Source organism: Symsagittifera roscoffensis, chromosome 4 (genome assembly GCF_963678635.1).
Source record: "Symsagittifera roscoffensis chromosome 4, txSymRosc1.1, whole genome shotgun sequence".
NCBI classification, from domain to species: domain Eukaryota; kingdom Metazoa; phylum Xenacoelomorpha; order Acoela; family Convolutidae; genus Symsagittifera; species Symsagittifera roscoffensis.
Genome location: NC_087065.1, coordinates 66957922 through 67030010, shown reverse-complemented (window position 1 = coordinate 67030010; position 72089 = coordinate 66957922).

Below are 72089 nucleotides of genomic sequence, written 5' to 3'. Positions count from 1 at the left end.
AAGAATGTAAAGCTATTACAGTTTCAAACGTGTTCAACGTGTTCAACGTGTTTATAGTATGACTACCCGCGACTGTAGTTTGTTAATTAAATAGTAGATTTTCCAATTTATGGGTTTTTTAAAACCAATTTTTGTGTTTTTTCTTCTAATCATATATTTTTTTCTGTGCTAACGCTCTTCGCTGTTTTTCTAGTTTCTTATTTTTTTTGGTTCGGAAAAAATATGCTTGAGGAGTTTTATTTAAGTTCAGGCCTATTTATAAACTCTGACAGCGTATGGGTATCAATCCGGAAATCTTTGGGTTGTCGAGTATGCTTGTTTTAGACTGAAAAGTAGATGGCAACGCTGGTCGAATAAAACTTTGATAGTTTTAATACCAGCTGCCATTTTTTATGCGCAGCAATTTATTTGCACCTATAAATGTTCCAAAATTAATCAGGGTTTGAAATTGAATTGAATCGTGGCAATTTGAGTTTATTTGAATGGTCATATTTTTTCAACTCAATTGTAAGAAATTACATTCAGTACCCCAAAGGCTTCTGATACCAGTAGAAATTACCAAAATTGGAACAATTTGGTGTTTTATAGAGCAGAATACAGAGCAGAATTTCAATCATACGGCAGAGTAGGTCGGTTTTCTCAAAAATTGTTTTCAAATAATAAAGTAAAATCTGCGATTCTATTGTTAGAATTACTAAATACGCATCTATGCTCTGCTCGATTAAATTGTTTCTAGTCAAAACTGCTCATTTTCTCAAAAAAAAAAACAAAAAATGAAACAATCCGCGACTCTGATCATATACTATTTTGCTTCATGAAAGTTTTAAAGCGATAAAAACACTTATTTTTTTTGTACTAAAAACATGATTAATGAGAATTTTTCAGTGCAGAAAAACACAGAATTTTTTTCCAGGAAGCAGCAGAGTTTGCTCCTAACAGCAGAAGAAATCTTTGAGGCTTGACTTGCCTGTGATAATTGCAGTAGAAAAAGTTATAGTTTATCATTTTTCTTTGATTAAAAACTATTCGAAACCAATTAGGGGTAGTCGGAATATTCAGGACTTTGTTCTGATGTAAGAGCAGTCTTGTTCCTGTTTAAATATTAAGTCTTTTGATCACTTCATTTTGAATGTGAAAGATTTGGCCGATTTCGAAAACTAGCTTCTAATAAACTTTATTGAAGAATGTAAAGCTATTACAGTTTCAAACATGTTCAAATTTAGAAGCAAAGTTGGAGAACCAATTTAACTTTTTTAAACAAAACTTTTATTATTGCCAAAATAGTCTCCCCAATTTTTAATACGTAATTTTTCGAGTCATTGAATGGAATGAGGTGCAATTTAGTTAATTTAACTCCTCAGATTAACGGCCAGTTTGAGAATTATAAATACATAACTCAATAATTTTGAGGTGAATATCTAACAAAACAGCAGTTTTCAATAACGTCTTCATTTTTTGTATCTTCGTTTTAGTTTTTTTTGGATCTGTTGGCTATGCGCTACTTTTCATCTTCGCCCGTCCTACACATAATCGTGAAAGTGCAAAAAACAGAAGGGCCGCTAGGGCGAAACAAGGAGCCGCCCATATGACTCCGAGAACCCAGCCGAACTTCAGCTCCAGCTCTTGACTTTTCAGGTCCCTGTCGATTTCCCTTGATGACCGAGAGCCGAAATGGTCGCCGAATTGCTGCAAAACTTTACCATAAAAGGAGTCTGTTCGAGTGTTCAAATCGTTGAACTGTTTTTCGTTTGTTGTGAATTCGCTGGTCGGAACACAGCAAGTCACTAGCGCGAATGCGACTGAAACAAAACGTAATTTTAATCTGGCATATCTAGTACAGAAAAGCTGCGGCGTTTTTTCTATTTTTATCCCCCACCCTTTTAGATAGCTAGGGTGGGGGAGTTTGGGGGTTTGCGGTAGGGTGTAACGAATTGGGGAAGGGATGTTCAAAACCCTTCGAAAACTTGTTGACGCAAGCCGAAAGAAAAATGCATCATAGGCATAGAAGTAGTATTTTTTATCTATGAAAATAGTATGACTAGGTTTTTTCCAGAAACCAAAATGCCTGATTTTTATCATTTCTTTGTCGCATCACTATTTGGCATCATTTGAATGGACTGAGACACTGGTTCTCTAAAATCTTTGACATACTGAGGCATTCCAGATATCGCACGTTAGGTACACGGAGAACAGTCCAAATGATATATTGCACAGATGATTTATCGATATATCAAACTTATAAACTAATTTTTAAAATTTATTTTATTAATCAGTTTTTCTCCTCCCCAGGGTTTATAAAAATATGAAAAATTCTAACGCGTTATAAACCCGCATTTTTACCGCCAAATCTAACCCGCACCGGAGTTCGGTGGATAATAATCGATTCTAATGGAAAATTGTTGTCTAAAATGTTGTCATTATAATCCATTGTTGTTGCAAATTTGTTGCAAGTTTGTGAAAATTTATGAAACTCAATAGTTATGCACAGCAACTGCACGAAACAAAAAATGAGATAAATTTGAAAAAAAATTTGCAAAATTCATAAATTATTCTCAAAAAATACATTATAATCCATTCTAATCTATTATAATGGATTAAATTGATTGCATATTTATTTCATATAAAAATTAATTTTATGATTATAATCTATTTTAATGGATTATAATCGATTATAATCGATTATAATGGATTGTTTTGATATGAAAAAAACTAGGATTATAATCCATTTTTATGGATTATGATCGATTGTTTTAGAATTTTTTAGAACGGACTATAAAATGACAATATAATCGATTTTATCCACGGAACTTCAGTGCGAGAAGAATTTTTTGTTCAAATTTTTGATTCTGTTAACAAATTGGGGGGATTCACTTACAAATTCGGAGTCCACATGCAAATTCGGAATCCGCAACATTTTGCTATACTTGTTTGTCTCAGATTCCGTGACTCAATAACTGGATCGACAATATTTACGCTACAAGTATTGGTTTGTGGATTCTTCAAACATTTGATTAGTGGATTCCACTTAAAGACCTTTACACGTTTAAAGGCTTGTCGCCAAATTCCACGGTCATCCACGCATCAAATGAAATACAGTTTATTTTTTTTTAACATAAACTTAAAACATAAAACTTAAAACCGGACGGACAAAACTTAAAACATGTTGATAATAATTAGAAATGTATCCAACAGTCAGTTAGAAATGAATCAATGAACGCAAGTAAAAAGAAAAAACACTGAATTGTTTTTTTTTGGGAAAAAATCGCTACTACCCAATTTCAAAAGCAAAATACAGAAATTGTTCCAAAATTTCGGAAAGCTTTAAGGCTTAGAGCTCTTTGACTTTTTAAAACAATAATTTATGATTGAGGCTTTTGGATAAAATTAATCTAATTTGAGAAAACTGGATCAATAAGTAGGTTTTTCGTTTCGCTGAGTAATCTGATAATTAATTTCCCTTTGCGAAACTAGAAGTTGATCACATTTTTCGTTACCTTTTAACTTTTGCTGATCGATAGTGGAGTTTGCTTTCCTTTTAACACATGAAATGCACTGAATTTAAAAAGAAATCAAAAAACAAACCGCGAAAAAGTAAATTTGAGCCTCAGCAAACTTTAGAGACTTTTCCTGAAAAATTAAAACAAAAAAAATCAACGCGACCTATATAGAGTCTCAACTACGTTCACAGACTCTTATGAAATAAAGATAATATTAAGATAATTGTATCATTTTATCTGTTGCCAACTTTGGGGGAGTAGTAGTGACCAGGCTTTGCATTATTTATAGAGTAACTCTTGAGCTCGCCCTTAAGAGTGGTGGATAATCATATCTTTCTATCATAGGAGAAAACTTTTTTTAGATTACTAGAATGACTGAAAAAAGGTGCTAAAAGTTCGCGGATATTTGTACAGAGATGCTAAAGGTTTGAAGAGATTCTTAAAGATGATCCCCTCTCGTTGCTCGACGGTTTTACAGCATTAGCGAGTCTTGAAAATTAACCATAAAACGCATGTAATTTTAAAGAAGAGACGCAACAGAATTTCTCCGTGAGAAGCTGAACAGCTATGTTGGCGAAACGCACGTTTATGCATATCACACGTCCCCCCCCCCCCCCTCATATTTAGAGAAAAAATCACGGTCCTTTCCCTTGTGGAAAAATTGTTTTATTGTCCTGAAAATGACAAGAGCTGACTCACAGACAAGACAGGAGAAGACTAGAACGACTACGTAGGGAACTCCACTCTCCAGACTGAGGACTCTGCAACAGGCAAGGAACCCGAGGAGGATGATGACAGCCGCACATCCCAGAGTGACGAACAGACAGGCCATGGTGACTGTGGCTCTGGTTTCAAACGCCTTCGCCCCAGTCCCGTTCAGAAGTGGGTCTGAAATGCACTTCAAGGTTTCACTTTGAGTTCTGCACAATTTTTTCGAAAACTCACTCAAATACCATCGACTATAAAATAGGGATTACAATTTTAGGTTTGTTATAGAAAACAAAAAAATGGCCAAAAATGTATTGAGTTTCTTAGGGATCACGGCTTCTGTCGAAGTTGTAACAAAAATAGAGGTATTTGTGATGGTAAGGGGCGGATCTAGGATTTTCTCGAGAGGGAGCGGATCTTCAAAAAATTTCAAGAAAAATAGGTCGACCAAATTGATTTTCCGAGCTCTTATATCACTATAAAGACCCTATTTTGATCAAAATTCCTGCGCCGCAGGCAAAAGTTTAAAAAAGAGTTTTAAGGCTTTTCTTGGAAAATTTTAACCAACAATCGCGTTATTTTGGCGCGCTCCACCTCAAAATTAGTATATATTGGCGCCGAAGGCGGGTTTAGAACATTTTTCGGGTTCGTCACCAAAAAGGGATATCTCAAAATAGTACAAATGGGGGACCCTTTGGGTCGGCAGGATGGCGAGTCCCTGAGGAGAGGGCGTTCGCCCCCCCCCATATACCCGCCTTGCATGAAATTACATAAGATTTGATAAGATTGCATAAGATACTTCACCAAAAAATCCTATTTCAATGATTATTTTTGACTTAAGAGTGAAACTTATCTGACCGACCGTTGAACTTGGCACATCCGTGGTCGTATTTCGCCTCCACACATATCTTCCAAATGTCGTACTTGAGTTGGGTGTGCACTTTGGAGTTTCCGTCTATGAAGTAGATGGGGTCCCACAAGCCAAACAGCATGAACAGCACCACAAGGTCAGTCATCACCAGACCCACAGTTATTATAATGCCCGTCTGACACATATCAGCTGAAATCTTTCATCCTCAGTTAACGAAGACTACCTTGTAAGAAAGAAGAGCAAGATTCGTGCAGAATCTTATCAAGTTATCCTATTCACGATAACCTTATCAAATAAAACTTTATGAGAAAGAACGAAAGATATCACCAAGACCTATATAAGAGCCTTCACTACGTTCTTCACTCTTACAGAAAGACCGTTTATTAGCGAACAAAGAATCAATGAAGAAACTTTTTTCCCTCTTTACTTTTTCCCCTGATTACACTTTTTCACGTTTTCTTAGGACTGGTAAATATTTCCTTCTCTCAAATATTGAGCGTGAGTTATTGTTTACATCAAACCACCGACCTCTTGACTGAGACACAGATTTTAGTCACTTTGCCTGCTACTCAAATCACCACTGACCAAATATGCGAAAAAATAACAAAAGGCTTAGCAGTAGATTTGAAATATTGTAGTTTCATAGTTTTTGCAATAAATGTGAAGATGAAAACCAATCAATTTTTGGAGTAAATACACAACAGTTCAATTCAAAACAGTCAATTACAAAACAGCCCCGATTTCATTCTGCTACCCGCATCCAGTTTCAATTGTTAACAATTGACTGTATAATGATTTCAGCTTTCAAAACTCAGAAAAAAACTCTAATACTAATTAATAATAGATAAAAATCTCTTTTTTTATAACAATTTTTTTTCAATTATTGAACATTTTAATCCATTATAGTCAATTATTGTTCCATCTGTTTTCGATACAAAATGTAAAAGATTATTTTCCTACCATTTTCTAAATTTGTTGATATGCATCCATTGGTAAAGATTTTAAATTATTAATATCAAATTTGAATGTTTTGTTGCAAATTTTGTATTTGACCTTGTGTTTAGTTTACTTTTTAATTGTACTTTTTCAAAAAATTAGGCTTATGTAAAAATTGAAGAAAAATTAACAGTTTTCAAATTTTAACGAATTTTTTTTCAGTCTTTTTTTTTTTTCAAATAAATGTTGTTCTTCTTGCCTTTCGTTTAGCTTTTTCGTGCACCAAATATTGTGTATATTGCTTTAATTTGATGATTTTTTTTCACAATCGTTTTTGACTTATGGCAGGAGTTATGAATTATTTCGTTTATTGAGGAGATGTCCATGAAATTTCTGTTTTGATGTAAACAAGTGTATTCGTTTAAGCCAAGAGATGACAAGAGAAAACACATTTAGAGATTTAGTTTTTGACAGCATTGTTGAAATACAAAATAAAACTACTTATTTTTGAAGCCTGACAATTTTTTGGCAAAAAAGAAGATAATAATCGCTTTTAAAAGATTTTTTTTTCAGGAACGATTATCATTGATAATCGATTATAATAGATTACAAATGTTCAAAAACATGACAATATACTCAACTGATATTCTTCTAAGCACCAAAAGTTGGCAAAAATAATCAATAACAGTCGTCAAAAAACTGAATAAAACATCTTAACTCTAATTATTCAAGCCTACATTTGGATGGGGTTAAGTTCTAAATCATATTTTTTTGAACTCAGGAAAAATATATCATTGCAGACAAACGCGTTAGGAAAGCACACTACTACCATTCAATTTTACAGACAAACAGGTGTTGGAAAAAATTATGGGCTTTAACGACATCATTTTAAAAATTCCCATGGGAAAACTCACATCAAATTTTCAAACTCAAATAAAAAGTTCGTCGTGGGAATAGCGAATAAGATAAAAAATGTAATTTCCGGACCTTTGGACGAAAATATCTACTCTGTAAATAGCAAGAATCTGATTGGCCATAAATCGGCACTTTTCGATACCGCAAACTACACAATAAATTTATTAGCGCATGATTACAAACTATTAGTTTCAGTTTAAAAGTTTTTAATTCAAAATAGAACCGTTCTGAACTTTATTCTCAAATTATTTTTCTATGCATTTTTTTCAATTGTCTTTTTTTCAAAATTACTTTCTCTTGTTTTTTTTTTCATTTTTTTTATCAATCAAAATCAAAATTTTTAGAAATATAGTTCATAGAAACAGTCAAAGTCAATATAATAAAATAAGTTAAAAGTCATTATATAAAAAAAACTCAAATTGTAGTTAATCTGAATCCCTCAAGCATTCATGTTTTCTTCATTCATCAAATTCCGGAAACCAAACAACTAACTATGGCACAGAATTATAATGATTCCCTAAAGTTACCTGAAAAAACCGCTGGGTAATGTTTCATTAACTAATACCGAAATCTCACTCTTCAAACCGAGTAGGTGTTTTTACTTTCGCAGACAAACGCGTTAGGGAAACAGACTACTACCATTCAATTTTACAAATAAACATGTGTTGCGAAAAGTTATGGGCTTTAACGACGTCAATTTAAAAATTCCCTTGGGAAATCTCACATCAAATTTTCAATTTGACAAAGAGTTCGTCGTGGCAAGAGCGAATAGGATGAAAAATGTAATCTTCAGTTTTTGGATGAATATATCTACTCTGTAAATAGCAAGAATCTGATTGGCCATAAATCGGCACTTTTCAATAAGGCAAACTACGCAATAAATTTAATAGCGCATCATTACAAACTATTAGTTTCGGTTTAAAAGTTTTTAATTCAAATATAATCGCTCTGAATTTCATCATCAAATTGTTTTCCTATCCATTTTTTTTCAGATGTCACTTTTTCAAAATTATTTTCACTTGTTTTTTTTTCATTTCTTTTATCAATCAAAATCAAAGTTTTTAGAAAAAAAAATTCATTATAATCATGAATGTCACAAAAAATTCAAATTTTAGTACTTCTGAGTCCCTAAAGCGTTCATGTTTTCTTCATTAATCAAATTTCGGAAACCAAACAACTTACTCTGGCACAGAATTATAAAGATTCCCTGAAATTACATGAACAAACCACTGGATACTGATTGATTATCTAATACCAAAATCTTACTCTTCAAACGGACTAATGGACTTTTGTACATAAAAAACCAGCTTATAGTGCTGTTCGCAGCCAGAAAAGCAGTATTGGATATCTCATTTAGCGGTTTTTGGGATAAATCTTGCCGAATACGTGTGCCGGCCTACGTATATCACGCTACCTGCTTTACTAGCCAAGACTTTGAAACGTTCTGTGATTTGAATCTTTTTAATATCCTCCTCTGTGCAGTCGAGGACCATCGGTACAGTGAATTGGTCGAAAATTTAGTTCACATAAAAAAAACTGCTCATAAAGTCTTCTGAATCTCCTAAAACCTCGGTAAACGAACATTCGGAACTTAAGGAGAACGGCTCAACAAACAGTCAACTGCACTCCAATTGATAAACACTACAAACAAAAATCGAAGACTCTTTGGAAATCACCTCCTGGTAACAACCAAAAACACTGTTAAGGTCGAGGCAAATTGATTATATCAGACTCCAGAGCAAAGGACTGGGCAGCGGATGATAGAGTGGAGGACGGATATTCGAACTCATTGATTGAAAACAAGAACAAGGCCAGACACGAGTCAGATACTTCCAGCTCACAGGCCAAGAAAAGCTTATCTCTCAAACGCCATGCATTGACAGTACCATCAAAAAAATTTATATATTTTTCAAAAAATACTGGACAAAAAACGGAGAAACTCACTATCGCTAAGTTAGAGACAAAATAATTGGCACTTCAGAGTCAACCATTAAATAAGCAAACGGAAAACCGCGAGAAATTTTGACCTTGCCTTTTCAAACTCCTGGGAATATGAGGGGAACATCACCTCACTTTTTTCGAGAAAAACTTCCTAGCAGGCGCATAAACAGTCAAAGGTAGGAGAAGTGGACCCAAAACCCAAGCAGAAGTGACCATACTTCCATCTTCCTCAACAACGGGCTCGAACACCCAAATATCTACGAGAAGAGCACCCCAGTCCAAGAAGGAAGGAACCGCCAGGCAGAATTTCCGATGCAGCATCCAGAGAGATCCACCCTCAAGGCATCACAGCTCTAGAGAAGTATTGACCAGTCTTGCGAAACTGTCATTATAATTACAACAGGCCAGAACAGTCGGGAATTCAGTCCGGTGTTCAAACAGCAATTGTAATCAGGGAACGCGCGCACATTAAAAGCAGGGAACACGCGCGCAAATTAAATAATCTGCTCGAACCGAATGCTAAGTGGAACACGGAGAGGTGAGATGCGTCAGGCTGTGACATTCGCAGAACAGTTGACGAGACGAGCTCGATCAATCCGGAGCTACGAAAAGAAATGTTGTGTTCGTGGGAAAGCGGTTTTATAAAGGTAAACCAGAGCCGCTAATTGTAAACCTTTCCCGGAAACGGCTTAGAAGGGACAAAATAGGAAAAATGGGAAAGCTCTAATAACCACACTATAAGTAGGGTTATTTCAAAAACACCTTCAACTGCGAAAACAGCATCCGGGTCCATATACAGGAAAATAGACATCGCTGAGGCTAAAGTGTCATCTCAGGCGGTCGAAGTAGGTGATTCAAACGGAGGCCCAAAGGACAATAACAACAGCTCGATGAAGGAACCAAAACAAAAACAAAAGACAAAAGCAATAGAACTACACTTAGACAGTGGTTCAGAAGGAGAGACGCTGCAACATCAGCAACCAAGTGAGCAAGAGATCGCTCGAGAAAAAACTTTAAAATAGCTAAGCGGTAGTGACATCCAAAGATACAGAGTCGGGATGATATGAAATTCCCCGCTTTTTCTGACGAATCATTTCAGTAGGACGCAGCAGGGAGACAAGTGTGACGCAGCGATCGAGCAAATCAAGGGACAAAAAATGTTTGGTGACGCAATTAAACATTCAGTAAGAACGATTAGCTCAGACAAAGATATCACTGGCCTGAACGAAGTGGCATTCGCAGCATACCGGATGAAACGAGCTTCAATCAAAACGAGAATGGGCAAACCCATGGACACGCGTCTCGTCCTGTCGGAAAACCATCTTTTCAGGGGAAATTCGGCTACGATCGCAGCGAAAGTTCGACTACGTAGAAAGCAGCATGGCGAGTGCCATTAGAATTGGATGACCCCAGGGAGAATCAGAACAAGTCTTAAGTCTGTGGACAAACATATTTCATACAACACTTTTTGAACTGAGTATTTATACTCAAATGTTTTATAAAATTTTATAGTAAAGTTGATACAATTTTCTGTCCTCAGGCGAATGTGGTACTGCGGTTGCAGTGATCTTTATGTTATCTAGATATATATTGTTTACCACCAATTTCAAAGCCTTTTGCCCCGAACTAAAATAGAGGAATGCAAGTTTTGTTATATCAAACGATGTATGAAACTCAGTTAATCTGAGCACTAGAAAAAGAAGTCCATAAGAACAGTCTAAAATCACCGTTTGAAGTTATCACTAGTTTTATACAACGGAGTTGTTAGAACTTCCTTGAGTTATCACACCTTGTTATAAATTCAAAAAAAAATCCAGACAGTTTTCATTAGAGTTTAGAGTCAAGTATGAACAAGAGAAATTTGAAAAACAAAAATTAAATTTATGCATCAAACTTGGTGGATCTAGCCGTTTTGCTATGTAAAATGAAAAATGAAAAAAAAAACTTGAAAAAACGCAGATGTTATCAGTGGTGCACTAGAAAACTTTTGGGAAGAATAAACTTAAGATCATTTTTCCGTCGATGCCATTGACAAGGACTCATACATAGAGAATCAAGAATGTGTACTTAGAAGGATTGAAAATTTAAATTGATGTAAAAACAATTTCAGTCTACAAAAACAGACAATCTCCGTTTCAAAAGAGCTTGTAATTTTTGCTAATTTAGCAGCAGAACCTTTTTCTGAGTGTATGTTTTGATGAACTTATGAAGATTCATTGTCGACCCAAAGGTTCCTAGGCATAAACATACTTCATACACGATGGAGCCAGGGTGCATAAATCTCAGGTAATAAATGCGAATGACGTAGTCAATAGTTTTTTGGTATCAAGAGTAGGAATTGAACAATTCAAATCAAGAGTTGCTGACTGTACATCATCAGGGATGTCTGCTTCAAATATTGAAGGTATGGTATAAGACAGCTCATTTACCTTGCCTTGAGATATGCGAAATATTGGTACCCAAAATTTTCAGCTTCAAATTGAAAGCATTTTTTTTCATAATTATTTCTCAAAAAACTGAACTTGGCGAAGCTAGCCTGGTGCTTTCCAAAAGACTAGTTCAGTTTCACCGAATACTGGGAAAATGAAGCTGGGGACAATGAACCCGAGTACTAAAGCTAGGGAAAAACATATTTCATTCAAAACTTATTGAGCTGAGTATTAGTACTCTTTTGTTTTATATAATTTTATATCAAAATTGATAAAATTTTTCTGTCCTCGGGGGAATGTGGTGCTGCATTTGCAGTAATTTTCATGTTATCTAGATATATAGTATGTTTACCACTGTTTTCAAAGCCATTTGCCCCGAACTAAAAGAGAAGTAGTGCAAGTTTAGTTTTACCATACGATGTATGGAACTCAGCAAGTTAAGCTGAACACCAGAAAAAGAAAAGACGTTCTTGAGAACTGTCGAAATTTACAGTTTGAAGTTACAACCAGTTTTATACAACTAATTTATTAAAACCTACTTGAGTTATCACACCACCTAGTTATAAGTTCTCAGAGAATCCAGACAATTTTCATCAGAGTTTAGTGTCAGGTATGAATATGAGAAATCTGGAAAAGAAAAACTAAATTTATGGATCAAACATGGTAGATTTTTAGATCGTCGTTTTAGATAGCTGTTTAGATCGATCGTCAATAAAAACTATTTCTTCACCATAAGCAGACACCATAATGAACAGCAAAAGGTCGAAGTCATTAAGAGGAAAAAGAAACAAGCGCAAATTGTTGGTCACTCCCTCTCCTCATGAGCAGAATTGAATCGACTTAAATGCAAGTTAAGAATTATGTTACGGGTCGAAGAATGAAAATTGTTAAAATCTTCAATAAGTTTTTCAACTGCACAAAACTATTAGAAAAATCGGTTTTATTGATTCTCAATAAACTGAAAAGTTCAATTATCTTGCTGAGGAAAACTTAGCACAAAAATGAACATTAATTTTTTCTCACGAAAAAGTTTTTTTCAAGAATTATATGGCGGGAGTGTGTGAAAATCATCTGCTTTCTAATGGTATCATCACATCTTTAAGACTTGACTTGAGGCTACATACAATTTCACAAGGTATAGTTCAATTTAAGCACTAGAGGACAAAATTAAGCCCCTTTTCAAGGATGATTTTGGACTACGTTCACTGGGAATTTAATCAAAACTTTTGCAAAGACCCAAGAAGAAGTGACCAGAGCTAACCTCTTTGAAAAAAAATAATTTTTGCTTTCAAGAACTTACCCGTTTTTTCTGGATGTAAAACTTCCATTTTAATCATCAGCAGAAAACGGGTGAAACTGCAAGAAACAGCCGAGCTTAGCACATTTGTCTATCTTAAAAATCAATTTTGAGCTTAGATTGTTTCAAATTGCTGAACATGCTTCTTTCTCCTATTATTTGAGAAGGAGTTCACTTCGATGCAAAACATAGTGCAGATGGTTAAAACGCGCATTTTCAAAACCAAAATAATATGATGATTCCTTGACGAAATTTTTGAAAACTTCATAGAGCATAGCTCTGATCGCTTGCTCGTAGTCTATGTAACTTTTTTTTTTCATTCCAGAGAAGTTTTTCCAAAATCTTCCTTAAAAACAGGTATTGTAGAGAAAAAAAAACGTGAATCTACGCTTAATTTAGTGAATTAATTGATATGCAACTGCAGAATTTACTCTCTAAAATGCCTGTTCTTACTTAAAATACCTGTTTTTGTAGCTTATTTTGATGTTTGAGACAATTTGATACATAGACCTTCGAGTAAATGATCAAAGCTACACTTAAATTATAGTAATTTTTTTAATAGTCTTGCCCTTTTCTTGAAGGTTTGAAAATGCTAGTTTTCACAGTATGCAGTGTTTTTCCCTACATTTTTGCCAAATTGTATGAACTATTTACTTTCTACCTTCAACTACTTTTTTTGCGAAATTTCGACTTTTTAACTAGCTATTTTGACATAATTTCGTATATCATACAACAGGTATCGTTGACCTGAGCTAAAACTTGAAAACATATTTCAACTGTGATCTTTTTTCGTGAAGTTATGGGGGTTTAAAGATTGCCATTTTGGCCATCTTGGTCATCTTGAGACAATTAACACGCGATACGTTTTGCGCTATTAACGCGTAAGCGGAGATTTAATCCGTCTTAGAAATTGTTCAATATGGTTGAACGAAGATCAATTGCCATAATTGACTTGTTACTAGGAGCGAACTCTATCACTTTGTACTTGATATTGGGTGTGGGGGATCATAATCGCAAATAATCTCAAATTTAAAAAAATTCATTTTCTTTTATTAGATTTTTTCTTTTTCATGTTATTACTGCTGTCGGAACATCCAGGGTCTCGCCCTGATATGAGCAGTCTTGTTGTTCCGACCATCGTACTGAAAAAAAACGGAATATTTGTGCTCGGAGTGGGTTTTTTTTCTTCAGACAAATTTCGACTTTTTAACTAGCCATTTTTGACGGAACTATTGAAAAATCATTCAAAAGGTATTATTGTCCTGAGCTTGAATTTGAAAAAATACTTTGCCGTTATTATTTTCCGTAGGGTTATGGGGGTTTGAAGAGTGCCATTTTTGTCAATTTGGGACTATTAACGCGCGATATATTTCGCGCTATTAACGCGTAAGCGGAGATCTAATCCGTCTTAGAAATTGCTCCAAATTGGTTTAATGAAGCTTATTTGCCAAAATTGATTTGTTACAAGGAGCGAAATTTATCCTTTTGTACTTTATATGGCGTGTGGGGGACATTTTTTACAAAAAATCTCAAATTGTAAAAAAATATTCATTTTTTTGATTACTTTTTATTTTTTTAATGTTTCTACTGTTCCATAGATCCTAAAAGGCAGTCGGAACATTCAGGGCTTCAAGCTGGTACGAGCAGTCTGGTTTCTTTTTTTTTTGTATCTGAAGAACAGTATAGGTTTAAATCCATAGTTTTTCACTGATAGCAAAAGCACTGGTGACTTTTACTAGAAAATAATCAAACAACTCCAAAATAAACATTTCTCTCATCAAAATGAGATGAGTTGATTTCAACAGATGGTTTTACACTCTGGTTCAATCAAAATGGAAAACTGCGACTAACCAATTTCTTTGGGACCGGTGATTTAGGAATCCTCCGGAACTTTTGGATTTGACAAGAACAGATACACTCGGAATCACGTTGTTTGATTTGTCATCGAAGGTCATTCAAAGACATCAAGAAAATCACCATTTATACTACTGAAAATGAAAACGCTTTATATTCGTTTGAGCTATGTTTTTAAAATCAAAAAAAAAATCGAAACGTATAATATCTTGCCTTTCAACCATTTTAATTACTTAAAACATAGGATTTTTAATTTATATGATGGTTATCTAGCAGAGAAATTTTTGTGTTTTAAGGAAAGTTGTGCAAAAAAGCAACCTGTATTTTGGCCTAAACAAGAATCTTTAAAATGGTGTAGCCTGCAAGAAGACTTAGAAGAGCAAGTTTTGCTCAACCCAGCTAGAACTCTGCAACAAGGTGCGCTAGTGATGAATTTTTTTATTAAATTTTTAATTATTTTGTTACAAACTGGAGACAGCAAGTAAAGCAATCGAATAGTTTTCAGATTTTTCCAGTTTTTCATTTGAAAACTTTTTGCATAGAATATTGTCATTCCGTGTACGCAAAAAGTAAGTTTTGAAGACAAGAAAAACTGTTGCCCCTAGTTTTAGAATTTCAAAAAATTAAAATGACCAAATTTGGAATGTTCTTATCGTGTTCCACTCTAAACACATCAAATCTTTTGTTACACCAGTAGACAAAATTCAACATAATTTCAAGTTTTTATTCTCTAATTTGCCTGTTTTCAATGTTCATTTTGGACAGCATTTACTTGGAAGTTCAGTAAATTTCATACAAAGACCAAGAGAAGATGGTCGGAGCTACTTTCTAAGAAACTATCGGTATTTGTTTTCAACGACTTACCAGTGTAATCAAAATCTGAAAATAACAGCTTTCCTCATCTGCATTAAGTTTTTCAATCCGCGTGAAAAAGCAAGAAACGTCTGAGCTTAATCAAGTTTGCACACTGATTGTTTCCATTTTCTCGCTGAGAATGTTTCATGTCGCATGAACAATTTTTTTTCCGATTATTCGAGATAAAATTTACTACGATGCAAAACTTAGTGCAGATGAGGAAAACTGGCCTTATCAGACCCATATTACACTGCTATTTTACAAAGTTAAGATGATAATTAAAATATTATATTAAAATTTGTGAAAAAATTCGTTTAGTTTTTTGTTCTTTTTGAAACTATGAGAACTTCACAGCTTAAAAATGACTTATAGTGTTTTTTTTGGTACAGCAAAAGAAGTAGTGCTGCGTTTTCATTGACACTCCAGTATAAAGTGAACATTTGATAAAGGAGAAAAAAACAATTTTTCAGTTGCTTTGGATGCAATTCATTGCTTTCTGACTTTTATACTAAGTGGACTTTTTTTGATGAAAAATATTGAGCATTTTGAAGTAACAGATAAGCAACAGTAATATATTGCAACGATAAATTGTGTCTATAATTAGAGACATGCAGTGTCGAGATGTGAACAAACTTCGAGATGCAACATAAACTGTTGCTTATCTGGTATGAAACAGATGGGAAAAGTTCGAACAAAATACACTCCTTATAAAAACTTTTCGCTCTGATAAGTTAATCAGACATTCTAATTCTTTTTAGCAAAGATATTACACTATTGTTTCAAATAAAGTTCAAAAGATTCAGTTATTGCACTAGTTTTTCAGATATTTTACCAGGAGTTTGCAAATACTGCAATAGTGTTTCAAATATGCCATGAAAACATACTGCGCACATTTTTTTGTTTTATATACACTACACGCAATGCATTAAAGTTTTTTCTGGTAATTGTGCGAAAAAAGCAACAAAAGTACTAGCAAAAGCACCATTCTGTCGATTAATTAACCTTAGTTGACTCTGCATACATTGCAGTAACTTTCATCTGAAATTACCAGTCAGGATTCAAAAACCTTGTTTGACCTTGTTCAATCACCTTGATCAGACATACCACACTAGTCCTTTAAAAACTATGCACTAATAGCTCGATGGGACTCTAAACTTTGCTCTAGATACGTAGTGATTTGTGGAACCTGATCTAAACTATATTTTATGATTGGATAAATTAGATATTTTACCACTGTAAAGTATTTAATATTAACCAATCATGATCCATCTAAGTAACAACCCACTTATTTGTAAGTGCTGAAATTACTTGTAATTTCAGCACCAGAGAGATTTGAATTTAACTTAGAAATTAGTTGTCTCTCCAAGAGAACTTCAGCAGCCGCAACAAACCAGTATACCCTAGATCTATTGAGCCTAGCAGAGACTAGTTAAACAACCTGAGACTAGATAGTATAAGAGTAAGATTAGGATCGGTATTAGACTAAGAAGTTGCACGAATCTATCCGGCCGAAAATAAGATAGCGTGACGAGCAGACGGTGTACCCTATCCGAAATTACTCTATGAGTTAACCACATCGGTTCTAACTCATCTGGTGCGACCATAAGTCTCGAATAAGACCTTAATAGCTTAGAATTAACAAAAAATAGATTAGAATATAGACAAAACATTTTCAAAATGTTATACGATAATAATTTAATCGAAATGTCTCTACGACTCAATAGATCAGAGCCGATATTCCGAACGATAATAGAACTACCCGGAATTGGAAGAAGACCTCGAACAAGAGACGACATACGACAAAGTAGAAACTTACCAAATCGTTTTATGATCGCACGGCAAAAGCCAACACAAACTTTTATATTTAGAATCTTATTAGCAACGAATTTAGATTTTCATCTGCAAACATAAAATTTTGAAGTCAATCTTCATGATCATTTCAGGCGCTAAACAAAATTATTAATATACAATAACGATTGATAAAAAGATCTCAGATCGTTTTCTTAATTTCTGCAGTCTTATATAAAACATGTTTGAAAAATATTTATTGAAAATGAAAATAAAAATTAGTAGCATGACAATAAATTGTTAAAAATCATAAAATCATCTGTTGTTCCAGCTTCATCACCTAAACATAACAGCAATCATAAGCTCACTAATATCATTAAAAAACTAAATCTTTTTCTTAAATTAATTTAAACCAAATTAAACTTAAATTCACTCAATTTTAAAATTAGATCATCAAGGCTTATCCTTGGATCTCAATAAATTTTCTATTTCACTAAATTCAAAACCTGATCATCAAGGCCTATCCTTGGATCAAAAAGAACAATTTTGTTCTCCCTCAACCACTTAACAAGTGTCTAACGACCTCAAACATCGATTCACTATCCAAACCTTCCAAAAGACCCAAGAATAGTAGAAATTTTTAAATAAAACTAACCATTCAAATTAGGACAAACAGTGAAGAACTTCGGTTATTCATCCTTCACTTGAACCCTCCTCTTACCAGACCCAAGATAGATCTTAGATTTAGTAAGTTTAAAATAGTACCTATTGAACTACTTGCGTTCTAATTATACCTGAACCTTGTGGATCGATTTACTATTCTCCAACCCTTGAACACAATCACTACCCCTAAGTAAGATTAAGTAAGTTAACACCTTAGCTTAGACTAGCCACGAGAAAGTAAAAAATCATTCCTCAGAATCGATATACTTTTCTCTCCAACCCTAAATAAAAAGACCCAGGTTAAGCTAACCAAAAAATTGTAAGGACTAACAGTCGAAGAAAATAGAAATATTTAACAACTTTTTGCATCCCTCATCCTAAACCTTATGTCATTCAAAAATCTAGGAAATAAACAAACAATAGTTTTACACAACTGTGAGATAGATAACAAAAAATACGATCTTGTCATCACACCTCATACACAAACAGTTGGATACATTAGAACAAAACGACAAACAATAAAAAGAAAAATTATAAACAAACAAAGAAAAATCACACGAAAAAGATTTTCAAAAAATAGAAACGCATTTTCAGAATCGGAAGCCAGCAATTTAGATGAACTCTCCAAATTAAAAGAATCAATTGATAAAAATTGTCCCATTCACGATCAATTATATTTTTCCGATTCAGAAACAACTTCAAATTCATCAAAAAGAGGAAAAAGAAGAATAAAAAAGCAATACAAACACAAACCAGTACACTTGTATAATTGGAATCAACCAATTAGACACATCGATAGTTATATATTAAAAGTCATCAAACGAAAAAATGAGCCACACTCAAAGTGACGATAGTCCAGATGACGAAGAGATTTACCCCTTCCTCATAGATGCACCCGATAACAGAGGGCAACATGATTTTTGCAAGAATTTACTCGTAAATTTGTTTGAACCCGGAATCAGTACATGCAAAGCAGAATTCCCAGATGTAAAAATCAAAAGACAAATTTTTGAACATTATTTGAAAGATATATGTAATTTAACACAACAATATGGAATCTACACCATAGAATTCAGCACACCAAATACGAATCATCGTAAATACGTAATTCAAACAGATGATCTTGAATTAGAATTAACAAAAGTATTCTTAGAATATATCAAAAGCATACAATATCATAATTCACAAAGAGCAAACTCTATATTCACTAACGAAGTTTTTGCAATAATATATATCTATATTTCTATATTAGAAAAAACAGAATTTCAAAGAATCTCACCAACTGAAACATCCAAACATACAAAAGTACGACAGGAAATCACATTATTTTCAACTTTTCTACATATAATCTAAGAAAATTTCACAAAAGACGATGTTTCACAACACAGAAAACATGACTTACAAAAAATTTTGGCATGGTTTATAATAGATTATTTCACATAATTTAGACTTAATTTCACAGGCAAGAAAAAACTTTAGACCTCAAAATCCAAATGATGATACTGCCATTACAGAACAATCAGACTACGTTTGGGACCCTGAATGGTCTCATCCTACATTTATAAATATCCCACAATCTATCTCAAGTCAAGCAATAAGTACAATATCTTACCACAGAGATTATGTAAAAGTAGTACCACTAACCATTGATGCAACACCATTAAACTACAATACATTTTTGCCGAATACACAAAATAACAGTTTAAATTCGACCGTCATACACAAACAAAACCTTAATGGAACTAGAAATCTTACACAACAAGATATTCAAACACCATCACACTTCATAAATGAAGAAATTGTACAAACAACAACAACTACACAACAAAGTATTTCACCAATACATCCAAATTTAACAACACCAAGAAATACAAATACTTCACTGGCACAAGTAACCTTACAATCAACTGTTAAACCTTCGGTTGCTCCAAAAAAATTCACATATGGATTATCAAACATATAGACCCATGACAGTACCATCAAAACCACGAAAAACGTTCACAAGAAACACTTTTGCAGAACACAATTATAATTATGCACATTCGTCAAAAAGAAACTACCCCCCACGAAAAAATAAAAATCATGTATGTTCTCACTATTGGGATAACCCAATGACAACAACCAACTCAGTAAATTTTCGAACTAATTCACATCCTCCACAGGATCATAGTGAAAATTACCCATTCTTTCAACAAAATAAAAATAAAAAGCAAGCACCTCATCATACAGATTACTTATCATCTGATGATGATTATTTACAACCAGACATTTTTGCACCATATACCCAAGAATATCGCACGCAAGGATCGCGACGACCTCATACATATACTAGAATTTTTTCTCCAAACCCAACAGATACACGAAATCAACAACCAATACATAAGCCAAATCCAACTATTACACAATCTTTTCAACCGATTCAACCACAAAACCCAATGACTATACACTCGTATCAACCAACTCAAATGCAAAATGAAATACCACTTCCATATTATCTTCAGCAACACGAAATAACAAAAAAAAACTTTCAAATTTTTCGCAAATGCCAAATGCCGCAGAATCACTACAAATGACAATGAATCCATACCTCATGGGTGGATCATCAATAACATCAAATAAACCACTATTGGTATTTACAGGAACAGATCCTGAATATTCTGTAGAAGATTATTTAAATGCAGTAACAGCAAATTTAATTTTAAATATAGGACCTGAACCAATTAATACGCCACTACATCAAAAATGGATACATAGACGCACAGCATTGATACAAACAACCTTAGATGGCGCGGCTCAAAAATGGTTTTCAGTATTACCTATAGAAATAAAATCAGACTGGAAAAGATTTACACAAGAACTTTAAAAAATGTTTAACTCCGAAAGAAATAACAAACACCAAAGAGTTTTATGTAATGAAATTCGCAGATTACTAAATGAAACCATCAAACAATTAGCAGTACGTATCGAAACACTAGTTCGAAAAGCATATTCACTTAATACACATGACTATAAAACCACAAAAATGACAGAAATTTTAATGATGACCTTAACACCTCAATTAAGGAAAATAGCAATAAAAAAGATAGCATCTCATCCTTCCTCAATTCGAGAGCCAGATTTAGATTTTCGAAAACTAGTAGACAAACTAGAGCAAGCGGAAATCACAATGAAACTTGAAGAAACAGAAAATCTAAAACTACAATATGTTAATCGAATTGAAACAAACACTACACATATAAATAACATACAGGAATCAGATACAGACCTAGTTGAAAAAATCACTGAAATACTAAATATTTATGAAAAACACCCAAATTTTAAAGGCAAACCATCTCTCAAAAAATGATGTAATTATTGCCGACGATACGGACACAGTATTTCCGAATGTAGACAAAAACAACAAGATAACCAAAACAAACCTCAAAAGCATAAAGAACCAAATAAATCGTTCTATCAATATATGAAAAAAGATCAAAATCTACCAAACAAAAATATATATAGTAACAACAGTTCAGGAAAACCACTTCCGAACAACACCAATTACACAAGAAATCAATCACCATATAACTCAAGTTATAGAGGAAGATCACCAGAACGAAGAAATACACAGAATTCTTCACAAAATAATTATAATCGATCAAATAGCCGAAATAACTATTCGAGATCAAATTCCAATGCAACACAATTTGTTTCTATATCCAGTTCCCAATCAAACCCAAGGAATAAACACTATTCCAATAATCAATCACGAAACTCATCATACAACAGAAATAGAAACTATTCACATAATCGAAATAGAAGTTATTCGAACAATCGAAATCAAAATTACCCGAACAATCGATCAAGAAAAAACTCGTATAATAGATCAAACTATCACAGATCAAATGACAATTATCAAAACAGATCACGGAATAGTTTACAAAATCGAAATTCAAGTTATAATAATCAATATAGAAACTATTCCCAATCACCACATAGGAATAATATTCATTATAATAATTCTAAACATCGATACAGAAGTAGTACACCAAAACATCAAAGACATATTAATCAAGTACAGTCAAATGAAGAAACAACATCAGACCCCCCAGGTATTGATGACACAGGAAGTAACGAACTACAACTAAATCAAATAAACTGTGGATCATCAGATACAGAAAGTGATACAGAAAATACCATCTCCGTAAATATGATAACAGTCGAAAACGACTACGAACCTATCATATATGAACAACCTTTTACATCACATATATATGAAAATCAACTGGAACTCCTTCACAATTATTATATTGAACCCATCAATACTACACAAATTGCACAAGAAATAAACGAAATTAACACAATAAATAAACCCGATGAAAAAGACAAAACAAAATGTTTAAACACAAATCATATTTACCAAAATATACAAAAAGAACAACCCAGAGAAAAAATTTGGACAATACCATTTCTCTAAGAAAGTCCAAGAAACAAAGAATTTCAACCACCAGATCTTGAAATTGATTTTTTAATTGATTCAGGAGCAGAATCAAACATAATTAATATTCCCACATGGAATGAAATCAAAATATTACATCCAAAATTAACGCCTCTTGCAACCTCTAGTAAACTAGCAACAGCACAAGGATCAACATTAGTTAATTATGGAAAAATCCAATTATTCCTTCTCCCCACAAGAACAATGGAACAAAATAAAATTCTAAACAAACCATTTAAACAAATATTTCATATTACTGATATTTAACACAATATCATTGGCATACCATTTATATCAAAATATATACCAACAATCAACATCTTGAATAGTAAAATACTGATCAAAGATAAGTACACAAAAACAAAAAATACAGCTCTAACATTTTTTCAAAGATTAAATAAACAACCACCATTCTTCTCAAAATTTTATCCAATTTATAACCAACAACGGAAACACCTGAAACCACTATCAGGAAATATATATAACATTTCAATAAAACCAGTATGATAAAAGTTCACCAGTATGATAAAAGTCAAAATAAACAACAATTTTTTATGTCAGACTTTGAATTTAAACCTATTCACAAGTTTTTCAAAATCACGATTTCATCTATAAAATATTTGAAAAACACAATTTCCGACATCATTTTGCTACACGTGTATAACAATACACCGTATCAAGTAACATTACCCTTAGGATTTTTAGGATTTTGCGAAACAAACGCTACAATCTCACCCATACATGAAAAAGCATACCGCGTAAATAATATACTCCAATTATTAGATATTTGCCAATCTACAATTCTTAACGAAGAATTATCCATAAATACCATAATAAGCAATGAAAAGAGAAACACAGATTATTTCACTAAAACACCATATTTTAAACCAACATTCAATATAACAAATTACACAACAATTTTTAACGATGTTTAACTTTGAACACTCACAAATTACACAAATCGAATTTGACAAACTAGCAAAACAACTATTAAAAAATTCAACAGTCTACGCAACATCGAAATTTGATGTTGGGAAAATCAGTTCATCACTACATCTCCCGTTAAAACCTGACGCAGTTTTCAAAAAACAAAGAGCTAGTAAAGTACCAATTCATTTACATGACAAAGTAAACAGATTACTTGACATTTAAGAACAATATAAAATTATCTCACCTTTAAATAAAGAAGAAAAACCAAAAGGTAACACATTTATTAACCCTGTTATCATCCTAGCTAAAGGAGAATCATTAAAAATAGTTTTAGACGCTAGATACCTCAATTCACTAATAGACGAATCGAAGTGCAATTGGCCTATTGAACCAATACAAGTTATTTTAACAAAAATAAACGGAAAAAACTTTACAACCGCAGATATGAATAGTGCATACAATCAAATGCCACTAGATGAACAATGACGACGTTTAACACAGTTTGTTATTGGAAATCAACAATATGAATTCAACCGCCTATTCTATGGAATTTCCATAGGACCAGCAGCATTTTCAGCTTTTATGAGCAAAATTTTTAGACCCCTAATACTCAAGAAAAACGCAATCACCTATTTAGACGATGTTTTTATGCAATCACAGACAAAAGAAGAAATGTTTACAGTTTTAGAACACTATCATAAAATACTTCAGAACGAAAATCTGAAGGCCGCCCCGATAAATCACACTTCTTTTTAACACGAAATAAATTTTTAGGAAATAATATAGAAAGAAACAAAATCACTCCATTAAAATCACTAATTGATGCTATTCAAAAACTCCAACCACCAACAAACAAAAGAAAATCCAAGAATTCCTTGGAATGTTAAATTTCTTAAGCAAGTACGTTTATAAAATGCAATTATATTTAAGACTGTTCTATAATATCCTCAGACAACAAAATAATTTTGAATGGACCACTGAACATCAAACACGATTTGAAAAAATTAAAAAACTTCTAACTGAACAAATTTCAAACACAATTCCAGATCCAAATCAACCATTCTATGCAATTTGCGATGCTTAAAATTTTGGCATCGGCGCAGCATTACTACAATCACACAGTGGTACAAACAAAATGAACCTTATATCAGCAAATTCCCAATTAGTCACTCAAGCAGAGCTACGACTCTCAACTCTAATGAGAGAATGTACAGCTATAATTTATACACTTACAGAATATGAATTTCTGATACTTGGATCAAAACATCCAACAGTTCTATTCACAGATCATAAACCAATCATTTTTCTCTTTACACAAAAGTCAAATCCCAATCACGGAGTTTATAGATTTCAATTAATTCTAATGAAATTTCCAAACTTACATATAGTTTGGACAGCAGGAAAGAATCTTGCATTACCAGATACATTAAGTCGAAATACACCACTTGAATTACTTACACGAAAAACTACAGTTGAAATACCCAAAAATATGAAATTTTACCTTGCAAAAGACGAAACATCACCCTGACTAGAATGCAAATATGCAGTAAAAACTGAAATTGAACAATCACAAATAAATAACCTACAACATTTCCCACTTTACTTAGATTGCCAAAATAATCACTACGAAGTTGATCTACTAGGAACATCAACTTTCAAACCAATTCCATACTCACAATGGATAAAAAATAACACCCAACAAAAACGAATAAAACACCACTCGCATAAAAAAGACCTTTTTCCGTTAATTGAAAAGAAAATTTAACTGATAAAATAAATTTATCAGGACCACAAACAAATGATTCAAAATACACAATAAATCAAGTCTTTGACCTCCATGACCCACTTGACACAATTCCCCTATCTAAATTAGAAATAGAAAATATTTTTCTCCCTCCAACAGATAAAATTACAATTGAAATCTTGAAACAATATCAAAATCTTGACCCAGTAATTAGACAACTAAAATCATGGCACAAATACAAAACTAAGCCCGTAAAGGCAGATACCACAATTTTAGGAAATAAAACACTCCTCCGATATTTCCGAAAATTTAATAATACAACAATTAATGAAAACACAGACCTTCTAGAATATCAATTAAATGACTCTACAGTTCCTTGTCTCCCTTTAAGTATGATTTTAATAGCTTTTAACATTTCACATACACAAAACACTAAAGGACACTCTGGATCAGAGAAAACATATTCAAATTTTCCACAAAATTTTTATTTCCCAAATGCACCAATTTGGATAAAAGTACTATGCAACGATTGTATAGTATGTCAGCTAAATAAACCTTATCCAAATCAAAAACAAATAGCACAAAAACAAGATTTTAAAGAACAAAGTTTATATTTTAACCATCGTATTTCATTCGATACAAAAGGACCAATTTCACCATCCTCTGAAGGAAACTCCTACATTATGGTAATTGTTGATGCATTTACACATTATGTAGCACTCAACCCAGTACCACATTGTAACGCTTATTATGCTTACACAACACTTTATGAACACTGGATAGCTAAATTCGGATTACCCGAAATCTTAGTTACAGACAACGGTACAGAATTCATAAATAATGAAATCATCACACTATGTCACCTATATAACATCAAACACAAACGGCGTACATCTCATGCACCTTGGACAAACGGTTTAGTCGAAGGAATGAACCGTTCACTACAAGAATATCTTAGATGTATCATAAATGGAAATGATACAAGATACACAGAATGGTCAGCAAATGTAAAATTATTTCCCTTAGCATATAATTCACAAATTACGACAACTCTAGGAATATCACCATACGAAATGGTTTTTAATCAAAAGCCACGTAAACCAATTATGTTTACAGCAAACTCTCATAAAAATGCACAAGGTCATTGCCAACCAAATAAAGACTTAGTTTGTTATAACCTACTTTTACACACGCATGATGAAGATCATTTTCATCACCCACAAATCCTTAAATTAGCTTCCGGTACACACACGAATGGATTTGAAATAGAGATAAAAAAACACAATGAAATTTACCAAAGAATAACAAAAAAATTGTTACAAAGGCAAAACATAAACGAACAAATTAATTCACGCTTTACACCAGCCTCAGATTTAAAAATTGGAACATTTGTCTTAATACCTAATTTTAATACGCAAAAAGGAATTTCTAAAAAATTACAACTTCTTCGCAAAGGACCATACCAAATAATTGCCAAACCCACTGACGTCACATATAAAATCACCGATTCAGACCAAAAAAAAATTGTTCAACATCGGAACAATCTATTGCCTTACTACCCAAAAGAATACGCACTACGCGAAATAACTCAATTATATTCTTTCACAGGTTTAACAGTTATTCAAAATCACCCAAATACGGAAAATGAAATAAATGAACAAAACGACATTCACCTTGAAAAACAAATAAAAAACCAACGACAACCCAAAACAATACAAAAAAGCTAGATCAAAAAATACCTCAAAAATAAAGGAAAAACAGAAAAATGATAAAAAAAATTATACCACAAGAACAAGTCGAGAAATCAGAACATAGAGAGTCATCACGACTTAGAAATCAACCACGTAAAAACTACAAAACATTCATCCCACAATCTAAAATATTAAAGAAAGTTGAATTTCAAAAACAGCTTTAATTTAAAAATTAATAATCTTTGCACCTCTGAAACATTTTGAACTTTCATTTTTCAAAATAACATGCTGACAAACACGCAACGATTCTAGATCAAATTTAGCCAATAGGATTCATTCAATCCATCCCCTTCTATAACAATAACACCAACTTATTAGCCGAAAGATATTCAACTCCAGGCATAACTATAACTATAACTTTGCAACCTCCAGGTCAAAAATAAGCAACTTGCTAAAACTTGACAACTAAAATAAATACCACCATAATATTACAACCCTCCCCCATCTAATAACGCAAAGATCAACAATATTTTCCAACTCAGACCTCAAAAACCCTCCAACCAAAAATCACAAATTAGCCTAAAGTAAAAAAGGACCATAATCATATAGCCTAAAGTACAAAATTCTCAAAAATACCCCAGATCATCTGACAAATAAAAATAAAGCAAAGAAGATCTCTCGAACACCATAAAATTAGCCCCCAACAACTTTTCACAAAACTCAACCCACTTGTCAAAAAATCAATAAATAACTCGACCACACTTGAAAATTGCCCCAAACAACAAAAAATATTCGACCAAGAAGCCATTTCTTAAATGCTCTTCTCTCGATCAGTCAATACAATTTTCAACATTTTCATAAACTTTTTAACAATACTTAAACTTTTATTCATATTTCTCTTTGATACTTTTGAAGCTTTTATAATAATTTTAATCATTTTTTGCAATATTTTTTTTAAATTTTCTACTCCCTATTTGAAATATATCTCCAAATTTCCCAAATCATTGACCATATTCACAGGTACGATAACCCAAAGTTTATTTAAATGATACGAACCATTTTTAGTAGAACAGATATTTTTTTACTATTTGTAATTTTTATAACATTTTTATCATCCCTAATATTGACAATATGCAAATGTATAAAAAAGGCAATCATAACATTCGCCTTAGCAACAATCCTTTTAATTCTTTTCTTTGAAGAACAATACAATAAACATAAATTTTTTCACTAAGAAAAATCAATCAGACAACCTTCAAAAATTGCTAACCAACAATCACACAGTCAGTCTTCACCGACATCATCCCAAGAAAACCCGACAATACCTACAACTACCCAAAACCCCCAAACATCCACACGAATTTCTTTCCAAGATAACCCATACACTTTTGAAGAACGACACGCTCGCTTATCTGAACCATTAGAACCAGTTCAGCGACAGGCACCCCTAAGTGAACCAACATATAACTTGTACCCAACATTAACACAAGAATTAAGTAGAATAAGAAATATTAGTCAAAACCAAAATACAGTTGAAATAAATAAAAATTTATACATCCACGACGAAATAGAAATTTTCAAACCCCCCGAGTTCATTTTGATATACCCCAATCCCCATCACCAAGTACTCCAGAAAACCCATTTAGCATACTACCGGAAACCCCTACACTTCTTTCACAACGTAGCACCTCAAGTATACCCTCAGATTACTTAGGTTCAACACCAACATCTGAACAAATACGTGACAATCCCTTTAACCCCCCCAACCAAACATCACGACTACCATATTGGACAACACACTCATTCACACAAGGTGAACCAAATTTAATAAATGACCCAATAGATATTTCTACGGATACAACAACATAATCATCACTACCAGAAACATTATCACTACCGTCAACACCATCAATAAGCCAGATTTCACCGACGTTTTTCCCCCTAAATTTTCCAAATAACCTCGACGCTAGATATCGAGAACAATCATCAACAAATATCCCTTTAAGATTAGATTGGAACACGTTCACAGCACCCCCACCATTATTTGGACAACATCCAGAAAGTAACCGACTCCACTATTGGGCACTCCATAGACTACAATATAGACAAGACATCCACGAAGACATTCGTGACCATAACATCCAAATACTCCAACAAAAAAGTCTACAATTAAAATTTGAAATCACGGTTAAACTTAACAACATTGCTCAACATCCTTACCCATTAAACCCCCCAATATAATAGCTCAATCGCTACCACCACCATTTATAACAACTGAAGTAATATATAAACACGACAGATATACCAAAAAGACAATTGGTTACATCACATTTTATAACCCATACTCAGGATTGTCATACACATGTATATTCTAAAAATTTTAATTTTTCTCCAACTCCTTTTTCTAATAACCTAAAATGAAAACATAAACCCTTCCCCCCGCACAGGACCCCAAGATTTATTAGTAACACATTACGATTGTGACGAAAACGAACAAAAAACATTACACAAATATGCAATAAATCAAGTATCACAATGCGAAACAGAACCACAAGCTATAGAAACAACAAATGTAATAGCGACACTTTATTCAAAGGATATAAATTCACAGCGACATTTTCCGAAAAGAAAGTACATTGTTCACAAGTTTCAAACGGAAATAAAAACCGACTTGACCACGAATCATTCTACCAAAGTAATTTGGAACGACTTCTACATCTAAATCCCGATGATTGTAAAAACGAGCTACTCAGATTAAATATCACAAGAAATAAAAACACCGACAGAAAACTAGTATATTTTCAGGTCTTTGCCGATTCTGTACATCAAGCAGAACTTGAAGTATATCAAGGACATATAAAACTAGATGAAAAATACCCATACAACGGCGCACACGGAAGATTAACTTATGACATACACGATAAGCACTGGATACCACACATTGGTATAAATAATCCATCAAACTGCAAAGCAGACACAAAAAATAAAGGATATCAAGAAATAATGTTTTTCGATTGGAAAATACAACTCGAAAAAATACAACTCACACGAGATTTATCCGACAACACAATGATCTATCAAGGAATTAGATTACCTTGTAAAAACGATCAAGGTTATTGTGATCCTACAACACGGACACAAGCAACAATTGTTTGGTTTCCCGAAGATACATGCACAACAGTTCAAGTAGCAAAAATACACGCTCGAATGATAAAATTTCATTTCCCTTTAACCCCCCCCCCCCAACCAAACATCACGACTACCATATTGGACAACACACTCATTCACACAAGGTGAACCAAACTTAATAAATGACCCAATAGATATTTCTACGGATACAACAACATCATCATCACTACCAGAAACATTATCACTACCGTCAACACCATCAATAAGCCAGATTTCACCGACGCCTTTCCCCCTAAATTTTCCAATTAACCTCGACGCTAGATATCGAGAACAATCATCAACAAATATCCCTTTAAGATTAGATTGGAACACGTTCACAGCACCCCCACCATTATTTGGACAACATCCAGAAATTAACCGACTCCACAATTGGGCACTCCATAGACTACAATATAGACAAGACATCCACGAAGACATTCGTGACCATAACATCCAAATACTCCAACAAAATAGTCTACAATTAAAATTTGAAATCGCGGTTAAACTTAACAACATTGCTCAACATCCTTACCCATTAAACCCACCCAATATAACAGCTCAATCGCTACCACCACCATTTATAACAACTGAAGTAATATATAAATACAACAGATATACCAAAAAGACAATTGGTTACATCACACTTTATAACCCATACTCAGGATTATCATACACATGTATATTCTAAAAATATTGATAGTTCAACAAATCTTTTTTCTAACATTTTCCGATCAGAACCCAAATCCTTCTCCACGCACAGGAATCCAGGTTTTATTAGTAACACACTACGATTGTGAAGAAAATGAACAAAAAACACTACACAAATATGCAATAAATCAAGTATCACAATGCGAAACGGAACCACAAAATATTAAAAACACAAATGTAATAGCGACACTGTATTCAAAAGCCCAAGCAACAACAGTCGCAGGATATAAATTTACAGCAACATTTTCCGAAAAGAAAGTACATTGTTCACAAGTTTCAAACGGAAATAAAAACCGACTTGACCACGAATCATTCTACCAAAGTAATATAGAACGACTTCTACATCTAAATCCCGATGATTGTAAAAACGAGCTACTCAGATTAAATATCACAAGAAATAAAGACACCGACAGAAAACTAGTGTATTTTCAAGTCTTTGCCGATTCTGTACATCAAGCAGAACTTGAAAGATATCAAGGACATATAAAACTAGATGAAAAAATTACCCATACAACAGCGCACACGGAAGATTAACTTATGACATACACGCTAAGCACTGGATACACACATTGGTATAAATAATTCATCAAATTGCAAAGCATACACAAAAAACAAAGGATATCAAGAAATAATGTTTTTCGATTGGAAAATACAACTCGAAAAAATACAACTCACACGAGATTTATCCGACAACACAATGATCTATCAAGGAATAAGATTACCTTGTAAAAACGATCAACGTTATTGTAATCCTACAACACGGACACAAGCAACATTTGTTTGGTTTCCCGAAGATACATGCACAACATTTCAAGTAGCAAAAATACACGCTCGAATGATAAAATTTCACGAAAAATATTTTATACAATCAATTCCATATGAACAAGTTCATCCATCACGAAAACAAATTACTGATTTTCGAAATCTCCATAATATAGAAAATAAATTAACACGTTTCCAAATATATCAAGAAACAGAAATCGCATGCAAATACAGAAACCCACTTCACAAAACACAATATTCTGAAATATTAGTTGAATACGAAAAAGGTTTCGACATGACCACTGGAAAAATAAAAATTGACCCTTATGCCACAGGTCACCCTCTACACGAAGGAACATCATATATACCAGTTAACTTTCAAAAAAGTAATGGTCAACCTGGTGGAAAACTAAAGCCACATGACACTAGAAGCACACGTTTACAAGAACTATCACTAATGAATAATACTTATTTTGGTAAAATCTACTATGATATCTACTTAGATATGAAGTTAGACTACACGATTAGTCGAATTTTTCAAGAAATGTTACTCTCCAAATTAGAAACACTTCACCAACTATGCGAATTAGAAAGGACACAAATCCTACAATCACTCGCACTAGCATTGTTAAAACTACCCTACGCAGGATATTTATTATCAGGAAATAGATCAAATTTTCTAGACTACGAAGGAAACATTTTATGGTTTTATACTTGTACCAAAAAAGTATCACCACTATATGTTTTTGAAGATAAACGCTGCTATAAAAGAATCCCTATCTTTTATAAAAATAAGGTACATTTTGTTGACACACTTTCAAGACGAACATATTTTTGGGATACCGCAGTCCCATGTGGATCAAAAAATAGCCACAATGTAATACAATTGAACCCTGATGAAGATAAATATTATCTTCTTACTCCATACCCCACGTTAATGCAATCACTCAAAAAACTTTCACCCGAAAGCATCAGAGCTATTGCTCGTAATCCAAATATTGATTTACAATCAATTGGAATATATTCAAAATCAGATATCCAACAACACATTAGAACACAACAATTCCAAGAACTATTAACACAAATGGACACTATACAAAGACAATCAATTGACCAAAATTTACGCAAACTTGCCGAAACCGCAGGATTTGCAGATATTTATACACAAGATTATAGCGGATATTTTAAAGAAATTAAAGACTATATATATCTAAACAGTGAAAAATACAGACCACAAGATATTTCACCTATAAATATTTTTAGCTTTGTTACACTAAAAAATGAAATTCTCGATTTTCTAGGATGGCCCTATTACATCTTAGAAAAATTAACTATCCTATACGCAATGTTTAACTTTATAGGATTTCTTTTCTTACTTTTAAAAGGAATCTATAACACATGCGCTATACACACACAAGTAAATAGACAAGCAAGTGTAGCAAGCATACTATTTGCAGGATTTTTTGGAATTTTTTCATCATCAATTAACAAAATTCTTCTAGACGCACAAATAAAAGAATATAATACAAAAATAGCGACAAGACAGAACACATACGACGAAGAACATAATAACATAGATGTAACACCTACCGCACCACAGTTGCCACCCCTACCACATAACCATCCATTATCCTTAGTCCCACGTAATTTCCGAAACGTAGCAATAACACATAACCCAAATTTTAGACAAAACATATCGCAAAGTCCCATACAACATATAATGACACATCATTCACAAGATGATAAGACATATGAACAAATTATAGAACAACCCCATACCACCACTTTTCAGTCTCAAAATAATCATTTTTTTTAGCCCCACGATGAGCCGACAACTTGGATCCCTACACCGCTCAAATTCCCATCCAACCAACCTCCACACTCCAATCCCAATAATCCCACTTTTTGCTTTCCCACCACCCGATTTTCCAACTATTAATATATCATCAAGCATGAATTCGGATACTAATTCAGATATTTCAGTTTTATACTCCATTTCACAACTTAATAACCCTAATATAGAAACCCCTGACAAATTTGCAGACTCCGAACCATCTCCATCCAATAATTTCCAAACCAACTCCTCAGTTTTTTCAAAACCCCCTTTTCAACCGATCCCACCAAATAACCCACTCCCATCCGTTTCTACTCCTTCTTATGCTTCACAAGTAACCCCAACCTATTCTCCATTTCATTCCGACCGATCATCTAATAATTCTCCAGATACCCCCAAAATCTTCCAAGAACTCGATAATTTTATCACCCTACAACAACAGCTAATACACCCTAACATCCTCACTATAAATCAAATTTCATCCACAATAGAATCCTCAAACCCACCTACTCCTACACCCTTCTCAGCTTACACTGCATCAATAGCAAAATCATCCACATCCACCGAATCATCAAATAGCACTCACCGAGCTTATCGCACTTTTAAAAGAAAATTCCCTAACCATCCATTCCCGACCAAACCAGGAACAGCCTGCGAATATATAAACCATCCACACCACACCAACACGAAAGATTTTTTAGCAATCACCTTACCCTCATTCCCACAATATACTTTAAACACACCTAACGACACTAACGACACACGTAGTTTTGTAGATGAACATGTTTTAATACCAACACTTCATTGGACAGCATATTACCATTTTACTAATCCCCTTTGCCTGTCACTATCTAGTACTCATAACGATATAGAAAAGAATAAAGATATGCTATATAGACTCACCACAACACTAACACCTAGACAATTTACTTATATAGGATATAAAAAATCACTAAAAACATTCACTGCACCCCGAGCTAACGAATTTACAAAAAAATATTACGACCATAATATCATCCGAACTAATCAAGACCAATTTCTAGATGACGACCGCTTCGCTAACCCACAACTAACAGAAAAAATCTTCATCAAAACGTCATATGTATTCACACTTAATATTTTTGATCGAAATTATGATCACATCATTTCTGAAGCACCAACTGATATTCAAGCTTACGAAAGTTTTAAAGAAAAATTTCAGTTATTTTCACTAACCTTTCACTTCCTTGCACCACATGAACGCAATTTGCACTGTTCACACGACATTATGTTACGCACTAAACAGACTCATACATATACATACTATCGCTTTATACAAAATCATTTTGATTTACATACTCCATCAAGACAACCACACCATCGTTTTCAGTCTCTTAACTCGAAGTACACTTCACCATTTTTTCTTAATTTCACCTATTGCATCAAGGATACTAACCTCCACGGCATCCTCCGCAATTATGACCCAGTAACACAAATGTATATTTTTTGTCCCATCACGAAGACCTTTAATGTCGAAGAATCCAGACCCTTCCTTATCCCACATGAATTTATCCAACCTATAGAAATCCCAACATTAGAATTTATTCACAATACTAAATATAATCACAAAATATATAACCTCATTCAAAACACACCTTATGAGTTTGCAGTAGGCACCGAAGAACTAAAAACCATTAAAGCACTTCAATTGCTTTGGCCACTGCTCCAAACTAAAAACATCATTCGCATACTAGCAAAATTACTAACAATTTCGGATATAATACACGACATCTTTCCCCACGGCTTTTTCCCAGACGATTGACAGGTAAGTATAATTTAAAAATATTCTTAACTAATAAATTTAAAATTAGTACTAACCATTCTTTACTCATGTTTCTTTTACATTTTTAGTCTTCATACCACGATCATCTGCAAAAAACAGAAAAGAAAAATATAAAATAAACTTGTTAAAATTCTTCTAAACTTCATTAATATTTTACACAAGATAATCTGATAAAATTCATACCAAATGTAGTAAATTAATTTATAAATTATTTCCCCATAAAGCAGTAAATTTAGTTATGATGGAAATTTATAACTTTAAATTTCCCCCAAAACTAGCAGTAAAATTGAAATTCCATGTAATAAATTGATAAAATGAAAATGCAGTACTAACCTTTTGATATTTTCATTCACTCGCACAGGAATTCTATCCGAATTCGCACAGCTCGCCCACGAAGAATTGTTTAAATAATAATTTTAAGTTTCACGTTTTCACACTCAACAACTCTAACACACGATAACAAGTTTCAAACTTTCCTTTAACCCGGTTGGAAAGGAATTATATACTAAACCAAACTAACCAACGCAGCTTACTAAACACCACAAATCATAAAATAACAGCATGACTAAGAAAAAAAAACCAACGGTACCCAAACCGGATTAACCCTGTTTAAAACTGGATAATTTATTCTTTTGAAGACTATTATAAAATCTAAGAAAGAAATAATAAAACACAAAAAAGTCAAAAGACAAACCCATAAAAAAAACAATTGATTTTTGAAAAAAGGAACAGCCAAAGAAACATAAGAAAGACCAACATAAACCCAACATAAAATGTTATCACATAACAGGACCTCTCAAAGAAACCGCACGAAACCATACTCCCACTCCTGGCCTAACCCACCAGAGAGGACGTCCTGAGCATGCTCAATAGCCAGCCTAACCCACCGCGCTACATCCACGCTTTGTGACCACACTTCTATTTTTAGTAAGAGGTACTCAAGGGTGAGTAACTCTTCAAAATAACAGAACTAAAACAAAATGCTTTTGTGAAAACAACTAACTAAATTCATAATTAAAAAACCAAACTAATAAAAATTTTATAAAATGTAAATCATACCTTGCAGTATATAGATCAACACACAACAACAAAGACGAACATCCAAAGACAAAATGATCCCATTGCACTCGAACAAGAATGGCCAACCACAACCGATATGCCGTCCACAATCACAACTCAAAGGATTTAGAGTACGACTTGACTTCGCAGAAAAGGACTTCATTGAACTAGACCAATGACCACCTCGATGTTCAAGTATACGTACAAATCCGGGTTACAAGGCATCCCTTCCACACACAATCTCCACGCCATTCCCAGACGAGGTTGAACACAAAACACGTTCTCTACATAATACAGAAAAACCCGTCAAACCAGATTGATTTCTTTGGGGAACACAGTCGTTGTCACAAAACGACACAACGATTGATGTCCCTAACTCCAGCGTCCTGGAACTTCTCTAACAAGAGGAACCGGACAAGAATACGATGTTCGCCGAATACCAACGTTCATCATCCATCATTTGAATTGCAGAAAGATAATTCTAAAAAACTCTGTAAAACCCGGATGGGTGGAACCTGATCTAAACTATATTTTATGATTGGATAAATTAGATATTTTACCACTGTAAAGTATTTAATATTAACCAATCATGATTCCTCTAACTAACAACCCACTTATTTGTAAGTGCTGGAATTACTTGTAATTTCAGCACCAGAGAGATTTGAATTTAACTTAGAAATTAGTTGACTCTCCAAGAAGACTTCAGCAGCCGCAATAAACCAGTATACCCTAGATCTATTGAGCCTAGCAGAGACTAGTTAAACACCTTGAGAGTAGAAAGTATAAGAGTAAGATTAGGATCGGTATTAGACTAAGAAGTTGCACGAATCTATCCGGCCGAAAATAAGATAGCGTGACGAGCAGACGGTGTACCCTATCCGAAATTACTTTATGAGTTAACCACATCGGTTCTAACTCATTTGTTGCATTGCCCTATCAGTGCATAGTTTTGACCGCAATAACGGAACGCAATATTTTTTGAAGCAATACATGAGTTTATAATTTTAAATGAGTCAAAGTACTTATCAATAGCACTGCATGGCCAAAACCTGCCCAAGCTGGGGAAAGTTTAACATTTTTCCAGCACATGTGCTGAAACATTTTTTGTTCTACTCTTGATTTTTAAAGCGAATTCCTGCAGTTGCCGGCTTTTAAATGCTTGCTTTATAAAATTTAACTGCAATAAAATAATTCATTTGAAGCTTTTGAAGAAAATAAATCTTTTTTCGAGTTTCAAGAATTAAAAATTGGTAGCTATTGTCAAAATATCTTTTTGAGCTATTTTTTATTCTTTGTCAGTTGTACTTTTAATTTGCTCAAAAATTACCTTCAAAAAACAATCAGATATTTAACCAGAAAGTTACCCGGACCATTTTTTTATACTCTTTATTATGTGCAACACTCTTTATTATGTATTTCAATCAAATTAACTTTAATTTCAACAAATTTCGGATTTAAAATTTCAGCGCGTATACTTCATAGTTTTTAAAGCCAATACTAGTAACTGCTGACTTTTTATTTCAACCCGTACTTTTTTCTCAATTTTTTTCGAAATTTTCTTTCATACCAACAATTTAAGCAATGTTTTCACAGATCCAAAAAACCAAGATAAAAAATTGTCTTATCAGAAGCAAGCATTTTTTCAATACTGCCCTTTGAAGGTTTAGAAAATTGAACTCCGGCTTCACTTAACTTTATATTTTCTGAGTTTGTCTAACGGTGCAGAAATTTCCACTAAAAGTTTAATTATTGAACAAGTGCTAGTTCATTTCAAAAACGTGTGAAAGCAAATTGTTTATCAAAGCATATCAAATTGGAGCTTTCGAATAAATGATTTTCAGGTCAGAGGGTAAAATCAACCTCAGAACACGACCAATCAAAACGCATGAAAAAAATAATTTTTATTAATCAGCTGTTTTTACAGCCCTCTGAGTTGAATAATTTATGCGCTGCCTCTGGATGCCTTTATAATTTTCGTTTTTCACAAAAAACCTTAATATTGCAAGGGAGATGGATTAAAACAACAAACAGAACAAAAATAAGAAATTTTTAAATGTACGGCAAACACTTTAATAAACTGTGAAAAAAATTATCCAATACGTAAGTCAAACACCTTGTTAAATTTGGAGTTAATGATTTGAACCAAGATAAGATCCTCTAAGCCAGCCTTTTTTGGACTAAATTGCTCAATTCTCATTGGCTGAAATTTCCATTTCAGTACCATATTTATGTCCTTTTCCCTAAACTGATTTGGGAAGCGGGAGGGATTATGGAAGATTTTAACTTGGGCCAATGGTTCACTACAAAAAACTCGTTCAATCTTAAAAAAAATCTAAGACTGGTCAAAATTGACCAAACAAAAGACCTGCTTTTTTGGTTGCTCTCCTTTCAGAGAGAAGAGTTTTTATATAATTTTTAAACGGATCCCCCCCCCCCCCCCACCCCCCTAACCTGCTCTCAACCCCCACCCTAGGGTATCTAGTAACGAATTACCCCCGCACATAGAGAATAATTCATTGGTTAAGCAATGTAAGTTTTCTACCTACTAACGAATCCCCCTGTTTTTTACGCAAAGTGGAGAATAAATAAATAGACACCCATAAAATAATTCGGATTTTCATCAAAACTATTTTTTGCCTTAAAAATTTTGCAAATTAAATGTACGGGTTCATTGCTATTTATATAAATGTATTTTAGGTCAGAGCTATTTATATAAATGTATTTTTTAACGTACAAAAAACATAGAGCAATTTTTCTCACAAACAACCGCCATCATTCCATGTCCAATATTCAAACATAGGAAAAATTATGCATAGCAACAACCTTATAAAAGGGGAGCCTTTTTCTACTATATGAATTTTAATCAAAATGCATAGACAAAAAATTGAGACAACTTTCAATCGGGGAGTCGAATTTTTGTTCGACGTTTGGTTCAACTCGGATAGTTTCCTTATTTGTAACTGTTTCGACTTTCAAAGAAAACGGAATATTTCTGCTTAATTTATTTTTTTACTCAGTCAATTTTCGGCGATAGAAATAAAATTTTTCAACAAACCTTTTTAATGCTCCATGCAGGATCGGTGATCCTGTAACTTTTTCCCCCAAACTCAGTTATTATGTGAAAACTAATGAGTGGTACGTAGCTCGGTATTGACAAATCAATACGATAAACAGAAAAGTAAACAAACAGTCGAGTCCAAAATAAATTTGAATCTTCAAAGATATAGTCCCTCCTATGGCGGAAAACCCAAGTGAAGTAAGATCGGCGGAATCCTCCAAATGTAAATTACCGGGGTTAGCTTTATGAAACTCATAGGACGGATACTAGAGATGATACCTGGCATGCAAAAATCTAGACCCCTAGGACCCCTCTGTCCCAAGTGATAACGGTTCAAGGAATTGCAAATAGCTCTATTAGAACTCGGTAAGTAGCTATTGGAATGGAACCAAATTATAATATGTGAAAGACCTAGTCGAGGGAAGCTTAAGTTTAGAAGCCCAGACCCCCTGGACCCCTACTTCCGGTGTTATACTGTATGCAAATATTCCCCACCCCGACTTCTGGAAGCCGTTTCTCGGCTCCCATTGAACGCAAGGAGCTAAAACTCTGAGATAACATTGGTAGTAACGAGGTACATCATCTGTTGTAAATTGAGCCAAATTCAGTATTTGGACTGAAAGTTATTAGCACTTAGGTTTAACACCCCCTTAAACCGGAAATAGGCAATTTACGGAAAACATTGAGCGGGAGCATATCAATTTTATGGCGGCAATAGACACTAGATACCAACCACAAAACAAGGCCCCCAGTGATTACAACCCTCCGACGGCTCCTTCCGGTGTTAATAGTTTTTTCCATGGGAAAATAATAATAGACATTAGAAAATGGATCAATTGGAAGTATTAACGGGATATGGATGAAACTTGGTAGGTAGGACCACTATGGGATTCTAAACATGAATATGTAAGATTAGCCCCGCGAGACCCCTGAGTGACTTTTATTTGACGGCTGTCGACAAAATTTCAGTTTTTTTTTTCAAAAAAACCGCTCACCCCTAGAAAAATTTCTGCACAAGCCACTGTGTACGTAAATTCGCTTGAAATACTTTGATGAAAAGCTATTAGTCGACAACTCACTGACTATAAATTCAGGTTAGATAATAAAAAACAGTTTAGTTTTCACTATGATTACTCGTCCTGGCAAATTGGCTCCTCATAGAGACAATTGAAAACCGGAATATTTTGATTAAGTAAGGGCAACAAATTGGTTTTAGTTTTGGATTCTGTTAGTGTGGATTTAGGCTATTGCTCCTTTAAGTTAGTTTTTTCTCTCTCTCATCCTTAAAGACACCGCAAAGTGGTCCCTTGGGTAGTGAATTTAGCGGAACGGCCGATATTCAGTACTAGCTACAATCCCGGAAAGGTTTAAGTTGGTGGCAACTACTCTGTATCGTTTTGTGTTGCTTGCTCCCTTCTTGTGTACTGCTCTTTAGGCTGTCTCGTTTCCTCATAACAATCGATAGAATTCCCAAAAGTAAATAAATTCAGACACTATAAATTTAAGTGTTGGAAGCTCGGAGTGGCCAGATTAAAATCTTTTATACTAAACAATAGGAAAGGGCCCGCGATTTATCAGGCAGTTTACTTTCCAATCAACTCCGCAAAAAGTGAATCCTGTCCAATCTCGAGAATTCTCTCTAGGGAACTTATCTAATCAACACGCAGTAATTCCACTCGTTTACTCAGTTGGGCCTGCTAAAGTTAATAGTGTCTCTACAGATCAGTATTCCTTTGAGGTACTTTATTTGATTTCATTATCTTCAAAAATCATTGCTCCCACTCTGATAAGAACTAACAATCTTCTGTCTTTGCTGTAATTTTTCGTTTACTCCGAGAACATTTTTTTCGGCTCACTAGCAATAATTGTCTCCTATTTGACTCCTAAAGGCTCTCCGTTACCCTCCAATTCCTTATCTTTTTTACTCTGAAATTTAGTTGAGTCACACTATTCCCTATTAGTCCTGACATCAGCTTAAATCACTTGTCAGCACATGTTTTATGACTACATCCCTTCCGCTGTCCTCACTTCCACAGGGGAAGTTCGGATTTTTTCTATCAAGGTTTTCATGCTAATATATACCCGGTATGCAGTAGGTGTCATAATTTGACTGAGGAAAAAAATGTCATACAACCCTGATCAACTAATTCTGACCTCCGTGAACTTGAGTCCTCGATATCAACTCAAGCTCCAAACCATATTATGTTTACTCAGTGACACTCCCAAGGTCTTTATTTAATCGTCCCGTTAACATTCCGAGCTACTGGGGGTATGGCGAGACCCTTTCACGGGTAGTGAATCCATTTCAAGCATACTAAAACTTCCATCTATACTCTATACTAATCACGATCTTCTAGCTATCAGGGGAACGTAGTTCGTCTATTATGGTCAAATTAAGCCAAAAAGTCACCTCTGGCAAGCCAAGTAAATTCCCGTCCGTTCATACTATTTAGGAGACTTATATCTCATAATGCGGTCCTTTGACTGGCAATTTCCTCCGTGACTAAATTTCTTCAATGTAGTTGAATTGCTATTAATAGACTATTCGCCAAGCTAGTCTGAACGCAATTTTTACCAAGTCCACCTTGAACGAACTCTACTGATTAGGTTCCCATGATAGAAGTTTCTTCCCAATTACTATTAAGGTGACCGGTTCACATTTCGAAAGGTTTGAGGCGGGCAAATTTGACGTTTTCCGGTGTAAATCTCGGGTTTTTTATTCAATTGTTTTTATCCCTTTAAGATTCAGCACCCTGCGTTCTTTGGAGGCAGAGAAACAACTTCCGGAAGTTAGGGGTAAGTGCGTTTACTTAGGGCATAAAAGCGGAAGTGGTGTTCTTGGGGGAGTGGGGTTCTGAACTTAAGCTTTTCTCAACAAGGCCTACAACATACTAAAATTTGAGCCCATTACTGCCGCTATATATAGTTCTGATAAGGCCATTTACGATTCCGGTAACCGTTATCACTTGCCCCCAATGGATCTGAGGAGTCCCGTTTTTCGTATGCCCCGGTCGAATCATCTTTAGTATCGCTCCTCTGGGTTTCACAAAACTAGCTTCTTCACTTCCGATTTGGCGGAGTTTCGCCGATTTTGTTATTTTTTTTTATTTTCTGACATAGGAGTGACAAATTCTTCAAAAGTTCAACTATTCTGAGCTCGACCCTTTGTTTGCTGTACTACTTAACTTACTGACTGATCAATCTTACGCCGAGGTTACTATGGTGTGTAAAACACTTGAATCACCAATTCAACAGTTAGCATAACTACTAAGCAAAGCTGATTTGTATGTTTCAATCAATCAGACTCAAGCTCTGGCGTAATTTTCTGTTTACAAGCCACCATTCTGTTAAGCGGGTTCTACCTCGCATATTCTGTTGAACAAGTAAGGAAACAGAATCAATTTGAACAAGTAAGGGCAACAAATTGGTTTTATATTTTGTATTCTGTTAGTGTGGATTTAGGGTATTGCTCCTCTAAGTTCGTTTTCTCTCTCTCTCTCTCCCTTAAAAAAACCGCAAAGTGGTCCATTGGGTAGTGAATTTAGCGGAACGACTGAGATTCAGTACTAGCTACAATCCCGGAAAGGTTTAAGTTGGTGGCAACTACTCTGAATCGTTTTGTGTTGCTTGCTCCCTTCTTGTGTACTGCTCTTTAGGCTGTCTCGTCTCCTCATAACAATCGACAAAATTTCCAAAAGTAATTAAATTCAGACACTATAAGTTCAAATGTTGGAAGCTCGGAGTGGCCAGATTAAAATCTTTTATACTAAACAATAGGAAAGGGCCCGCGATTTATCAGGCAGTTTACTTTCCAATCAACTCCACAAAAAGTGAATCCTGTCCAATCTCGAGAATTCTCTCTAGGGAACTTATTTAGTCAACACGCAGTAATTCCACTCATTTACTCAGTTCGGCCTGCTAAAATTAATAGTGTCACTACAGATCACTATTCCTTTGAGGTACTTTATTTGCTTTCATTATCTTCAAAAATCACTGCTCCCACTCTGATAAGAACCAACAATCTTCTGTCTTTGCTGTAATTTTTCGTTTACTCCGAGAACCATTTTTTCGGCTCATTAGCAATAATTGTCTCCTAATTGACTCCTAAAGGCTTTCCGTTACCCTCCAATTCCTTATCTTTTCTGCACTGAATTTTAGTTGAGTCACACTATTCCCTATTAGTCCTGACATCAGCTTAAATCACGCGTCAGCACATGTTTTATGACTACATCCATTCCCCTGTCAACACTTCCAGAGGGCAAGTTCGGATTTTTTCTATCAATGTTTTCATGCTAATAGATACCCGGTATGCAGTAGGTGTCATAATTTGACTGGGGAAAAAGTATCATACAACCCTGATCAACTAATTCTGACCTCCGTGAACTTGAGTCCTCGATATCAACTCAAGCTCCAAACCATACTATGTTTACTCAGTGACACTCCCAAGGTCTTTATTTAAATGTCCCGTTAACATTCCGACCTACTGGGGTATGGCGAGACCCTTTCACGGGTAGTGAATCCACTTCAAGCATACTAAAATTTCCATCTATACTCCATACTAATCACGACCTTCTAGCTATCAGGGGAACGTAGTTCGTCTATTAGGGGTCAAATTGAGCCAAAAAGTTACTTCTGGCAAGCCAAGTAAATTCCCCGTCCGTTCATACTTTTTAGGAGACTTATATCTCATGCTGAGGTCCTTTAACTGCCAATTTCCTCCGTGAAAACTTTTCAGTAATGTAGTTGAATTGCTATTAATAGACTATTCGCCAAGCTAATCTGAACCCACTTTTTACCAAGTCCACTTTCAACGAACTCTATTGATTCGGTTTCCATTATAGAAGTTTCTTCCCCACTACTAGTAAGGACCGGTTCACATTTCCAAAGGGTTGATGCGGGCGAATTTGACGTTTTCCGGTGTAAATCTCGGGTTTTTCTATGCAATTTTTTCTATCCCTTTAAGATTCAGCACCCTGCGTTCGTATAAAAGCGGAAGTGGGGTTCTTGGGTGAGTGGGGTTCTGAACTTAAGCTTTTCTCAACAAGGCCTACAACATACTAAAATTTGAGCCCAATACTGCCGCTATATATAGTTCTGATAAGGCCATTTACATTTCCGGTAACCGTTATCACTTGCCCCCCATGGGTCTGAGGAGTCCCGTTTTTCTTATGCCCGGGTCGAATCACCTCAAGTATCGCTCCTCTGGGTTTCACAAAACTAGCTTCTTCACTTCCGACTTGGCGGGTTTTTGCCGATTTTTTTTTTCTGACATAGGAGTGACAAATTCTTCCAAACTTCAACTATTATGAGCTCGACCCATTGTTTGCTGTACTACTTAACTTACTGACTGATCAATCTTACGCCCAGGTTACTATGGTGTGTAAAACACTTGAATCGCCAATTCTACAGCTACCATAGCTACTAAGCAAAGCTGATTTGTATGTTTCAATCAATCAGACTCAAACTCTGGCGTAATTTTCTGTTTACAAGCCGCCATTCTGTTAAGCGGGTTATACTTCGCATATTATGTTGAACAAGTAAGGAAACAGAATCAATTTGAACAAGTAAGGGCAACAAATTGGTTTTAATTTTTGTATTCTGTTAGTGTGGATTTAGGGTATTGCTCCTCTAAGTTCGTTTTCTCTCTCTCTCTCTCTCCCTTAAAGACACCGCAAAGTGGTCCCTTGGGTAGTGAATTTAGCGGAACGACCGAGATTCAGTACTAGCTACAATCCCGGAAAAGTTTAAGTTGGTGACAACTACTCTGTATCGTTTTATGTTGCTTGCTCCCTTCTTGTGTACTGCTCTTCAGGCTGTCTCGTCTCCTCATAACAATCGACAGGGTTCCCAAAAGTAATTAAATTCAGACACAATAAGTTCAAATGTTGGAAGCTCGGAGTGGCCAGATTAAAATCTTTTATTCTAATCAAAAGGAAAGGGCCCGCGATTTATCAGCACAATTGCCTAGTTACAGTTTTTTTTCCAACCATTCCACAAAAAGTGAATCCTGTCCAATCTCGAGAATTCTCTCTTGAGATCTTATCTTATTAACACGCAGTAATTCCACTCATTTACTCAGTTCGGCCTGCTAAAGTTAATAGTGTCTCTACAGATCACTATTCCTTTGAGGTACTGTGTTTGATTTCATTATCTTCAAAAATCATTGCTCCCACTCTGATAAGAACCAACAATCATCTGTCTTTGCTGTAATTTTTCGTTTACTCCGAGAACCATTTTTTCGGCTCACTAGCAATAATTGTCTCCAAATTGACTCCTAAAAGCTCTCCGTTACCCTCCAATTCCTTATCTTTTTTACACTGAATTTTAGTTGAATCACACTATTCCCTATTAGTCCTGACATCAGCTTAAATCACTCGTCAGCACATGTTTTATGACTATATCCATTCCCCTGTCAACATTTCCACAGGGCAAATTCGAATTTTTTCTATCAATGCTTTCATGCTACTAGATACCCGGTATGCAGTAGGTGTCATAATTTGTATGGGGAAAAATATCATACAACCCTGATCAACTAATTCTGACCTCCGTGAACTTGAGTCCTCGATATCAACTCAAGCTCCAAACCATACTATATTTACTCAGTGACACTCCCAAGGTCTTTATTTAAATGTCCCGTTAATCTTCCGACCTACTGGGGTATGGCGAGAGCCTTTCACGGGTAGTGAATCCATTTCAAGCATACTAAAACTTCCATCTATACTCTATACTAATCACGACCCTCTAGCTATCAGGGGAACGTAGTTCGTCTATTAAGGGTCAAATCCAGCCAAAAAGTCACTTCTGCCAAGCCAAGTAATATCCCCGTCCGTTCATACTATTTAGGAGACTTATATCTCATGCTGCGATCCTTTAACTGCCAATTTTCTCCGTGACTAATTTTCTTTAATGTAGTTGAATTGCTATTAATAGACTATTCGCCAAGCTAATCTGAACCCAATTTTTACCAAGTCCACATTGAACGAACTCTACTGATTCAGTTCCCATTATAGAAGTTTCTTCCCAATTACAAGTAAGGTGACCGGTTCACATTTCCAAAGGGTTGAGGCGGGCAAATTTGACGTTTTGCGGTGTAAATCTCGGGTTTTTCTATGCAATTTTTTCCATCCCTTTAAGATTCAGCACCCTGCGTTCGTTGGAGGCAGAGAAACAATTTCCGGAAGTTAGGGGTAAGTGCGTTTACTTAGGGCATAAAAGCGGAAGTGGGGTTCTTGAGGGAGTGGGGTTCTGAACTTAAGCTTTTCTCAACAAGGCCTACAACATACTAAAATTTGAGCCCAATACTGCCGCTATATATAGTTCTGATAAGGCCATTTACGTTTCCGGTAACCGTTATCACTTGCCCCCCATGGGTTTGAGGAGTCCCGTTTTTCGTATGCCCGGGTCAAATCATCTCTAGTATCGCTCCTCTGGGTTTCACAAAACTAGCTTCTTCACTTCCGATTTGGCGGGGTTTCGCCGATTTTGATTTTTTTTTATTTTCTGACATAGGAGTGACAAATTCTTCCAAACTTCAACTATTCTGAGCTCGACCCTTTGTTTGCTGTACTACTTAACTTACTGACTGATCAATCTTACGCCCAGGGCACTTGAATCGCCAATTCTATAGTTAGCATAACTACTAAGCAAAGCTGACTTGTATGTTTCAATCAATCAGACTCAAGCTCTGGCGTAATTTTCTGTTTACAAGCCGCCATTCTGTCAAGCGGGTTATACCTCGCATATTCTGTTTGCAGGCCAGATCGTATATTCTACCATGAATTAGGATCATACACACAAATGAACATGATTTCGGGTGAATATGATTTCGGCTCATTGATCTGTAAGGTGAAATAAATGTCTGATAAGAAACCAATACCTAGCACTAACAAACGCACCATTTAGACTGAAAAACGAGCGCATCTACTGTACAATAAAAGAACATGCTGCGGTACGCGTCTGAAAATAAAAACGTTTTTTAACTGAAACTGCTTTTTTTCTTGTTCAAACATCAACAATTATCCGACGCAGTTTTTTCATCTGAGTCTACCTGATTTCAAATCTACCTGAAGTTAAAATGTATCTCTTAATTTAGTTACAATTTGTTACGTTAACATCCTCGAGTATTTACAGCAAACAGCTAATTTTCAATGATTCTTTGACCCTCTGGGACATGTTTTGAGACACTCTCACGGGTGCATACTGCGATACAATTCAATTCCAGAACCCTTTGCCATGTGGGCCCAACAATAACTTCTATTCAATTGCGGGAACAGGAATGGGCCTCATCATAAAGACCATTATGGCCGAGTATGGCCATACAAGTCATGTCCAGGCCGAATCAGATGTGATCCATACTTTAGAGACGGTTATTAACAACTGGCCCAAGGAATCATTTGCGGGGTTTTTAGCTCATTTCACCAACCGCAGATGGCAAGTTTTTTCAGAGTTCTCAACAATCGACTCTTTTCGCTGGTAACTACTTCGGAGGCGAAGCTCTAAGCCTCGCGAAGTATCTTCAAGATAATATCGACTGGTCTGTGCCAATTAAGTCAGCAGACGATCCTACTATTTACATGATCATTGACGGAAAAACCGGCGAAATGTCAGTAAATTCAATGCCTTATAACGAATACTATTTGGTAGCCTACATGGCAAACTTGACCTCAAGAACCACAAATTCCAAGTCCAAACATTATTTCGAAACTTACATGGAAGCGAAGGGAGGACAGCTGTTTGGCGATGGGAACTATCCAGTTCATAAATTCTATCAACATTACGATCTGCTAACTGATCATCCAGAACACTTTTTGTCGAGTTTCATCCCACAATTATGCTACTTCATGTCCAAAAGCTTCCAGTTGAATGATTTCTACTCCAACCAGATTTTTCCAGCCTGGCTCAGAGCTGACAAACTATTCTACTCTTTGAACATTCCTCAAAATGCAACTGTGTGGGGCGTGCCGGTTGCGGGAAAAGTGTTCGGAACCGGGGCGGGTCCAGGCATATCTGGATACTCAGTTGATAGAATAGACCAAAGTCCCGATCTGATATTTTCGGCCGCTATTATGGCCGGGTTTCTGCCGGCGGCCAATGAAACCGAATTCGAAGAAATTAAAGAGCAGTTAGAATGGATGTACGAGAACGACGCGTGTGCCTACCCTCTAAACTTTGAAGGAAATCCGATGAAAATTTTATGGTGCTGTTCTGTGAATGAAAGCGAATGGCGCTGTCCGTCCGTCGACAGCATTGACTATTCTAGTTTCACATTAGGCTATGCTCTGAACTTCCTGTCCAAAGATTTTTTTATAAAGTACACTGCATAAAACACTACTAAAATTATTTTCTTAGTGTTGTTAAATCATTCTACAGTTTTGTCGTGGTAATGCTTAAGATGTTCCTATTTCTAAAAGTTTCAGCAACATGAAATTTATACAATTTTCCTAGAAAGTAACTATAGTTTAATAAATTTTGAAAATGACTTTAATGATATTTGGGTATGCTACGCTAGATGAAGGAGTGGAATGGAACCCGAGTTGGGAAATAGAGCTGGAAGAAAATTGAAAATACTATAAACTAAACCTTCAAGTAACCCAGCAAATTTCTTGTGAACTGAGTACAGTGAACTCTTTTCAAATAAATTATCCTACTGATGTTGTATAATTTATTTTTTTTTACCGAGGGGGGTGTGTCATACCGCTACTGCAGTAGCAGTAATTGTTTATGTATGTACCACCAACCTACGGTGCTTGGTTATTACTTTTATGGTATACTCAAGGTCACAGTGTGTGATGGCAGTCAGACTAAGTGAGAGATCAGAGTTGTTCAGCGCTGATCTAGTTCTCAGTAACCAATAACAAAACAAAGAAAAAGAAAACTAAAACTCAATATACAGAATACAGTATTGAATTACAACTTGTTTTCAATTGATATCGCAACGCATATCACAATGACATTAACAAGTTACAGCCACAAAGATCGTTTTGATTTTTTTGAGAAATTTAGAGTGCCTTCAAGTGGAAACTCTATAAGTTTAATGGTTTAATATCAAAGACGCTTAAGTAGTTTTCAAAACTTTGTTACTAAAGTAAACCAAACCTTTAGCTAGGTAAACTAATAAGGTTAAAAGGAAAACGAATAGAACAAAACTGCAGGTCCTGAATGCCTTTTAAAATCTATGGAGCAGTATTCGCTTTAAAAATTAGTTGAAACTTCCAAAAAAACTAGATTGATTTTTTTTTGAAAAGTATCACTCCACACAATATGTTAAGTGCAGAATGATATTTTTGGCATCTATTTGCATATTAATTAGAAGAACAAAAATGAATCAATTCAATTTGGAACAACTTTGAGACGGATTAGGATTAGATCTCTGCTTATGCTAAGAATACTATAACACGAAATCTATCGGACGGCCAAAATTGGCACAAAACATAGCACAAAAAATAACTCGATAGGCCAAATCTCCAAATTTTCAACCCCCATAATTTTTGAAAAATGATCACATTTGAAATAATTTTATAAACTTGAGCTCGATGAACAATATCTTTCGGCTGATGCAAAAAAACTTGTGTCGAAAATTCAAAATTTGTCTGGTGAAAAAAAAACACCCCGAGTACAAAAATACCCGCATCCAGTTTCAAGCGTTAATAATCGATTATATTACGATTTATAATATCTCTTTTTAAAATCAAATTATAATTAATTATAATCCATCATAATCGATTATTTATTTGTCTGTTTTTCGATACAATTCTAATCAATTATAATTGATTATAATACAACATTTTAATTCAAATTTCTAATTCTTCAGTTTTGCACAAAAATCCAAGGACCTCTATGAAACTTTTGTCTCGTGGTAAAACTTTGTGTTCAGATGAACCAAAGTGTTCAAGAGATCTCTCTTTTAGAGAAATTCTTATTGACACGAAAATAATGACTCATAAGATATAATTCGAATATAGTTTTGAACTGACAAATTTTGACAAAATAAGAGATTATAATCGATTATAATTGATTATAATCGATTATAACCGATTATAATTGAGTTTAAGGGTTTTTTGTAAGAGCTATAATCAATTATAATCGATTATAAAAGATAAGAATCTTTTGGAAAATATCACGATTATAATCAATTATAAATCCTTTAAACACCTAATTTTGGTAATTATAATCAATTATAATTGTCAAAAAATCATCATAATAATCCGTAATAATCGATTACTTACGCTCAAACTTGGATGCGGGTACTGTGCAGCATAAATTCCGTGCAAGCAATGTGCAAAACCAGTCTCTGTGCAATTAACACAGAGAATTTACGCGACACATGATTACTACGAAAAATCCTAAACACGCAAAAATTTTCCTTCTCAAAGAAAAAATTCGTTATCGTTTTTTTTGGGAAGTTTGGGGGAGTGGGGGGGGGGGGGGGTTGGGGTGGTGATTAGATGAAGAGTGAGTTTAAGAAGCGTTAACACAAATTTCGAGAGCTGGTCTTTTATGTTTCTCTTTCCAAAATAAGTATAAATTAAATGACACTTTTTCGATTGCGCTATGTTTTTTGGAATAGTATGTTTTTGTTCTTTCACACATGTTTTTCACGACGAGGAATGAATGAAAATAGAAATTCTAGAACGCATGAATGAAAAAAGAAATCATTTGCATAGTTTCGCGCCTTTTTCCGGGCTCGTTCACAGTTTTCCGGGCTCTTTCACAATTTTCCGGGCTCTTTCACAATTTTCCGGCATCTTTACCCCAGAACGACCAAAACATGTTCTTCAACAGTTAGAACATAATTGAAAATGGCCTCGGGCAAAAGAGCCGCACTCGGGCACTTCGTGCCGTCATGCCGGGCTCTTTTCCCTGGGGCATCTTTCAACTATGTTCTAACTACTACGAAGATGAAGTAGATGGTAATTAAAACTTTCAGAAATATAGTTAATTGAGGCAGACTTTTTGACTGACTTTTCAACTGACTTTTTAACTGAGCTTCTTTGATTGAGCTTCTTTGTACTTACCGGCGGCCACGAATGTTTTTATCGCAAAGATCAGAGAGAAACTTCTCTATAATATTGTCTGAAAAGTGAAAACAGTTTTTTTTCGTAATGAGAGTGCTTGAAAAAGAAAAATTTTTGCAACATTGTTTCAGTATTTAATGAAAAAATAAAACAAAGACTAAACATAACTTTTTTGAAATTGAAGAGTAGATTGAGGACTCTCTCGAAGAAGAGCGCAAATTTTTAAAAGTAAAATGCTAGTTCACATTGTCTGATTGGCCGGAAAGCTTACATGCGGACAAAATAAGCCACAACGAACAAAATTAGACGCTCGTACCACAAAATTGATGCTAGCTCGAGGTGGTACAAAAAATAAAAGAGGCAAATCATAATTTGGCAGAATTGTATCATTAATTTCAAGCTTGTAAAATCGAATTTGGAGACCCGTTAAACTATCATCGAAAAATTTTTGTGTAAGCTTATTAGCTAAAAAGATGCAGTTATCCAGGATGCGTTTGTGGATGATATTTTTTTGGCAATGAAATCTTTGAAATTATGTACTAGTTTTTGCTAGTTGATTTTCAGCTGTCATGAAACAGTATATATTTAGCAATGAGCTTAGGATTGCGTACTAGGGAAATCATTCGATAATCTTTGCTTTTGAAATTTAAGATCAATCAATCTCAGAAAAATAAGAGAAAAATTAGTTTTCAAATTAATTTTCTAATACCTTTATTTTCATTCCAGAAACTTATAGCCATACTATAAAATTGTACGTTTACAATTCAGTTCGGCTTGGGAGAGAGCCAAAAAAGCATCAGCCTGTTGGTTAGCATATTCGTGACCAAAATCTATTTGCCCACTTTTTTAAAATTGAATTATATATACAGTTCTCAAAATAGACCGCAAAAACTATTCAACACTCAAGAAAAAACGAGAAAAAAAACCACCTCATTCGTTAGTTGTCATTTAGCTATCAAAGTAAGATCCACAAAAAAATTATAACAAAGGGTAACACACTTAATATTGTTCATTGTCACAAATATAGGTGTCTTTTTTTTACAAAAAATGAGTCCAAAAAATCTTTGGTAATTGTTAGCGGTTCAAGAAGATAAACTTGATCCGATTGAAGTCTTATTATACAAAAAGTTTTGATTTTGTTTTTGCTCTTGTGGTGAGCTTTGTCGGCTGCAAAATTTTCCCGTTGTATTACCGGTGTTACAAGCATATGTTATCTCCTGTTCAGTTATGTATTCATGAAGTTTTTTTGATGTAACAAGTTTTTTTTTTACTATTTTAAGCATGACTTTAAAAAGTTCATACTCATGTGATTCTTAATCTGGGCAGAATTTATGTTTTTCCAAAAAAATTTTCGCACTTTTGACAAACGTCTGTGTTCACTTTTATTTTTTGCGACAAAAAGTAAATTATGCTTTTAAAAAACATTTTTTTTGAAAAAATGAAAACAAAACACCGAAGTCCTACGTTTTTTGTAGAGTTAAAACCCAGACTCAAGTGGGTCCGATGTCTTAAAATAACTGTTTTTTTTTCATCCCATCCCCTCCCCAAGTTTTGCACATCATGTTGTTTTGTCCCATAGTTGTTTATCCTCTTTTTATTATGAACCCAAAACGAAATAAGCTTTTCTCTTCCAGCTTCTGCAAATCAATATTAAACTAGCCTCTATGTCGATATCTCAACTTTCAGTCAAAAAAATTAACCCAAAACGATGAAAACTACGAAGTGAGAAACATATGAGATGCGTAAGCCGCTTAAATTTCGAAAAAAGAAGCAGAAAATGAATATTCCGTCAACAAGACAAAACTTAAATTCTTAGAAATGATGATTATAGTGGTGTCTAAAATTGTTTATTTCAGTTTATTTGGACGAATCGACGCGAAAAACTACAATTGAAATACCAAAAAATATTAAATTCTATCTCGCAAAAGATGAAACAACACCCCGATTAGAATGCAAATACGCAGTAAAAACTGATATTGATCAATCACAAATAAATAATCAACAACATTTTCCACTTTACCTAGATTGCCAAAATAATCACTATGAAGTTGATTTATTAGGTACATCTACCTTTAAACCAATTCCATACTCACAATGGATAAAAAATAATACTCAACAAAAGAAAGTAAAACAACAACCGCAAAAAAAGACCTTTCTCCATTAATTGAAAATGAAAATTTGACCGATAAATAAATTTATCAGGACCACAAACGAATGATTCAAAATACACAATAAATCAAGTTTTTAACCTCCATGACCCACTTGACACAATTCCCCTATCAAAACTAGAAATTGATAAAATTTTTCTCCCACCAACAGAAAAAATTACACATGAACTTTTAAAACAATACCAAAATTTTGACCCAGTAATTAGACAACTCAAATCATGGCACAAATATAAAACAAAACCAGCAAAAGCTGATACCACAATTTTAGGAAACAAAACACTCCTCCGATATTTCCGGGAAATTTAATAACAGAACAATCAATGAAAATACAGATCTTTTAGAATATCAATTAGATGATTCCTAAGTTCCCTGTCTCCCCTTAAGTATGATACTGATAGCATTTAACATCTTCCATTCACAAAATACAAAAGGAAACTCAGGATCAGAAAAGACATACTCGAACTTCACACGAAATTTTTATTTTCCAAATGCCTCAATTTGGATAAAAGTATTATGCAATGATTGTATAATATGTCAATTGAACAAACCTTATCCAAATCAAAAACAAATAGCACAGAAACAAGATTTTAAAGGACAAAGTTTATATTTCAACCATAGAATTTCACTCGACACAAAATGACCAATTTCACCATCCTCTGAAGGAAATTCCTACATTATGGTCATTGTTGATGCATTACGCACTATGTAGCACTCAACCCAGTACCACATTGTAATGCTTATTATGCTTACACAACACTTTACGAACTGAGTTATGACTGGGGCGTAACTCATAGAGTAATTTCGGATAGGGTACACCGTCTGCTCGTCACGCTATCTTATTTTCGGCCGGATAGATTCGTGCAACTTCTTAGTCTAATACCGATCCTAATCTTACTCTTATACTATCTAGTCTCAGGTTGTTTAACTAGTCTCTGCTAGGCTCAATAGATCTAGGGTATACTGGTTTATTGCGGCTGCTGAAGTGCTCGGGAGAGTCCAACTAATTTCTAAGTTAAATTCAAATCTCTCTGGTGCTGAAATTACAAGTAACTTCAGCACTTACAAATAAGTGGGTTGTTAGTTAGATGGATCATGATTGGTTAATATTAAATACTTTACATTGGTAAAACATTTAATTTATCCAATCATAAAATATAGTTTAGATCAGGTTCCACCCATCCGGGTTTTACAGTGTTTTTTAGAACAGTTCTTCTGTAGTTCAAGGATGGATGATGGACGTTGGTATTTGGCGAACATCACAATTTTCTTTCGCTTCTCCTTGTGACAACGACTGAGTCTTTGCAACAAAACCAATTCTGATTTCAGAATGGTTGGCTATGTCAGGTTTTTCTGTTCTTCAGGGAGAACTTCCTTTGTATCTGATCTAGCTTGGGAATGGCGTGGAGATTGTGCGTGGAGGGGATGCCTGATTACTCGGATCTGTACGTATACTTGAACATCGAGGTGGTCATTGGTCTAGTTCAATGAAGTCCTTTTCTGCGAAGTCAAGTCGTACTCTAAATCCTTTGAGTTGTGATTGTGAGTGGCATATCGATTGTAGTTGGTCATTCTCTCTCGAGTGTAGTGAGGTCGTCTTGTCTTTTGATGTTCGTCCTTGGTGTTGTATTCTGATCTATATATTGCATCATGTGATTTTACATTTTATAAAACTTTTATTAGTTTAATATTTTTTAATCATGATTTTAGTTAGTTGTTTTCACAAAAGCTTTTTGTTTTAGTTCGGTTATTTTGAAGAGTTACTCACCCTTGAGTAGCTCTTATTAAAAATAAAGGTGTGGTCACAAAGCGTGGATGTAGCGCGGTGGGTTAGGCCGGCTATAGAGCATGCTCAGGACGTCCTTTCCTGGTGGGTTAGGCCAGGTGTGGGAGTATGATTTCATGCGGTTTTTGTGAGGGGTCCTGTTATGTGACAACGTTTTATGTTGGGTTTGTTGTGGTTTTACTTATGTTTCTTTGGTTGTGTCCTTTTTTCAAAAATCAAATTGTTTGTGGTATGGGTTTGTCTTTCGACTTTTTTGTGTTTTATTATTTCTTTCTAAGACTTTATAATAGTCTTCAAAAGAATAAATTATCCAGTTTTAAACTGGGTTAATCCGGTTTGGGTACCGTTGGTTTCCTTTTCTTAGTCATGCTGTTATTCTATGATTTGTGGTATTTAGTAAGCTGCGTTGGTTAGTTTTGTTTAGTATATGATTCCTCTCCAACCGGGTTAAAGGAAAGTTTGAAACTTGTTATCGTGTGTTAGAGTTATTGAGTGTGAAAACTTGAAACTGAAATTCATTATTTTAAACAATTCTTCGTGGGCGAGCTGTGCGAGTATGGATAGAATTTCTGTGCGAGTGAATGAAAATATCAAAAGGTTAGTACTGCAATTGCATTTTATTAATTTACTGCATAGAATTTGGAAATTTACTGCTAGTAATGGGGGAATTTTAAGATACAAATTTTCATCATATGTAGATTTACTGCTTTTGGGGGAAAATTTTATAAATTAATTTACTGCATTGGTATTGAATTTATAAATTTATATGTGTAAGAGATTAATAGAATTTTGGAAATTTGTTTGATGAAATTTGCGATTTTTATTTGTCTTTTGTGGTTTTTGTAGGTGATCGTCGGATGAAGGCTAAAAATCTAAAGAAAACATGAATAAAGAATGGTGAGTTTTTTCAATATTTTAATTAGTTAGTAATATTCATTTAATTCATACTTACCTGTTAGTCGTCGGGGAAAAAACCGTGGGGGAAGATGTCGTGAATTAGTTCTGAAGTTGTGAGTAGTTTAGCTAATATGCGGATGATATTTTTAGTTTGAAGTAGTGGCCAAAGCAATTGAAGTGCCTTAATGGTGGTTAGTTCTTCAGTGCCTACTGCAAACTCATAAGGTGTGTTTTGGATTAAGTTATATAATTTGTGGTTAAATGTAGTGTTATGGATGAATTCTAAAATGGGGATTTCTATAGGCTGTACAAACTCGTGCGGGATAAGGAAGGGTCGGGATTCTTCGGCGTTGAAGGTCTTGGTGATGGGACAGAAGATGTACATTTGGGTTATGGGGTCATAATTACGAAGAATACCATGAAGGTTAGTGTCTTTAATACAATATGTGAAATTTAGGAAATATGGTGAAGTGTATTTTGAATTGATGAATTGGAAACGATGGTGTGGTTGTCTAGAGGGTGTGTGGAGGTCAAAGTGATTTTGGATGAAACGATAGTAACTGTATGTATGTGTTTGTTTAGTTCGCAACATAATATCGTGTAAGCAGTGTAAATCTCTTTCGTGTGGTGCAAGGAAATGAAAGGTTAGTGAGAAGATTTGGAAGCGTTCTTTAAAACTTTCGTATGCTTGTGTGCTTGTTAGTGCTTCTGAAATAATGTGATCAAACTTTCGGTCAAAGATGTTTAGTGTAAATACATATGGTGTCTTGATGAAAAATTTTTCGGTGATTTGTGGATTAGCGAAGCGATCTTCATCTAAGAATTGATCTTGGTTAGCTCTTATGATGTTGTGATCGTAGTATTCTAGTGTATATTCATTAGCTCTAGGTGCAGTGTGTATTTTTAGTGATTTTTTATATCCTACGTAAGTAAATTGTCTAGCGGTGAGTGGTGTAGTTAGTCGATATAGCATGTCTTTGTTTCGGTCTGTATCGATGGAAGTGTTGGTTAAAGGTAAGCAAAGAGGGTTAGTGAAATGATAGTATGAGGTCCAAGAGAGAGTGGGCATTAAAACGTATTCGTCTACAAAGTTGCGTGTTTCGTTAGCGTCATGAGGGGTGTTTAAGGTGTATTGTGGAAATGAGGGTAAAGTGATAGCTAAAAATTCTCTTGTGTTAGTATGCTGGGGGTGATTGATGTATTCACGGGCTGTTCCTGGTTTTGCTGGGAAAGGATGGTTGGGGAATTTTCTTTTAAAAGTGCGGTAAGCTCTATTAGTATTGAGTGAGGATTCAGTTGATGTGGATGATGGTGCTAATGATTCAGTATAATTTGAAGAGGGTGTAGGAGGATTGGTTGAATTTGTAGTGGAGGAGATTTGGTTTATGGTCGGGGTGTTAAGGTGGTAGGGTTGTTGTTGGAGGGTAATAAAATTGTCTAGCTCTGGTGAGATTCGGGGGGTATCTGGAGATGATTGGTCAGAGTGGTATGAGGAGTAGGTTGGGGTAACTTGGGAAGCATAAGAGGGTGTAGGAGTGATGGGGTCAGGGTTATTTGACAATATGGGTTGAAAGGGAGGTTGAGAAAAATGAGAAGGGTTATGGAAATTATTGGATGGAGATGGTTCTGAGTCGGCAAATTCATCGGGGGTTTCAATATTCGGGTTATTTAGCTGTGAGATGGAGTATAAAACTGAAATTTGTGAGTTAGTGTCGGAATTCATGCCTGATGTTACATTGCTAGATGGAAAATCGGGTGGCGGAAAAGCAAAAAGTGGGATTATTGGGATTGAAGAGGTAAGGTTGGTTGGATGGGAATTTGATCGATGGAGTGATCCAAGTTGGCGGCTCATCGTGGGCTAAAAAATTTATTATTTTGAGATTGAAAAGCGGTGGTATGGGGTTGTTCAATAATTTGTTCATAAGTATTATCATCTTGTGATGGATGTGTCATTATATGTTGGACGGGACTTTGTGATGTGGTGAGTCGAAAATTTGGATTATGTGTGATTGCTAAATTTCGAAAATTTCGTGGGACTAGGGATAGTGGATGGTTATTTGGCAGGGGTGGCAATTGTGGTGCCGTTGGCTGTGTGTCTACATTGTTATGTTCTTCGTCGTATGTATTTTGTCGTGTTGTTATTTTTGTGTTATATTCTTTTATTTGTGCGTCTAAAAGAATTTTGTTTATAGATGTGGAAAAGATTCCAAAAAATCCTGCAAAGAGTATGCGTGCTACACTTGCTTGTCTGTTTACTTGTGTGTGTATAGCACATGTATTGTAGATTCCTTTTAAGAGTGAGAAAAGAAATCCAATAAAGTTAAACATTGCGTATAAAATAGTCAATTTTTCTAAGATGTAGTAGGGCCATCCTAGAAAATCTAGGATCTCATTTTTGAGTGTAACAAAGCTAAAAATGTTGATTGGTGATATATCTTGGGGACGGTATTTTTCGCCGTTTAGATATATATAATCTTTAATGTCTTTAAAATATCCGCTATAGTCTTGTGTGTAGATATCGGCAAATCCTGCGGTTTCTGCAAGTTTGCGTAAGTTTTGGTCAATTGATTGTCTTTGTATAGTGTCCATTTGTGTTAGTAACTCTTGGAATTGTTGTGTTCTAATGTGATGTTGAATATCTGATTTTGAATAGATTCCTATTGATTGTAAGTCTATATTTGGGTTTCGAGCGATAGCGCGAATGCTTTCTGGTGAAAATTTTTTGAGTGATTGCATTAATGTGGGGTATGGAGTGAGAAGGTAATATTTGTTTTCATCAGGGTTTAGTTGTACTACATTGTGGCTATTTTCTGATCCACATGGGACTGCGGTATCCCAGAAATAGGTTCTTCGTGAAAGTGTATCCACGAAATGTACTTTATTCTTATAAAAGATAGGGATTCTTTTATAACATCGTTTATCTTCAAAAACGTATAGTGGTGATACTTTTTTAGTACAAGTATAAAACCATAAGATGTTTCCTTCGTAGTCTAAAAAATTTGATCTATTTCCTGATAATAAATATCCTGCGTAGGGTATTTTTAATACTGCTAGTGCAAGTGATTGTAATATTTGTGTTCGTTCTAATTCGCATAGTTGATGTAGTGTTTCTAATTCGGAGAGTGACATTTCTTGAAAAATGCGGCTAATTGTATAGTCTAGTTTCATATCCAAATGAATATCATAGTGGATATTACCAAAATATGTGGTATTCATTAGTGATAATTCTTGTAAGCGTGTGCTTCTGGTGTCATAAGGTTTTAGATGTCCACCAGGTTGTCCGTTGCTTTTTTCAAAATTAACTGGTATATAGGATGTTCCTTCGTTTAGAGGATGACCTGTGGCATATGGGTCGATTTTTACTTTTCCAGTGGTCATGTCGAATCCTTTTTCATATTCAACTAAAATTTCAGAGTATTGTGTTCTGTGAAGTGGATGTCTGTATTTACATGCAAGTTCTGTTTCTTGATATATTTGAAAACGTGTCAATTTATTTTCTATGTTATCTATGTTTCTAAAATCGGAACTTAGTTTTCGTGATGGATGGACTTGTTCGTAAGGAATTGATTGTATGAAATATTTTTCGTGAAATTTTATCATACGAGCGTGTATTTTTGCTACTTGAAATGTTGTACATGTGTCTTCGGGGAACCAAACAATTGTTGCTTGTGTTCTTGTTGTAGGGTCGCAATATCCTTGATCGTTTTTACAAGGTAGTCGGATTCCTTGATAGATCATTGTATTATCAGATAAATCTCGTGTGAGTTGTATTTTTTCGAGTTGTATTTTCCAATCGAAAAACATTATTTCTTGATATCCTTTATTTTTTGTGTCTGCTTTGCAGTTTGATGGGTTATTTATACCAATGTGTGGTATCCAATGTTTATCATGTAGGTCATATGTTAATCGTCCGTGTGCGCCGTTATACGGGTATTTTTCGTCTAGTTTTATATGTCCTTGGTGTCTTTCAAGTTGTGATTGATGTACAGAGTCTGAAAAAACTTGAAAATTAACTAATTTTCTTTGGGAATTTTTATTTTGTGTGATGTTTAGTCTAAGTAATTCATTTTTACAATCGTCGGGATTGAGATGTAAAAGACGTTCTATATTACTTTGATAGAATGATTCATGGTCAAGTCGGTTTTTGTTTCCGTTCGAGACTTGTGAACAATGTACTTTCTTTTCGGAAAATGTTGCTGTGAATTTATAACCTGTAACTGTTGTAGCTCGGGCTTTTGAGTAGAGTGTTGCTATTATATCTGTGGTTTCTATAGCTTGTGGTTCTGTTTCACATTGTGATACTTGATTGATTGCATATTTATGTAGTGTTTTTTGTTCATTTTCTTCGCAATCGTAATGTGTTACTAATAAATCTTGTGGTCCTGTACGAGGTGAAGGGTTTTTGTTTTGAATTGAAGTTACTAGAAAAAGGAGTTGGAGAAAAATTAATAATTTTAGAATATACATGTGTATGATAATCCTGAGTATGGATTATAAAATGTAATGTAACCAATTGTGTTTTTGGTGTATCTGTCGTATTTATATATTACTTCGGTAGTTATAAACGGTGGTGGTAGTGATTGAGCTGTGATGTTAGGTGGATTTAATGGGTAGGGATGTTGTGTAATATTGTTTAATTTAACTGTGATTTCAAACTTTAATTGTAAACTGTTTTGTTGGAGTATTTGAATATTGTGATCACGGATATCGTTGTGAATATCTTGGCGATATTGTAATCTATTAAGTGCCCAGTTATGAAGGCGGTTACTTTCTTGATGCTGTCCAAATAATGGTGGAGGTGCTGTGAATGTATTCCAATCTAATCTTAAAGGAATATTTACTGAAGATTGTTCTCGATATCTGGCGTCGAGATTATTTGGAAAATTTAAGTTAAAGGGTAGTGGTGAAAATTGACTTGTTGATGGTGTTGATGGTAGTGATAGTGTTTCTGGTAGTGATGAGGATGTTGTTGTATCCGTAGAAATATCTATGGGGTCATTGGCTAAATTTGGTTCACCTTGTGTAAATGAATGTGTAGTCCAATATGGTAGTCGTGATGTTAGGTTTGGGGGGTTAAAAGGGTTTTCTCGTATTTGTTCAGATGTTGGTGTTGAACCTAAGTAGTCTGAAGGTAGACTTGAAGTGCTTCGTTGTGAAAGAAGTGTAGGGGTTTCTGGTGTGATACCAGTGGTGTTTTCTGGAGTAGTTTGTGTTGGGGATTGAGGTATATCAAAATGAACTCGGGGAGTTTGAAAATTTCTATTTCGTCGAGGATGTATAATTTGTCTATTTATTTCTGTTGTGTTTTGGTTTTGACTAAGGTTTCGTATTCTACTTAGTTCTTGTGGTAGTGTTGGGTAAAGATTATATGTTGGTTCACTTAGAGGTGCTTGTCGTTGAACTGGTTCTAGTGGTTCAGATAAACGAGCGTGCCGTTCTTCAAAGGTGTATGGATTGTCTTGAAAAGAAATTCGTGTAGATGTTTGAGGATTTTGAGTAGTTGAAGGTGGTGTTGGATTATCTTGGGATGATGTCGGTGAAGACTGATTTTGTGACTGTTGGGTAGCAATTTTTGATGGATTTTTGAATTGTTACTTTAGTGAGAAGGTTTATGTTTATTATAATATTCTTCTAAAAAAAGAATTAGGAAAATTGTTGCTAGGGCAAATGTGATGATTGCTTTCTTTATACATTTACATATGGTCAAAATGAGGGATGATAAAAATGTTATAAAGATTACAAACAATAGAAAAATATCAGTTCTACTGAAAATTGTTCGTATCATTTAGACAAGTTGTTAAAATCGTACCTGTGGATATATTCAAGGGTTTTGGAAAGTTGGAGGTATAGTTCAATTATTGTGTAGAAAATTAAGAAAATATTACAAAAAATTATTATGATTATTAGAAAAGATTCGATGATATCAAAAAGAAATATTATAAAAGTTTGGAGTATTGAAAAAAAATGTTTAAAATTGATAAGTATTTGAACGACTGTTTGAGAGAAAAGCATTTAAGAAATGATCTCTTGGTCGAATATTTTTTGCTGTTTGAGGCGATTTTCTAGTGTGGTCGAATTATTTATTAGTTTTTTGACAAGTGGGTTGAGTTTCGTAAAAATTTGTTGGGGGCAATTTTCATGGTGACTGGGAGGTCGTCTTTTTCTTTATTTTTGTTTGTCAAATGATCCGGGGTATGGTGAGATTTTTATACTTTAGGCTAATTAAAATTTTCATTTTGTGACTTTAGGCTAAGTTATCAAATTTGTTTTGGGGGTATTCGTGGTCTGAGTTGGGGAAATATTGTTGATCTTTGGGTTATTAGATAAGGGAGGGGTACGGTATTATGGTGATATTTATTTTAGCTGTCAAGTTGGAGTGGTTTGCTTATTTGTAACCTGGAGGTTGTAAAGTTATAGTTAGAGATGTGCCTGGAGTTCTAGATTATTCGTCTAATTGATCTTAGTTTGAGTTAGAGAAAGTGGCGGATTGGATGAATCCTATTGGTCTATTTTGAACTAGAATTATTGCGTACTTGTGAGCATGTTATTTTGAAAAAATGAAATGAAAAATGTTACGGAGGTTTCAAGATTGTGAAGTGTAAAATTTTAAAATTACTTTTTAAATTCTACTTTCTTTAATATTTTAGATTGGGGGATGAACATTTTGTAGTTTTTACGTGGTTGATTTCGGAGTCTTGTTGTTTTTCTATGTTCTGATTTGTCTATTTCTTCTTGGGGTATTATTTGTTCTGTCATTTTTCTATTTTTTCTTTGTTTTGGAGATTCTTTTTGGTTTTGCGTATTGTTTTTTGTGACGGTTGGTTTTGTGTTTTGATTTTCGGTGGGGTTATCATTTTGTTCTGTGTTTTTCAGATGTGGTTCATTTTGAACGATTTTTAATCCTGTGAAAGAATATAATTGAGTTAATTCACGGAGTGCGTATTCTTTTGGGTAATAAGGTAATAGGTTGTTTCGATGTTGAACGATTTCTTTTTTGTTTGAGTCGATAATTTTATATGTGACATCAGTGGGTTTTGCAATTATTTGGTATGGTCCTTTTCGAAGGGGTTGTAATTTTTTAGAAATTCCTTTTTGAGTATTAAAATTAGGTATTAAAACAAATGTTCCAATTTTTAAATCGGAAGCTGGTGTAAATCGTGAATTGATTTGTTCATTTATATTTTGTCTTTGTAATAATTTTTTTGTTATTTTTTGGTAAATTTCATTGTGTTTCTTATCTCTATTTAAAATCCATTCGGTGTGTGTACCGGAGGCTAATTTAAGAATTTGTGGGTGATGAAAATGATCTTCATCGTGCGTATGTAATGGTAGGTTATAACAAATTGAGTCTTTATTTGGTTGACAATAACCTTGTGCGTTTTTATGGGAATTTGCTGTAAACATTATTGGTTTGCGTGGCTTTTGGTTGAAAACCATTTCGTATGGTGACATTCCTAAAGTTGTCGTGATTTGTGAATTATATGCTAAGGGAAATAATTTTACATCTGCTGACCATTCGGTATATTTTGTATCATTTCCGTTGATGATACATCTAAGATATTCTTGTAGTGAACGGTTCATACCTTCGACTAAGCCGTTTGTCCAAGGTGCATGAGATGTACGTGGTTTGTGTTTAATGTTGTATAAATGACATAGTGTTATTATTTCATTATTTATGAATTCTGTACCATTGTCTGTGACTAAAATTTCTGGTAGTCCGAATTTTGCTATCCAGTGTTCATAGAGTGTTGTATATGCGTAATAAGCATTACAATGTGGTACTGGGTTAAGTGCTACATAGTGTGTGAATGCGTCAACAATTACCATAATGTAGGAGTTTCCTTCTGATGAGGGTGAAATTGGTCCTTTAGTATCAAATGAGATACGGTGATTAAAGTACAGACTTTGTCCTTTAAAATCTTGTTTTTGTGCTATTTGTTTTTGATTTGGGTAAGGTTTATTCAGTTGACATACTATACAATCATTGCATAGTACTTTTATCCAAATTGGTGCATTTGGGAAGTAAAAATTTTGTATAAAATTTGAATATGTTTTCTCTGATCCAGAGTGTCCTTTAATATTTTGTGTATGTGATATATTAAAAGCTATAAGAATCATACTTATAGGAAGACAGGGAACTGTAGATTCATTTAGGTTATACTCTAAAAGGTCTGTTTTTTCGTTAATTGTTGTGTTGTTAAATTTGCGAAAGTATCGGAGGAGTGTTTTATTTCCTAGAATGGTTGAATCTGCTTTGATAGGTTTAGTTTTATATTTATGCCATGATTTCAGTTGTCGAATTACTGGGTCAAGGTTTTGATATTGTTTCAGTGTTGAAATTGTAATTGTTTCTGTTGGGGGGAGAAAAATGTTTTCGATTTCTAATTTAGATAAGGGTATTGTATCAAGTGGGTCGTGAAGGTCAAAAACTTGATTTATTGTGTATTTTGAATCACTTGTTTGGGGTCCTGATAAATTTATTTTATCAGTTAAATCTTCTTTTTCAATTAGTGGAAAATGATCTTTTTTAGGCAGGTGTTGTTTTGTTCGTTTTTGTTGGGTGTTATTTTTTATCCATTGAGAATATGGGATTGGTTTGAAAGTTGAGGTTCCAAGTAAATCAACTTCATAATGATTATTTTGACAATCTAGATAAAGTGGAAAATGTTGTAAATTATTTATTTGTGATTGTTCAATATCAGTTTTTACTGCATATTTGCATTCTAATCGGGGTGATGTTTCGTTTTCTGCAAGGTAGAATTTTATATTTTTGGGTATTTCAACTGTGGTTTTTCGTGTAAGTAATTCAGGTGGTGTATTTCGACTTAAGGTGTCTGGTAATGCAAGATTTTTTCCTGCAGTCCAAACTATATGTAAGTTTGGAATTTTCATTAGAATTAGTTGAAATCTGTAAACTCGGTGGTTTGGGTTAGATTTCTGTGTGAAGAGAAAAATGATTGGTTTGTGATCTGTGAATAAAACTGTGGGATGTTTTGATCCAAGTATCAGAAATTCATATTCTGTAAGTGTATAGATTATGGCTGTACATTCTCTCATTAGAGTTGAGAGTCTTAGCTCTGCTTGAGTGAATAATCGAGAGTTTGCTGATATAAGGTTCATTTTATTTGTACCATTATGTGATTGTAATAGTGCTGCGCCGATGCCAAAGTTCGAAGCATCGCACATTGCATAAAATGGTTGATCAGGGTCTGGAATTGTGTTTGAAATTTGTTCGGTTAAAAGTTTCTTTATTTCTTCGAATCGTGTTTGATGTTCTGTATTCCATTCAAAATTATTTTGTTGTCTAAGGATGTTGTAAAATGGTCGTAGATATAATTGCATTTTATAAACATATTTACTTAAAAAGTTTAACATTCCAAGGAATTCTTGGATTTTCTTTTTATTTGTTGGTGGTTGAAGTTTTTGAATAGCGTCAATGCGTGATTTCAGTGGAGTGATTGTTTTTCTTTCTATGTTATGTCCTAAGAATTTAACTTTTGTCAAAAAGAAGTGTGATTTATCGGGGGCGGCCTTCAGATTTTCGTTCTGAAGTATTTGGTGATATGTTTCTAAAACTTTGAACATTTCGTCTTTTGTTTGTGATTGCATAAAAACATCGTCTAGATAGGTGATTGCGTTTTTCTTGAGTATCAGTGGTCTAAAAATTTTGCTCATAAAAGCTGAAAATGCTGCTGGTCCTATGGATATTCCATAGAATAAGCGGTTAAATTCATATTGTTGGTTTCCGATAACAAATTGTGTTAAACGTCGTGATTGTTCATCTAGTGGCATTTGATTGTATGCACTATTCATGTCGGCGGTTGTGAAGTATTTGCCGTTTATTTTTGTTAAAATAACTTGTATTGGTTCAATGGGCCAATTACATTTTGATTCATCTATGAGTGAATTGAGGTATCTAGCATCGAGAACGATTTTTAATGATTCTCCTTTAGCTAGAATGATAACGGGGTTGATGAATGTGTTGCCTTTTGGTTGTTCTTCTTTGTTTACTGGTGATATAATATTGTATTGTTCTAAAATATCGAGTAATCTGTTTACTTTATCATGTAAGTGAATTGGTACTTTACTTGCTCTTTGTTTTTTGAAAACAGCGTCAGGTTTTAATGGGAGATGTAGTGATGAACTTATTTTACCAACATCGAATTTTGATGTTGCATAGACTGATGAATATTTAATTAGCTGTTTGGCTAATTTTTCGAATTCGTCTTGTGTTATTTGTGAATGTTGGAAGTTAAACATTGTTAAGAATTTTTGTTGGTGCTCTGTGTAATTACTTATGTTGAATGTAGGTTTGAAATATGGAGTTTTTGTGAAATAATCCGTATTTCTGTTTTCGTTACTTATTATATTATTTATAGATAATTCTTCATTAAGAATTGTAGATTGGCATATATCTAGTAATTGGAGTATATTATTTACGCGATAGGCTTTTTCGTGTATTGGTGTTATTGTAGCGTTGGTTTCACAATATCCTAGAAGTCCTAAAGGTAATGTTACTTGGTAAGGTGTGTTGTTATAAACATGTAAAGAAATTATATCTGAATTCGAATTTTTCAAATATTTTATTGAAGAGATTGTGATTTTGAAAAATTTATGAATAGGTTTGAATTCAAAATCTGACATATAAAATTTTTGTTTGTTTTGTTCTTTATCATATTGGTGAACTTGTTTGATTGAAAAATTATAGATGTTTCCTGATAGTGGTTTCAGGTGTTTTCTTTGTTGGTTATATATTGGATAGAATTTCGAAAAGAATGGTGGTTGTTTATTTAATCTTTGAAAAAATGTTAAGGATGTTTCTTTTGTTTTTATATATTTATCTTTGATTAATATTTTACTATTTAGTATGTTAATTGTTGGTATATACTTTGAAATAAATGGTATTCCAATGATATTATATTTAATATCAGTGATATGGAATATTTGTTTGAATGGTTTATTTAAAATTTTGCTTTGCTCTATTGTTCTGGTAGGGAGGAGAAATAATTGGATTTTTCCGTAGTTTATCAATGTTGATCCTTGTGCTGTTGCTAGCTTGCTGGAGGTTTCCAGAGGTGTTAGCTTTGGGTGTAAGGATTTTATTTCATTCCATGTGGGAATGTTTATTATGTTTGATTCTGCTCCTGAATCAATTAAAAAATCTATTTCAAGGTCTGGTGGTTGAAATTCTTTATTTCTTGGGCTTTCTAAGAGAAATGGTATCGTCCAAATTTTTTCTTTGGGTTGTTCTTTTTGTATATTTTGGTAGATGTGGTTTGTATTCAAGCATTTTGTTTTGGCATTTTGATCTGGTTGTGCTGTAGTATTTTTTGCATTTGTTTCTTGCGTTGTTGGTGTGGAATTTATGGGTGTAGTGTAATGATTTTGAAGAAATTCTGATTGATTTTCATATATATGTGATGGAAAGGGTTGTTCGTATATAACAGATTCATAGTCATTTTCGACTTTTATCATATTGATAGCAAGAGTGTTTTCAGTATCACTTTCTGAATCTGATGATGTACAATTTATTTGATTGAGTTGTAACGTATCGGTTACTGTGTCATCAATACCTGGGGGGTCTGATGTTGTTTCTGGATTAGATTGTACTTGATTGATTTGTCTTTGATGTTTAGGTGTACTGCTTCTATGACGATTATTAGATGTATTATAGTGATTATTATTTCGGTGTGGTGATTTGGAATAATTTCTGTAACGATTATTATAACTTGGGTGTCGATTTTGTGAATTATTTCGCGATCTGTTTTGATAATTGCTGTTTGGTCTGTTATAGTTCGATCTATTATATGAGTTATTTCTTGATCGATTGTTTGGGTAATTCTGGTTTCGGTTGTTTGAATAACTTCTATTTCTATTATAGGAGTAGTTTCTATTCCTATTGTATGATGAATTTCGTGATTGGTTGTTTGGATAGTAGTTATTTCTTGGTTGGGAATTAGATCTAGAAACAAATCGTTGTGTATTCGAATTTGATCTGGAGTAGTTATTTCTACTATTTGGTCTATTGTAGTGATTTTGTGATGAATTATACGTGTTTCTTCGTTCTGGTGATCTTCCTCTATAACTTGAGTTATATGGGGATTGATTTCTTGTATAACTTGTATTGTTCGGAAGTGGCTTTCCTGAACTGTTGTTGCTGTATACATTTTTGTTTGGTAGATTTTGATCTTTTTTCATGTATTGATAGAATGATTTATTTGGTTCTTTGTATTTTTGAGGTTTATTTTGACTATCTTGCTGTTTTTGTCTACATTCGGAAATACTATGTCCGTATCGTCGGCAATAATTACACCATTTTTTGAAAGATGGTTTGCCTTTAAAGTTCGGGTTCTTTTCGTAAATATTGAGTATTTCAGTGATTTTTTCAACGAGATCTGTTTCTGATTCTTGTATATTATTAATATTAGTGGGAGTCGTTTCAATTTTGTTAACGTATTGTAATTTCAGATTTTCCGTTTCTTCTAGTTTCATCGTAATTTCTGCTTGTTCTAGTTTGTCTACTAGTTTTCTAAAATCTAAATCGGGTTCTCGAATTGAAGAAGGATGGGATGCTCTCTTTTTTATTGCTATTTTCCTTAATTGTGGTGTTAAGGTCATCATTAAGATTTCTGTCATCTTAGTGTTTTTATAGTCGTGTGTATTTAGTGAATATGCTTTTCGAACTAGTGTTTCGATTCTTACTGCTATTTGCTTGATGGTTTCGTTTGGTAATCTGCGAATTTCATTACATAAAACTCTTTGTTGTTGTTTGTTTCTTTCGGAGTCAAACATTTTTGAAAATTCTTGTGTAAATCTTTTCCAGTTTGATTTTATTTCTTGAGGTAGTACTGAAAACCATTTTTGGGCTGCGCCATCTAAGGTTGTTTGTATTAACGCTGTGCGTCGATGTATCCAATTTTGATGTAGTGGCGTATTTATTGGTTCAGGTCCGATATTTAAAATCAGGTTTGCTGTTACTGCATTTAAATAGTCTTCTACAGAGTATTCAGGGTCTGTTCCTGTGAAAACCATTAAAGGTTTGTTTGATGTTATTGATGATCCACCCATAAGGTATGGATTCATTGTCATTTGTAATGATTCTGCTGCATTTGGCATTTGAGAAAAATTTGAAAGTTGGTTTCTTGTTATTTCATGTTGTTGAAGATAATATGGTAGTGGTATTTCATTTTGCATTTGTGATGGTTGATACGAGTGTGCAATCATTGGATTTTGTTGTTGAATTGGTTGAAAGGATTGTGTATTAATTGGATTTTGTTGTTGAATTGCTTGTTGATGTTGTGCATCTATTGGTTGTGGAGAAAAATTCCTATGATTTATACGTGTTTTCTGTATTCCTTGTCTACGATATTCTTGAGTATTTTGTGCAAATATATCTGGTTGTAGGAAATCTTCATCTGAGGATAAATAATCCATTTGATAAGATGTTTGTTTTTTATTTTTATTTTGTTGAAAAAATGGGTAATTTTCACTGCGATCCTGTGGAGGATTTGGTTGAAAATTATTTGAATTATATTGGGCTGTTGGGTTATCCCAGTTTCGAGGTTTTGTATATTGATTAAAATTCCTTTGTGGTTGATAATTTGTTTTTGACGGATGTGTATAATTATAATTATGGTCTGCAAAGTTGTTTCTAGTGAATGTTTTGCGTGTTTTTGATGGTATTGTCACGGGTTTGTATGTTTGATAATCCATATGTGAATATTTAGGGGCAACCGAAGGTTTTACGGTTGATTGTAAGGTTACCTGTGTTTGTGAAGGATTTGTATTTCTTGGTGTTGTTAAATTTGGGCGTATTGGTGAAATACTTTGTTGTGTAGTTGTTGTGTGTACAATTTCTTCATTTATGAAGTGTGATGGTGTCTGGATATCTTGTTGAGTAAGATTCCTAGTTCCATTGAGGTTTTCATTGTGTATGACTGTAGAGTTTAAACTATTATTTTGTGTATCGGGTAAAAATGTATTATAGTTTAATGGTGTTGCATCAATTGTTAATGGTATTACTCTTACATAGTCTCTTATGTAAGATATTGTACCTATTGCTTGACTTGAGATTGATTGTGGGAAGCTTATAAATGCGGGATGAGACCATTCGGGGTCCCAAACATAATCTGATTGTTCTGTGATAGCGGTTTCATCGTTCGAATTTTGGGGTCTAAAATTTTTTCTTGCTTGTGCAATTAAATCAATATTGTGTGTGAAATAATCTATTATGAACCATGCTAAAATTTTTTGTAAATCGTGTCTGGTATGTTGTGAAACGTCGTCTTTCGTGAAATTTTCTTTAATGACGTTCAAATAACTAGAGAGTAGTGTGATTTCATGTCGTACTCTTAAATGTTTAGATGTGTCTGTCGGTGAGACATTTGTTAATGGTAGTTCATTTTCTAATATTGAAATATAACTATATATTATTGCGAAAACTTCATTGGTGAAAATGGAGTTTGCTCTTTGTGAGTTATGGTATTGGATGCTTTTTATATATTCTGAAAAGACTTTTGAAAATTCTAAATCGAGATCGTCTGTTTGAATAGTATATGTTCTATTATTATGGTTTGGGGAAGTGAATTCTATAGAGTAGATTCCATACTGTTGTGTTATGTTGCATATATCTTTTAGATAGTGATCTATGATTTGTCTTTTGATTTTTACATCGGGGAACTCTGTTTTACATGGACTAATTCCGGGTTCAAATAAATTTATGAGTAAATTTTGACAAAATAAGTGTTGTCCTCTATCAGTATCTGCGTCTACTATAAAGGGAAAGATTTCATCATCATCTGGAGTTTCTTCACCTGGAGTGTGTGTTGAGCTCATTTTTTCGTTCGATGACTGTTAATATGTAATTATTAATGTGTCGAATTGGTTGATTCCAATTGTATAGATGTACTGGTTTGTGTTTGTACTGCTTTTTTATTCTTCTTTTTCCTCTTTGTGATGAATTTGAAGTTGTTTCTGAGTCAGAAAAATATAATTGATCGTGAAGTGGGTAATTTTTATCTACTGATTCTTTTAGTTTGTAAAGTTCGTCTAAACTGTTGGTTTCTGATTCTGAAAATGCGTTTCGATTCTTTGAAAATCTTTTTCGTGTTATTTGTCTTTGTTTAGTTATTATTTTTCTCTTTAGTGTTTGTCGTTTTGTGCGAATGTATCCAACTGTTTGTGTATGAGGTGTGATTACAAGGTCGTATTTTTTGTTATCTATTTCACAATTGTGTAAAATGATTGTTTGTTTATTTCCTAGGTTTTTAAATGACATAAGGTTTAGGATGACGGATGCAAAAGGTTGTTAAATGATTTCTATTTTCTTAAACTGTTAGTTCTTACGATTTTTTGGTTAGCTTAACCTGGGTCTTTTTGTTCAGGGTTGGAGAGAAAAGTATATCGATTCCGAAGAATGATTTTTACTTTCTCGTGACTAGTATAAGCTAAGGTGTTAACTTACTTAATCTTACTTAAGGGAGTGATTGTGTTCAAGGGTTGGAGAATAGTAAATCGATCCACAAGGTTCAGGTATAATTAGAACGCGAGTAGTTCGTTAGGTACTATTTTAAACTTACTAAGTCTAAGATTTATCCTGGGTCTGGTAAGAGGGGGGGTCAAGTGAAGGATGAATAACCGAAGTTCTTCACTGCTTATCCTAATTTGAATGATTAGTTTTGTTTAAAAATTTCTATTAGTCTTGGGTTTTTAGAAAGGGTTGGATAGTGAATCGACGTTTGAGGTCGTTAGACACTAATTAAGTGGATGGGGGAGAACAAAGTTGTTCTGTTTGATCCAAGGATAAGCCTTGATGATCAAATTTAAAATTTAATTAAGTAGAAAATGATTTAAGATCCAAGGATAAGCCTTGATGATCTGGTTTTAAAATTAAGTGACTTTAAGTTTTAATAATGTTTTAATTTGTGTAGAGTAAAGATTTAGTGTTTTTATGATATTAGTGGGTTTGATGATTGCTGTTATGTTTTAGGTGATGAAGCTGGAACAACAGGATGATTTATGATTACTAACCATTTATTGTCATGCTACTAATTTTTATTTTTATTTTCCAATAAATATTTTTCAAACATGTTTTGTATAATACTGCAGAATTTTAAGAAAACGATCTTAGATCTTTTTATCAATCGTTATTGTATAATATTAATTTTGTTTAGCGCCTGAAATGATTTTGAAGATTAGCTTCAAGGTTTTATGTTTGCAAA